Here is a 72,089-nt window from a genome sequence, read left to right as displayed (position 1 = left end):
ACGAGTTCAAAAAATGTCCCCCTAGACATTCTAAAGTTGGCAATCCAGTGGTCATCATCCCAGCGAGCCCACACAAAATTTTCCCACCAGTCAGAGGATCTTTCGTCCGCCCAGAACCGGGGGGGGGAACCGGACCTCTGCCAGAGCTTGCCAGTGCCTCTTTGCCGCCATGGTTGCCCGTTGAGAACGTCTTGTGCTGCTGGTCATCGCTCTGGCAATACGTTCTCGGTATTCCTCTGAAGCAGCCCTCCTATGCTGCACAGTGGTGCGGATACGCTGGACCAACGCAATCATCCGAGCCAACAATTGAACAATAATCCTCTCCATTTCAACGTTAACCTGTGCTGCGGGCAGTAGGCTACGCAAACAAAGAGAGGCCGACCGCGTGTCTGCCCAGGTGCATATAAGCAGGTAACCTGTGGGCGTGTACTGTGGGCGGGGATTAACCTTTCAAACATATCAATGCATCAACCTCTGGTTCATAGAAAACAATAGAAAACACGTTCCAAGGGCGCCAATGATTTGACGATAACGCGTTGCTACGGGTTTCCCAAGGTTTTTTAAAAAAAAAGGGGACCCCGACAAGTCCGGCTTTAGGGTCGAGGTCAAAGGTGTGCCCGCAGTTTGATTGACGGGCACGGGAGGCCAGAAGCGCTAAAAAGGGACCTCCTTTGTAGCGAAAAGACGGAGAACCGGAAGCCTGTGGGTTACGAAAGTGACGAGAAGTGAAAGTGCTAAATTCCGCAAAAACCGCAGCTGTGCGTTACGGGCACAGCTAGTTACATTTCGCTAGTTGAAGTAGCGATTTCGCTAACAGCAACCAAATAGCAACTTTGAGCTCTGTGCGAAATGGCCCAGAAAGTCTCCTGTTTCCAGCTGGAGGTTGGCTTCCGATCTCACTCATATTATATTCTGATTCCTCCCCTGCCAGTAGCAGGCATCCCCTCATCTCCAGGGGAACTGAGGTGAGCGCTTTGTGATGTCAAATCAGTAGGGCTCCTGTTTCAAGCTGGAGGTTGGCTTCCACTCTGAATCTATGTTCTGATATCTCCCCTGCCAGTAGCAGGCATTCCCTCATCTCCAGGGAAACTGAGGCGAGCGCTTTGTGATGTCAATTCAGTAGGTCTCTTGTTTCAAGCTGGAGGTTGGCTTCCTCTCTGAATCTATGTTGTGATATCTCCCCTGACAGTAGCAGGCATTCCCTCATCTCCAGGGGAACTGAGGCGAGCGTTTTGTAATGTCAATTCAGTAGGTCTCCTGTTTCAAGCTGGAGGTTGGCTTCCCCTCTGACTCATACTATGTTCTGATATCTCCCCTGTCAGTACCAGGCATCCCCTCATCTCCAGGGGAACTGAGGCGAGCGCTTTGTGATTTCAATTCAGTAGGTCTCCTGTTTCAAGCAGGAGGTTGGCTTCCTCTCTGACTCATACTATGTTCTGATATCTCCCCTGCCAGTAGCAGGTATCCTCTCATCTCCAGGGGAACTGAGGCGAGCGCTTTGTGATGTCAATTCAGTATGTCTCCTGTTTCAAGCTGGAGGTTGGCTTCCTCTCTGACTCATACTATGTTCTGATATCTCCCCTGCCAGTAGCAGGTATCCTCTCATCTCCAGGGGAACTGAGGCGAGCGCTTTGTGATGTCAATTCAGTAGGTCTCCTGTTTCAAGCTGGAGGTTGGCTTCCCCTCTGACTCATACTATGTTCTGATATCTCCCCTGCCAGTAGCAGGTATCCTCTCTTCTCCAGGGGAACTGAGGCGAACTCTTCGTAATGTCAATTCAGAAAGTCTCCTGTTTCCAGCTGGAGGTTGGCTTCCGATCTCACTCATATTATATTCTGATTCCTCCCCTGCCAGTAGCAGGCATCCCCTCATCTCCAGGGGAACTGAGGTGAGCGCTTTGTGATGTCAAATCAGTAGCGCTCCTGTTTCAAGCTGGAGGTTGGCTTCCTCTCTGAATCTATGTTCTGATATCTCCCCTGACAGTAGCAGGCATTCCCTCATCTCCAGGGAAACTGAGGCGAGCGCTTTGTGATGTCAATTCAGTAGGTCTCTTGTTTCAAGCTGGAGGTTGGCTTCCTCTCTGACTCATACTATGTTCTGATATCTCCCCTGCCAGTAGCAGGTATCCTCTCATCTCCAGGGGAACTGAGGCGAGCGCTTTGTGATGTCAATTCAGTAGGTCTCCTGTTTCAAGCTGGAGGTTGGCTTCCTCTCTGACTCATACTATGTTCTGATATCTCCCCTGCCAGTAGCAGGTATCCTCTCATCTCCAGGGGAACTGAGGCGAGCGCTTTGTGATGTCAATTCAGTAGGTCTCCTGTTTCAAGCTGGAGGTTGGCTTCCTCTCTGACTCATACTATGTTCTGATATCTCCCCTGCCAGTAGCAGGTATCCTCTCATCTCCAGGGAAACTGAGGCGAGCGCTTTGTGATGTCAATTCAGTATGTCTCCTGTTTCAAGCTGGAGGTTGGCTTCCTCTCTGACTCATACTATGTTCTGATATCTCCCCTGCCAGTAGCAGGTATCCTCTCATCTCCAGGGGAACTGAGGCGAGCGCTTTGTGATGTCAATTCAGTAGGTCTCCTGTTTCAAGCTGGAGGTTGGCTTCCTCTCTGACTCATACTTTGTTCTGATATCTCCCCTGCAAGTAGCAGGTATCCTCTCATCTCCAGGGGAACTGCGGCGAGCGCTTTGTGATGTCAATTCAGTATGTATCCTGGTTCAAGCTGGAGGTTGGCTTCCCCTCTGACTCATACTATGTTCTGATATCTCCCCTGCCAGTAGCAGGTATCCTCTCTTCTCCAGGGGAACTGAAGTGAGCGCTTTGTGATGTCAGTTCAGTAGGTCTCCTGCTTCAAGCTGGAGGTTGGCTTCCCGTCTGAATCTATGTTCTAATATCTCCCCTGACAGTAGCAGGCATTCCCTCATCTCCTGGGGAACTGAGGCGAGCGCTTTGTGATGTCAATTCAGTAGGTCTCTTATTTCAAGCTGGAGGTTGGCTTCCTCTCTGAATCTATGTTCTGATATCTCCCCTCCCAGTAACACGCATCCCCTTGTCTCCAGGGGAACTGAGGCGAGCGTTTTGTGATTTCAATTCAGTATGTCTCCTGGTTCAAGCTGGAGGTTGGCTTCCACTCTGACTCATACTATGTTCTGATATCTCCCCTGCCAGTAGCAGGTATCCTCTCATCTCCAGGGGAACTGAGGCGAGCGCTTTGTGATGTCAATTCAGTAGGTCTCCTGTTTCAAGCTGGAGGTTGGCTTCCTCTCCGACTCATACTTTGTTCTGATATCTCCCCTGCCAGTAGGAGGCATTCCCTCATCTCCGGGGTAACTGAGGCGAGCTCTTCGTGATGTCAATTCAGAAAGTCTCCTGTTTCCAGCTGGAGGTTGGCTTCCGATCTCACTCATATTATGTTCTGATTTCTCCCCTGCCAGTAGCAGGCATCCCCTCATCTCCAGGGGAACTGAGGCGAGCGTTTTGTAATGTCAATTCAGTATGTCTCCTGGTTCAAGCTGGAAGTTGGCTTCCCCTCTGACTCATACTATGTTCTGATATCTCCCCTGCCAGTAGCAAGCATCCCCTCATCTCCAGGGGAACTGAGGCGAGCTCTTCGTGATGTCCAATCAGTAGGTCTCCTTTATCTAGCTGGAGGTTGGCTTCCCCTCTGACTCATACTATGTTCTCATATCACCCGTGCCAGTAGCAGGCGTTCCCTCATCTCCAGGGGAACTGAGGCGAGCGCTTTGTAATGTCAATTCAGTATGTCTCCTGTTTCATGCTGGAGGTTGGCTTCCCCTCTGAATCATACTATGTTCTGATATCTCCCCTGCCAGTAGCAAGCATCCCCTCGTCTCCAGGCGAACTGAGGTCAGTACCTTGTGATGTCAATTCAGTAGGTCTCCTGTTTCAAGCGGGAGATTGGCTTCCCCTCTGACTCATAGTATGTTCGGGTATGTCCCCTGCCAGTAGCAGGCATCCTCTCTTCTCCAGGGGACCTGAGGCAAGCACTTTGTGATGTCATTTCAGTAGGTCTCCTGTTTCAAGCTGGAGGTTGGCTTCTCCTCTGAGACTATGTTCTGATGTGTCCCCTGCCTGTAGCAGGCATCCCTTCGTCTCCAGGGAAACTCAGGCGAGCGCTTTGTGTGGTCAATTCAGTAGGTCTCCTGTGTCAAGCTGGAGGTTGGCTTCCCCTCTGATTCATACTATGTCCTGATATCTCCCCTGCCAGTAGCAGGCATCCCCTCATCTCCAGGGGAACTGAGACGCTCGCTTTGTGATGTCAATTCAGTGGGTCTCCTGTTTCAAGCTGGAGGTTGGCTTCTCCTCTGACTGAGACTATGTTCTGATATCTCCCCTGCCAGTAGCAGGCATCCCCTCGTCTCCAGGGGAACTGAGGCGAGTACTTAGTGATGTCATTTCGGTAGGTCTCCTGTTTCAAGCTGGAGGTTGGCTTCTCCTCTGAGACTATGTTCTGATGTGTCCCCTGCCTGTAGCAGGCATCCCTTCGTCTCCAGGGAAACTGAGGCGAGCGCTTTGTGTGGTCAATTCAGTAGGTCTCCTGTGTCAAGCTGGAGGTTGGCTTCCCCTCTCATACTATGTTCTGATATCTCCCCTGCCAGTAGCAGGTATCCTCTCATCTCCAGGGGAACTGAGGCGAGCGCTTTGTGATGTCAATTCAGTAGGTCTCCTGTTTCAAGCTGGAGGTTGGCTTCCTCTCTGACTCATACTTTGTTCTGATATCTCCCCTGCCAGTAGCAGGTATCCTCTCTTCTCCAGGGGAACTGAAGTGAGCGCTTTGTGATGTCAGTTCAGTATGGCTCCTGTTTCAACCTGGAGGTTGGCTTCCCCTCTGATTCATACTATGTCCTGATATCTCCCCTGCCAGTAGCAGGCATCCCCTCATCTCCAGGGGAACTGAGACGCACGCTTTGTGAGGTCAATTGAGTAGGTCTCCTGTTTCAAGCTGGAGGTTGGCTTCCCCTCTGACTCATACTATGTCCTGATATCTCCCCTGCCAGTAGCAGGCATCCCCTCATCTCCAGGGGAACTGAGACTTGCGCTTTGTGATGTCAATTCAGTGGGTCTCCTGTTTCAAGCTGGAGGTTGGCTTCCCCTCTGACTCATACTATGTTCTGATATCTCCACTGCCAGTAGCAGGTATCCTCTCTTCTCCAGGGGAACAGAGGTGAGCGCTTTATGATGTCAATTCAGTAGGTCTCTTGTTTCAAGCTGGAGGTTGGCTTCCTCTCTGTTTCATACTATGTTCTGATATCACCCCTGCCAGTAGCAGGCATTCCCTCATCTCCAGGGGAACTGAGGTGAGCGCTTTATGATGTCAATTCAGTATGTTTCCTGTTTCAAGCTGGAGGTTGGCTTCCCCTCTGACTCATACTATGTTCTGATATCTCCCCTGCCAGTAGCAGGTATCCTCTCTTCTCCAGGGGAACTGAGGCGAACTCCTCGTGATGTCAATTCAGAAAGTCTCCTGTTTCCAGCTGGAGGTTGGCTTCCGATCTCACTCATATTATGTTCTTATTTCTCCCCTGCCAGTAGCAGGTATTCCCTCATCTCCAGGGGAACTGAGGCGAGCGCTTTGTGATGTCAAATCAATAGGTCTCCTGTTTCAAGCTGGAGGTTGGCTTCCTCTCTGAATCTATGTTCTGATATCTCCCCTCCCAGTAACACGCATCCCTTTGTCTCCAGGGGAACTGAGGCGAGCGTTTTGTAATGTGAATTCAGTATGTCTCCTGTTTCATGCTGGAGGTTGGCTTCCCCTCTGAATCATACTATGTTCTGATATCTCCCCTGCCAGTAGCAAGCATCCCCTCGTCTCCAGGGAAACTGAGGCGAGCGCTTTGTGATGTCAATTCAGTTCGTCTCGTGTTTCAAGCTGGAGGTTGGCTTCTCCTCTGACTGAGACTATGTTCTGATATCTCCCCTGCCAGTAGCAGGCATCCCCTCGTCTCCAGGGGAACTGAGGCGAGTACTTAGTGATGTCATTTCGGTAGGTCTCCTGTTTCAAGCTGGAGGTTGGCTTCTCCTCTGAGACTATGTTCTGATGTGTCCCCTGCCTGTAGCAGGCATCCCTTCGTCTCCAGGGAAACTGAGGCGAGCGCTTTGTGTGGTCAATTCAGTAGGTCTCCTGTGTCAAGCTGGAGGTTGGCTTCCCCTCTGATTCATACTATGTCCTGGTATCTCCCCTGCCAGTAGCAGGTATCCTCTCATCTCCAGGGGAACTGAGGCGAGCGCTTTGTGTGGTCAATTCAGTAGGTCTCCTGTGTCAAGCTGGAGGTTGGCTTCCCCTCTCATACTATGTTCTGATATCTCCCCTGCCAGTAGCAGGTATCCTCTCATCTCCAGGGGAACTGAGGCGAGCGCTTTGTGATGTCAATTCAGTAGGTCTCCTGTTTCAAGCTGGAGGTTGGCTTCCTCTCTGACTCATACTTTGTTCTGATATCTCCCCTGCCAGTAGCAGGTATTCTCTCATCTCCAGGGGAACTGCGGCGAGCGCTTTGTGATGTCAATTCAGTATGTCTCCTGGTTCAAGCTGGAGGTTGGCTTACCCTCTGACTCATACTATGTTCTGATATCTCCCCTGCCAGTAGCAGGTATCCTCTCTTCTCCAGGGGAACTGAAGTGAGCGCTTTGTGATGTGAGTTCAGTATGGCTCCTGTTTCAAGCTGGAGGTTGGCTTCCCCTCTGAATCTATGTTCTAATATCTCCCCTGACAGTAGCAGGCATTCCCTCATCTCCTCGGGAACTGAGGCGAGCGCTTTGTGATGTCAATTCAGTAGGTCTCTTGTTTCAAGCTGGAGGTTGGCTTCCTCTCTGAATCTATGTTCTGATATCTCCCCTCCCAGTAACACGCATCCCCTTGTCTCCAGGGGAACTGAGGCGAGCGTTTTGTGATTTCAATTCAGTATGTCTCCTGGTTCAAGCTGGAGGGTGGCTTCCCCTCTGACTCATACTATGTCCTCATATCTCCCCTGCTAGTAGCAGGCATCCCCTCATCTCCAGGGGAACTGAGACTCGCGCTTTGTGATTTCAATTCAGTAGGTCTCCTGTTTCAAGCTGGAGTTTGGCTTCCCCTCTGATTCATACTATGTCCTGATATCTCCCCTGCCAGTAGCAGGCATCCCCTCATCTCCAGGGGAACTGAGACGCACGCTTTGTGAGGTCAATTGAGTAGGTCTCCTGTTTCAAGCTGGAGGTTGGCTTCCCCTCTGACTCATACTATGTCCTGATATCTCCCCTGCCAGTAGCAGGCATCCCCTCATCTCCAGGGGAACTGAGACTTGCGCTTTGTTATGTCAATTCAGTGGGTCTCCTGTTTCAAGCTGGAGGTTGGCTTCCCCTCTGACTCATACTATGTTCTGATATCTCCACTGCCAGTAGCAGGTATCCTCTCTTCTCCAGGGGAACAGAGGTGAGCGCTTTATGATGTCAATTCAGTAGGTCTCTTGTTTCAAGCTGGAGGTTGGCTTCCTCTCTGATTCATACTATGTTCTGATATCACCCCTGCCAGTAGCAGGCATTCCCTCATCTCCAGGGGAACTGAGGTGAGCGCTTTATGATGTCAATTCAGTATGTTTCCTGTTTCAAGCTGGAGGTTGGCTTCCCCTCTGACTCATACTATGTTCTGATATCTCCCCTGCCAGTAGCAGGTATCCTCTCTTCTCCAGGGGAACTGAGGCGAACTCCTCGTGATGTCAATTCAGAAAGTCTCCTGTTTCCAGCTGGAGGTTGGCTTCCGATCTCACTCATATTATGTTCTTATTTCTCCCCTGCCAGTAGCAGGTATTCCCTCATCTCCAGGGGAACTGAGGCGAGCGCTTTGTGATGTCAAATCAGTAGGTCTCCTGTTTCAAGCTGGAGGTTGGCTTCCTCTCTGAATCTATGTTCTGATATCTCCCCTCCCAGTAACACGCATCCCTTTGTCTCCAGGGGAACTGAGGCGAGCGTTTTGTAATGTGAATTCAGTATGTCTCCTGTTTCATGCTGGAGGTTGGCTTCCCCTCTGAATCATACTATGTTCTGATATCTCCCCTGCCAGTAGCAAGCATCCCCTCGTCTCCAGGCGAACTGAGGTGAGTACCTTGTGATGTCAATTCAGTAGGTCTCCTGTTTCAAGCGGGAGGTTGGCTTCCCCTCTGACTCATAGTATGTTCGGGTATGTCCCCTGCCAGTAGCAGGCATCCTCTCTTCTCCAGGGGACCTGAGGCAAGCACTTTGTGATGTCATTTCAGTAGGTCTCCTGTTTCAAGCTGGAGGTTGGCTTCTCCTCTGAGACTATGTTCTGATGTGTCCCCTGCCTGTAGCAGGCATCCCTTCGTATCCAGGGAAACTCAGGCGAGCGCTTTGTGTGGTCAATTCAGTAGGTCTCCTGTGTCAAGCTGGAGGTTGGCTTCCCCTCTGATTCATACTATGTCCTGATATCTCCCCTGCCAGTAGCAGGCATCCCCTCATCTCCAGGGGAACTGAGACGCGCGCTTTGTGATGTCAATTCAGTGGGTCTCCTGTTTCAAGCTGGAGGTTGGCTTCCCCTCTGACTCATACTATGTTCTGATATCTCCCCTGCCAGTAGCAGGTATCCTCTCTTCTCCAGGGGAACTGAGGCGAACTCCTCGTGATGTCAATTCAGAAAGACTCCTGGTCCAGCTGGAGGTTGGCTTCCGATCTCACTCATATTATGTTCTTATTTCTCCCCTGCCAGTAGCAGGTATTCCCTCATCTCCAGGGGAACTGAGGCGAGCGCTTTGTGATGTCAAATCAGTAGGTCTCCTGTTTCAAGCTGGAGGTTGGCTTCCTCTCTGAATCTATGTTCTGATATCTCCCCTCCCAGTAACACGCATCCCTTTGTCTCCAGGGGAACTGAGGTGAGCGTTTTGTAATGTGAATTCAGTCTCCTAGAATCATAGAATCATAGAATCATAGAGTTGGAAGGGGCCATACAGGCCATCTAGTCCAACCCCCTGCTCAACGCAGGATTAGCCCTAAGCATCCTAAAGCATCCAAGAAAAGTGTGTATCCAACCTTTGCTTGAAGACTGCCAGTGAGGGGGAGCTCACCACCTCCTTAGGCAGCCTATTCCACTGCTGAACTACTCTGACTGAGAAAAACTTTTTCCTGATATCTAGCCTATATCGTTGTACTTGAAGTTTAAACCCATTACTGCGTGTCCTTTCCTCTGCAGCCAGCAGAAACAGCATCCTGCCCTCCTCCAAGTGACAACCTTTCAAATACTTAAAGAGGGCTATCATGTCCCCTCTCAACCTCCTTTTCTCCAGGCTGAACATTCCCAAGTCCCTCAACCTATCTTCATAGGGCTTGGTCCCTTGGCCCCAGATCATCTTCGTCGCTCTCCTCTGTACCCTTTCAATTTTATCGATGTCCTTCTTGAAGTGAGGCCTCCAGAACTGCACACAGTACTCCAGGTGTGGTCTGACCAGTGCCGTATACAATGGGACTATGACATCTTGTGATTTTGATGTGATGGCTCTGTTGATACAGCCCAAAATGGCATTTGCCTTTTTTACCGCTGCATCACACTGCCTGCTCATGTTTAGTTTACAATCCACAAGTACCCCAAGGTCTCGTTCACACACAGTGCTACCTAGAAGCGTATCCCCCATCCAGTAGGCATGCTTTTCATTTTTCTGACCCAGATGCAGAACTTTACACTTATCTTTATTAAATTGCATCTTGTTCTCATTTGCCCATTTTTCCATTGTGTTCAGATCTCGTTGAACTCTGTCTCTATCTTCCGGAGTATTTGCCAGTCCTCCCAATTTGGTGTCATCTGCAAACTTGATGAGTAGTCCCTCCACCCCCTCATCTAGATCATTAATAAATATGTTAAAAAGTACCGGGCCGAGCACCGAACCCTGAGGTACCCCGCTACTCACTTCTCTCCAGTCTGATGAAACACCATTGACAACAACTCTTTGAGTGCGGTTCTCTAACCAATTCCCTATCCACCTAACGATCTGAAAATCCAGATTGCAGTCCTTCAACTTATCCATCAGAACATCATGGGGAACCTTGTCAAAAGCTTTACTAAAATCCAAGTAAATGACATCAACCAAATTTCCCCGATCCAGCAAACCTGTTACTTGGTCAAAAAAGGAAACTAGGTTGGTCTGGCAGGACCTGTTGGAGACAAATCCATGCTGACTTCCTTGGATCACCAAATTGTCCTCCAGATGTTTGCAGATCGCTCCCTTTAATATCTGCTCCATTATCTTCCCCACAACAGAGGTCAGACTCACTGGTCTGTAGTTTCCCGGGTCATCCTTCCTCCCTTTTTTGAAGATCGGAATAACGTTTGCGCTTTTCCAGTCCTCCGGGACATCTCCAGTCCTTAAAGAGGTTCCGAAGATGATGGACAAGGGCTGTGCAAGTTCTCTGAAAAGTTCTTTGAGTACTCTCGGGTGCATTTCATCTGGACCAGGGGATTTGAACTCATCCAGTGCAGCTAAATGCCTCTCGACCACCTCTCTATCCATGTTAACCTGCCACCCAGACACTATCCTTTGGCTACAGCCATCTCTAGATGTGCCTAAACACTTTGACCTGTGGGAAAAAACAGATGTAAAATAGGCACTAAGCCTTTCTGCTGTTTCATGCTGGAGGTTGGCTTCCCCTCTGAATCATACTATGTTCTGATATCTCCCCTGCCAGTAGCAAGCATCCCCTCGTCTCCAGGGAAACTGAGGCGAGCGCTTTGTGATGTCAATTCAGTTGGTCTCCTGTTTCAAGCTGGAGGTTGGCTTCTCCTCTGACTGAGACTATGTTCTGATATCTCCCCTGCCAGTAGCAGGCATCCCCTCGTCTCCAGGGGAACTGAGGCGAGTACTTAGTGATGTCATTTCAGTAGGTCTCCTGTTTCAAGCTGGAGGTTGGCTTCTCCTCTGAGACTATGTTCTGATGTGTCCCCTGCCTGTAGCAGGCATCCCTTCGTCTCCAGGGAAACTGAGGCGAGCGCTTTGTGTGGTCAATTCAGTAGGTCTCCTGTGTCAAGCTGGAGGTTGGCTTCCCCTCTCATACTATGTTCTGATATCTCCCCTGCCAGTAGCAGGTATCCTCTCATCTCCAGGGGAACTGAGGCGAGCGCTTTGTGATGTCAATTCAGTAGGTCTCCTGTTTCAAGCTGGAGGTTGGCTTCCTCTCTGACTCATACTTTGTTCTGATATCTCCCCTGCCAGTAGCAGGTATCCTCTCATCTCCAGGGGAACTGCGGCGAGCGCTTTGTGATGTCAATTCAGTATGTCTCCTGGTTCAAGCTGGAGGTTGGCTTCCCCTCTGACTCATACTATGTTCTGATATCTCCCCTGCCAGTAGCAGGTATCCTCTCTTCTCCAGGGGAACTGAAGTGAGCGCTTTGTGATGTCAGTTCAGTATGGCTCCTGTTTCAAGCTGGAGGTTGGCTTCCCCTCTGAATCTATGTTCTAATATCTCCCCTGACAGTAGCAGGCATTCCCTCATCTCCTCGGGAACTGAGGCGAGCGCTTTGTGATGTCAATTCAGTAGGTCTCTTGTTTCAAGCTGGAGGTTGGCTTCCTCTCTGAATCTATGTTCTGATATCTCCCCTCCCAGTAACACGCATCCCCTTGTCTCCAGGGGAACTGAGGCGAGCGTTTTGTGATTTCAATTCAGTATGTCTCCTGGTTCAAGCTGGAGGGTGGCTTCCCCTCTGACTCATACTATGTCCTCATATCTCCCCTGCTAGTAGCAGGCATCCCCTCATCTCCAGGGGAACTGAGACTCGCGCTTTGTGATTTCAATTCAGTAGGTCTCCTGTTTCAAGCTGGAGGTTGGCTTCCCCTCTGATTCATACTATGTCCTGATATCTCCCCTGCCAGTAGCAGGCATCGCCTTGTCTCCAGGGGAACTGACCCGAGCGCTCTGTGAAGTCTGTTCAGTAGGTCTCCAGTGTCAAGCTGGAGGTTGGCTTCTCCTGTGACTCATACTATGTTCTGATATCTCCCCTCGCAGTAGCAGGTATCCCCTTGTCTCCAGGGGAACTGAGCCAAGCTCTTTGTGATATCAATTCAGTAGGTCTCCTTTTTCAAGCTGGAAGTTGGCTTCTCCTCAGACTATGTTCTGATATCTCCCCTCTCAGTAGCAGGCATCCCTTTGTCTCCAGGGGAACTGAGGCGAGCGTTTTGTAATGTGAATTCAGTATGTCTCCTGTTTCATGCTGGAGGTTGGCTTCCCCTCTGAATCATACTATGTTCTGATATCTCCCCTGCCAGTAGCAAGCATCCCCTCGTCTCCAGGGAAACTGAGGCGAGCGCTTTGTGATGTCAATTCAGTTGGTCCCCTGTTTCAAGCTGGAGGTTGGCTTCTCCTCTGAGACTATGTTCTGATGTGTCCCCTGCCTGTAGCAGGCATCTCTTCGTCTCCAGGGGAACTGAGGCGAGCGCTTTGTGAGGTCAATTCAGTAGGTCTCCTGTGTCAAGCTGGAGGTTGGCTTCCCCTCTGGCTCATAGTATGTTCTGATATCTCCCCTACCAGTAGCAGGCATCCCCTCATCTCCAGGAAAACTGATGCGAGCGCTTTCTGATGTCATTTCTGTAGGTCTCCTGCTTCAAGCTGGAGGTTGGCTTCTCCTCTGAGACTATGTTCTGATGTCTCCCCTGCCAGTAGAAAGCATCCCCTCATCTCCAGGCGAACTGAGGTCAGTACCTTGTGATGTCAATTCAGTAGGTCTCCTGTTTCAAGCGGGAGGTTGGCTTCCCCTCTGACTCATAGTATGTTCGGGTATGTCCCCTGCCAGTAGCAGGCATCCTCTCTTCTCCAGGGGACCTGAGGCAAGCACTTTGTGATGTCATTTCAGTAGGTCTCTTGTGTCAAGCTGGAGGTTGGCTTCCCCTCTGACTCATAGTATGTGCTGATATCTCCCCTGCCAGTAGCAGGCATCGCCTTGTCTCCAGGGGAACTGACCCGAGCGCTCTGTGAAGTCTGTTCAGTAGGTCTCCAGTGTCAAGCTGGAGGTTGGCTTCTCCTGTGACTCAAACTATGTTCTGATATCTCCCCTCGCAGTAGCAGGTATCCCCTTGTCTCCAGGGGAACTGAGCCAAGCTCTTTGTGATATCAATTCAGTAGGTCTCCTTTTTCAAGCTGGAAGTTGGCTTCTCCTCAGACTATGTTCTGATATCTCCCCTCTCAGTAGCAGGCATCCCCTCATCTCCAGGGGAACTGAGCCAAGCGCTTTGTGATGTCAATTCAGTAGGTTTCCTGTGTCAAGCTGGAGATTGGCTTCCCCTCTGACTCATACTATTAATAGGATATATTTTAAATGGGAAATACCAGAAGATATTTCATTCCAATTTAAAAGTAGGGAAGTTAAGATCAAAGACAAACAGAAAGCAAGAGACTTCCTAAAGAAACATAAAAAAGAGCTGAATTAAAATATTAGTCTGCTTGTAACAGAGCAAAACTAACTTACTTATGTTGTGTAATAAAGATATGAAAATAATAACTTGGAATGTGAATGGTTTAAATGACCCAAAAAAACATAAAAGAGTGTTCCAATTTTTGAAAGGGGGGAATTCCCAAATAATCTGCTTACAGGAACCACATATAAAGGAATCGGTTAAAAATATTTAGTTAATATGGATTTGGGTTTAGATTTTGTGTCAGCAATGAAAAAGGAAAAGAAAAATGGTGTTGTGTTATATGTTAAGGAACAATTGAAACCATGTTTAATAAAATCTGATAAAGATGGAACATATATAAAGTTAGAAGTGGAAATAAATGTATCAAAACATTGGTGGTAGGGATATATGCTCCAAATGAAGGTAAAAGTACATTTTTTTGAGAATTTGGCCTGTGAAATGTCAAATTTATTATACTCTAGCGTTATTTTAATGGGGGACTTAAATGGCGTAACTGAACCTAAATTAGATAAGAGAGTAAGTAATGGGAATACTGGAAGAGAACGAGGGAAGTTACCATTGAGTTTTTTTGATTTGGTTGATAATTGGGGATTGGTGGATGTGTGGACGAATAATAATAAAACTATGCAAGACTTCACCTTTTTTTCTGAGAGACATAGTTCATGGTCCAGATTGGATATGATTTGGGTTACGAAAGATATTGTTTTAGATGTAAGAAAAATTGAGATGCTACCGGGATTAATATCAGATCATAGACCTGTACTAATGAGCTTGAAGTCAAAGAGAAGGAAAAGTCATCAAAGATGGCGAATGATGGATAGTCTACTATTACATGAAGAAGTTGTGAAAGATTGTAAAGTGAAACTAAAAGACTTCTTTGAACTAAATATGCAGGAGGATACTAAAATGAAAACGGTGTGGGATACTGTCAGGATTGTAGAATCTCTGTCATAAATTAGCCTGAGTTCCTCCATGTCAGTTATATTGCTTGATTGAGCCTGGCGCCTGCTAGCCCCGGCCTTGTAGTTTGTAAGCAATAAAATAGAATAGCGATGTTATGTTAACCTTATCTTGTTATGGGCTCACAGGGTTGTTGTCACCTCTCTCAAGGATGGGAGTTTGGAATCCTGTTTTTGTTTCACATATGTCTTTCTTCACCACCCCCCTCCTTGGGAACTGTCAAGTTTTGGGCGGGAGAAATGTATTGATAAGCTGAGGCAAATCTGGCTTCGAGTCAGATTTGACTTTCAGTCCAATGCGTATAGTGCTAATCAATAAAACTATTTTCTTTTGAATAAGTTTTGTTGTGAGTTTCCTGTGCGTCTGACATCAAGTCAAATCTGACAACTCCTTTCACCTGCAAAATGCAGGGCGAGGGACACACTTTTTCTGAGCAGGGAGAGGGCCTGGATTGGGACCTCTCCCAGGGCGACGGCGCTGGTGCCGGCCCGCACAGCTCGGGCATGATGCGGGCAATCTCGGGGGCAACCCCGGGACCCGAGGAATTTTTGGAACGACACGTCACCCAGCGCAGGCGATTGTCTAAATACGACCGCCCTACTGGGGATGAACGGTGGCCGGAGCACCTGGGACTGCCTAGCTACGCGCTGGAGCCTGTGGGTGAGACACAGGACTTGCAGTACAAGCTGGACAGGGTGACTAACTGGCTGCAGGATCTTTCGGGTCGGCTGGATCCGGAGGAGAAGCGCCGAACTCAACGCTTGCTGAGGGAAGTGCTCGGGGGTGGTGCGCACGATACCAGCCTGCGACGAGCGAGCGGTGGGCTTGCACTGCGGGAACACGGCATGGCGGAAACACAAGCAGCAGCGGATGCTGAGGCGGTGGCCAGGGCCAGGGCGCAGCTGGAAATCGAGGCGGAGGCAGAGGCTCGAGCAAGAGCGCAGAGGGAACGAGAAGGCGAGGACGAGGAGCGAGAGGACGAAGGCGGCGCGGGCGGCGATGGAGCCGGAGGGGACGGCGCGGACGGAGGCGAGGATGCAGCAGCGGCGGCAGCAGCGGCGGCGGCGGCGGACGTTGCGGGAGCCGAAGCGGCGGCGGCAGCAGCGGCGCGCGAAGCGGCGCGAGCGGCCGCGCGGGCAGCAGAGGCGGCACGGGCAGCGGAACGAGCAAGAGTGGCGGCAGGGAGAGGGCGAGGCATCGGCCGTGGTGCACGACCCCTGGTCCCGGCCCCGGCACCGGCGGATTGGGGCCCGGGACGCCTACCTGCCCACCTCCGTGGTGTGGAGATGCGGAGCACCTATAAATTCAAGGCTAAGTTTTCTGGGGACCCCTCCGACTTTCCTACGTTTCTGGTGCACCTCCAGGCCTATATGATGGAAATGGGGTTCACTTTCCAGGACGACGCTGAGAAAGTGCGTTTCGTAGGTCAAGCCCTAGAAGGCAAAGCAGCCAAATGGTTCGTGGACTTGTACCGTTATCACCCCCAAGCCATCCGTGACTACAACCATTTTATGAGAGCCCTGCGCCAGATGTACGTGGAACCGTTCGAACGAGAGACCGCGGAGAAAAAACTCAGGGCTCATCGGCAAGGGAAGTTGTCAGTGGTCGAGTACGCTAGAGAGTTTAAAGAACTGGCTTCCTCTGTGCCGGACTGGACGGAACCCCAACGCGTGCTGTCGTTTGTGGGAGGCCTCAATCCTACTCTGGCGGATAAATGCCTCCTCCTGGAAGACCCGCTTACGGTTGAAGGGTGGGTCCAATTGGCTGGGGAAATGGAAAATCGATTGGAGCGAGCTTCGATGGTCCAGGTCCTGGCAGGCAAAACCGTGGCGAAAACTTCCACCCCGGCGAAAGTCAAGCCCAGAGCCAAATTGGAGCCGTCTGAGCGCACCCGGCGCATGGAAAAGGGGCTGTGCTTGGGATGCGGCCAAGCGGGGCATTTTCTCGCACACTGCCCGACGAAAGCAGCATCGACCCCGAAGGCCGTGAGCGGCGCCCCATCGAAAGCCCAGCCTGCCAAGAAAACCACTCCTAAGAAAAGTGCCAAGTCTCTCCTGGTGCCAGTGGCTGCCGTGCCGGCAGTGGACGACTCGGAGGAAGGGAGCGGGCTGGACGACGAGGATCAAGTCGAGGAGCAGTCGGGAAACGAGGACGGTCTGCTGTAAAGGCGCCCCGCCAGCAGGCCGCCAACAGGGGCAAACGCGTGGTGAGTGATTCCCCCTTGCTACTCCTACCTGCCAATCTCTCCAACCCCAAGTCCGGGAAAACAGTGGGAGTCCGGTGTATCGTGGACTCGGGGTGTACCCAATCCCTAGTGAGCCCGGCACTGGCCGAGACTTTGGGGGTGGGAAAGGTGCCACTGAAGGAACCCTTGCCAATCACCCAATTAGACGGGAAATGTGCTCCCGGAGGGGAAGCCACGGCTAAGACGCGCCCCATGGACTTGGACATAAAAAAACATTGGGAACGAATCCAACCTTTGGTAGCCCCTCACTCGGCTTTCCCTTGCGTGTTAGGGTTGGATTGGCTGAAGGAACATGACCCCCTAGTGAAATGGAAAAAGGGGACTGTGAAATTTACCTCTCCCGCCTGCGAGCAGCACGCTCGACCGCGGGGTTCTCCAAGTGCGGGGATTGTGGCCGCCTTGGGATCAGGGGGGGCAGCGCTCCCTCCCGAGTATCGGGACTTTGCTGATGTGTTCGCGGAAGTGGAGTGCAACCAACTTCCCCCCCACCGTATAACTGACTGTGCCATTGAATTAAAAAAAGGGGAACCTCTCCCCAAAGCCAAACTTTATTCCATGAGCCCGCGGGAGATGGCGGAGCTTAGGGAATTTTTGGACAAAAACCTGGCGAGGGGTTTTATTAGACCGGCCACCTCTTCCTTGGCAGCCCCGGTCCTTTTCGTAAAAAAGAAGGACGGTTCGCTGCGTTTGTGTACTGACTACCGTGGGTTGAATGCGGTTTCCACCTGCAACGCCTACCCGCTCCCCCTGATAAAAGACTTATTGGGCCACTTGGGGAAGGCGCGGATCTTCACGAAACTGGATTTGAGGGAAGCCTACTACCGAGTCCGGATCAAGAAGGGGCACGAGTATTTAACGGCTTTTAATACTCCCCTAGGGCAATTTGAGTACACCGTAATGCCGTTCGGCCTCGCCGGCGCTCCGGGCGTGTTCATGAATATGATAAATGAAATTATGCATGATTTATTGTACCAGGGGGTGTTGGTGTACATTGATGATATTCTTGTGTATTCAGAGAATGTCGAGAGTCATGCTGACCTAGTCCGCGAGGTGCTCAGCCGCTTGCGGAAGCACCAATTGTTTGCTAAACTGTCTAAGTGTGAGTTCCACCGCGATGCGGTGGAGTTTTTGGGTTTCCGTGTCTCCCAGGCTGGGATTGAGATGGACCCTGGCAAGGTGCGTGATTTGCTGGCTTGGGAACCTCCCCGCACCAGGAAGCAGCTGCAAAGCTTCTTGGGGTTCGCTAATTTTTACAGGACCTTTATCCCCAACTTTGCCAAGGTGGCGTTGCCCCTCACTGACTTGTTAAAGACCAAACTAGGGGGTAAAACCGCGAGCCGCCCGGGGGCGCCCCTGCTGTGGACCCCCCCTTGTCAGGACGCTTTTGACAAACTAAAGTCACTGTTTACATCCGAACCAGTACTGGCCCATGCTGACCCTTCTAAGCAATTTACTGTACAAGTAGACTCCTCGGACGTAGCAATGGGGGCCGTGATCCTCCAAGAGGGGGTGGACGGGAAATTACACCCGCTGGCCTATCTTTCAAAGAAGTTTTCGGGGGCAGAACGAAACTGGGCAATTTGGGAAAAAGAAGCAGCCGCTGTAAAATTGGCCCTTTCCACCTGGAGGCATTGGCTGGAGGGATCCGCGATCCCGTTTGTAGTCTGGACGGATCATAAAAACCTCCAAGCTCTCAAGCAGCCCCGCTCGCTTTCAGCCAAGCAGATGAGATGGGCGGAGTTTTTTGCCCGTTTCAACTTCTCCCTAAAGCATTTGCCGGGCAAAATGAACTTTTTGGCAGATGCCTTGTCACGCCTGCCCCAATATAACAGCAAACGAGACCCATTGGTGGATACCGTTTTTACCCCCGCCCAACTGGGAATGGCCGCCGTGACGCGTAGCCACACAAAGACTGTTACGCCCATCCCAGGGGGCTGGGTCCAGAAGGAGGTGTCCCAAGATCCGGAGTTTTGCTCCCTCCGCCCTGATCTGACGGAGAAGGGGGGGCTCTTTTTTAAAGGCGAGAGACTCTTTGTTCCTGCTTCGGTCAGGGGAAAAGTGTTGAAACTTTGCCACGATGCAAAAACTGCTGGACATTTTGGTTTTGTAAAAACTCTGCACCTGGTCAGGAGACAGTATTGGTGGCCATCTCTGCGCAAAGATGTGGAAAAATATGTACAGGGGTGCCCCATTTGTATTGCCTCAAAACCAGCTGGGGGCAAGAAAAAGGGGCTATTACAGCCACAACCCACCCCCTCTCGCCCATGGTCAGATGTTACGATGGACTTTATCACAGACCTCCCTCCCAGCCACGGGAACACCGTAATATGGGTAGTAGTGGATGCTTTTTCAAAACAGGCTCACTTCATTCCCTGCACGGGTGTGCCTTCAGCACCTAAATTGGCTTCTCTATTCATTAAACACGTGGTACGTCTGCACGGGATCCCGACACGTGTTCTGACGGATCGGGGCCCCCAGTTCGTTTCCAAGTTTTGGAGGGAACTCCTAAGACTATTGGGAGTGGAGCAAGCCCTTACTTCGGGCTATCACCCTGAATCAAATGGCCAGACCGAAAGGGTAAACCAAATCCTGGAACAATATTTGCGTTGTTTTATCAATCACCAGCAGGATGACTGGGTCTCTTTATTGCCACTTGCTGAATTTGCCTACAACAATGGGGTCCACGCTTCAACAGGGGCATCACCCTTCAAGGTGGTGTATGGAACTGATTTGGTGGCAGCCCCCACCTGGGAGCTCAGCTCTACAGAGGCTCCTGACATAAATAAATGGGCAGCAACCATCAGTACAGGTTGGCCAGAAATTGTTGCTAGCCTCAAGGAGGCTAAACAAGCCTATAAAGCTCAAGCAGATAAAAAGAGAGTACCTGCTCCTGAATGGAAAGTGGGAGATCTGGCCTATTTGTCTACAAAGAACCTGAGGTGCCAACAGAAATCCAAAAAACTTGGCCCAAAATATGTGGGGCCATTTAAAGTGGTAAAACTGATTAATGACGTGACTGTTGAGCTAGCCTTACCAAAGACTTATAGGAATGTACATTCGGTTTTTCATTCCAGCCTGCTGCGAAGAGCTCCGGCCCCGGACGAGTGGCACCCTCCTCCAGCTACGCCTGTGCCAATTTACATCGATAAAGACACCCACTATGAAGTCAACCAAATTTTAGACTCTCGTTTGTATAAGGGTCGCCTTCAATATCTGGTCGATTGGAAGGATTTTCCTGCTGGGGACAAAGAGTGGGTGGAGGCTGGGAATGTGAAAGCACCCCGCCTTCTCCGGGCTTTCCACCGAGCATTCCCTGATTGTCCTCGTCCGGTGGATGCTGGCTAGGTGGGAGAGTGGAGTTAGTTTTAATGCGGAGGGATGTCAGGATTGTAGAATCTCTGTCATAAATTAGCCTGAGTTCCTCCATGTCAGTTATATTGCTTGATTGAGCCTGGCGCCTGCTAGCCCCGGCCTTGTAGTTTGTAAGCAATAAAATAGAATAGCGATGTTATGTTAACCTTATCTTGTTATGGGCTCACAGGGTTGTTGTCACCTCTCTCAAGGATGGGAGTTTGGAATCCTGTTTTTGTTTCACATATGTCTTTCTTCACCACCCCCCTCCTTGGGAACTGTCAAGTTTTGGGCGGGAGAAATGTATTGATAAGCTGAGGCAAATCTGGCTTCGAGTCAGATTTGACTTTCAGTCCAATGCGTATAGTGCTAATCAATAAAACTATTTTCTTTTGAATAAGTTTTGTTGTGAGTTTCCTGTGCGTCTGACAGATACAAGTAAAGCCTACATGAGGGGGCTATTGATATCCCACAACTGTAAATTAAAAAAGCTTAAAGATCAAGAAAGGCAGAAATTAGAAGAGGCAATAAAAACAAGGAAAAAATGTTGTTGGGGAAACCAAAAGATAAAAATACTCTACAACAATTAAAACTATTAAGAAAACATCTGGAACTCTTAGAGGTGGCCAGATTAGGTGAACAGTTAAATAAAGTAACAGTTAAATAAAACAATATTTTGAACTGGGAAATAAACCAGGCAGATGGCTCGCTTGGAAATTAAAGAAGAAACAACAAAATAAATTGATTACAGCCCTAAAGAAAGATGGGAATGTATTACTGGAGGAAGAAAAAATTCAACAAGGTTTTTTTGAATTTTATTTAAAATTATATGAGAAGCAGGACATCTCTAGGGAGAAAAGAGATAAATATTTAGAAAAACAGAATATTTTGAAATTGGACTCAGAACAGTTAGAATTATTAAATCAGCCTATAAATTCAGAGGACATTATAAATACAATTAACAATCTAAAAGATGGTAAAGCTCCGGGACCTGATGGGTTATCAAGTGCATATTATAAGGTTTTTAAAGAAGAAATATTAATAGCTTTAAAGGAGACAATGAACAAGATTATAATTGATGGTATCCCAGATTCCTGGAAAGAGGGACATATTACGGTATACCTAAACTGGAGACAAATGAGGTGCAAAATTTTAGGCCTATTTCTTTAGTAAATATAGATCATAAAATCTTTATTAATATACTGGCTAATCGGCTGAAAGGGATACTGGTTAAGATAATACATGAAGACCAGGTGGGTTTTCTGCCCAGTAGACAAGTTAGAAATAATATAAAGATAATACTAAATACTAAATGTAATTGAATATTACCAACTGAGACCGGATAAACAACTGGCATTATTCTTTATTGATATGGAAAAAGCTTTTGATTCTGTTGATTGGAGTTTTTTATTTAGCTTACTTGAAAGGATGGAATGTGGTGGAACATTTATAAATTGGATAAGGGAGATTTATAAAGAACAATGGGCAAAGATAATAGTAAATGGTGAGCTTACAGAGAAATTTAATATTCAGAAGGGAACACGGCACTCTAACCCTTACTTTTTATCATGGCTCTAGAAGTCTTTAATCAAGACATAAGAGAAGACAAAAATATTACAGGTCTAAAAATTAAACGACCTTTAAATTGAGGGCCTATGCAGATGATTTAATATTGATTTTGGAGAATTCTTTAGATTGTATAGCTGTGGTATTAGGCAAACTTAAAGATTTTGAAGAGGTAACTGGTTTAAAAATAAATAAAACCAAATCAAAAATAATTGTGAAAAATATGGATAAGGAGAGTCAGAAAGGTTTAGAAGGGAAAACAGGATGTCAAATAGTTAAAACATATAAATATTTAGATATTAATATTGCTAGCACAAACTTGAGTCTATTCCAGGATAGTTATGAGAAACTCTGGACAGGGGTCAAAAAAGATTTTAAGAAATGGGAGATACACGATTTATCTTTTATGGGTAGAATATCCGCCATAAAGATGAATATCTTGCCAAAAATTTTATATTTGTTTCAGAATATTCCAATTATTAAATCGGATAAGCCATTCAGAAGTTGGCAGAGGGATTTGGCAAGTTTTGTTTGGAGAGGGAGAAAACCTAGAATAAAAATGAAAATTCTTTGTGATGCTAAAAAGAGGGGAGGACAGGCATTACCAAACTTAAGGATGTATTTTGATGCATGAAGTCTGGTTTGGATAAAGGAATGGATAGTTTTAAGAGAACAGAGATTATTAACATTAGAAGGTGCAGGTTTGAGGTTCGGCTGGCACGCATATTTATGGTACGAAAAAGAGAAAGCAAATAAACAATTTTTACATCATGTTATAAGATTTGCTTTATTTAAGGTTTGGAATAAGTATAAAGAAAATTATATTCTAAAATTCCTTTATGGTTGTCACCACAGGAAGCTCTGTTCAGAGGGCAAGCAACATCAGAAACTAAATGGTTAAATTATAAGGATATAATTGAGACTTTTACCCAAGAAGGGATAATGCAGTTTAGAATTAAATCTCACGAGAAATTAGTGCAAGAATATAAATATGTAGACTGGTGGCTATATAGACAGATTAAGGACAGATATGAAAGGGATAGGAAGCTATGGAAATTTGAAGTAGAAAAATCACAATTAGAATTATATTTATGTAAAGATGATAATCATTTAATCAAGACGATTAATGAATTATGTTAATTACTGTACACGGAGGATGAGGTGGTCAAAGATTTTATGATTGTTTAGGCAAAGAATCTTGGTCATAACATTCCATTGGAAACCTGACAAAAAATGTGGAGTAAAGATCTGAAATTTACAAATAGTTATTATATTAAGGAAAACTATTACAAAATGCATTATTGTTGGTACATGACTCCGCACAAATTATCAAAAATGAATAAAAGCCTAAAATGTTGGAAATGGAGGGAAGTGAGAGGGACAATGTTTCATATGTGGTGGACCTGCAAAAGAGCAAGACACTTTTGGCAGGATATCCACAAAGAAATCTCAAAAATCTTTAAGGACTCCATAGCTCTAAATCCTGAAGCTTATCTTTTAGGTTTTCTGGTAAATGAAAAAGATAAAAAATATGGAGAGTTATTTAGATATTTGACAACGGCAGCAAGGATAGTCTGGGCAAAAAAATGGAAGTTAAAAGAGACGCCCACCATATTTGATTGGCAGTTGAAAACATTGGAAATCGCTCAGATGGCAAAATTGACAATTTATGTCGAAGATAAACAAATAGCGGACTTTAAGACAAAATGGAACATATGGATAGAGTATATTAGAAAAAAGTATAGTTGTGGATTTATGACTATTGGTTATGATTTATAATTTATAAAGGGAAATGAGAATGGATTGAAATTTTGAACAGGAGAATTAATGGATTTTTTTCGTATATTCTTCAACAAATACAGTTGGAAGTTATTATTTGTAAATGTAATATAATCTATTAACATGTAATTTTGGAGATGGCTAAATGTATTTTTTTGTAATGGATTATAAATAAAATTTGAAATTATTAAAAAAAAAAAAACAGGGGCATCACATCAAAATCACAAGATGTCATAGTCCCATTGTATACGGCACTGGTCAGACCACGCCTGGAGTACTGTGTGCAGTTCTGGAGGCCTCACTTCAAGAAGGACGTAGATAAAATTGAAAGGGTGCAGAGGAGAGCAACAAAGATGATCTGGGGCCAAGGGACCAAGCCCTATGAAGATAGGTTGAGGGACTTGGGAATGTTCAACCTGGAGAAAAGGAAATTGAGAGGGGACATGATAGCCCTCTTTAAGTATTTGAAAGGTTGTCACTTGGAGGAGGGCAGGATGCTGTTTCCGTTGGCTGCAGAGGAAAGGACATGCAGTAATGGGTTTAAACTTCAAGTACAACGATATAGGCTAGATATCAGGAAAATAATTTTCACAGTCAGAGTAGTTCAGCAGTGGAATAGGCTGCCTAGGGAGGTGGTGAGCTCCCCCTCACTGGCAGTCTTCAAGCAAAGGTTGGATACACACTTTTCTTGGATGCTTTAGGATGCTTAGGGCTGATCCTGCGTAGAGCAGGGGGTTGGACTAGATGGCCTGTATGGCCCCTTCCAACTCTATGATTCTATGAGTCTAATGGGGTCCACTCAAGCATGGGGGTCTCCCCCTTCAAGGTGGTCTACGACACATACCTGATGGCCGTGCCAAACTGGGAACCAATTGCCGAAAGTTCCGTGTATGTACAAAAATGGGCGGCGGGAATTGCCTCAGCTTGGCCCCAGATTGTGACTTGCTTGGAGAAGGCAAAACAGGACTATAAAGAGCAGGCTGACAAGAAAAGGGTGGCTGCCCCATCATGGCCTGTTGGGGACTTGGCATATTTGTCCACAAAGAACTTGTGCAGCCAACAGCCCTCCCGTAATCTTGGACCCAAGTTCGTGGGTCCTTTTGCAATTAAACGCCTCATAAACTCTGAGACTGTTGAACTAGATCTGCCAAAGACTTACAGGCATGTTCATCCCATTTTCATTCCAGCTTGCTGAAAAAGGCCCCGCCTCCAGATGCTTGGCACCCTGCTCTCGCAATACCCATTCCTGCCTTTGTGGATAAAGACACACACTATGAAGTGAACCAAATTTTGGACTCTTGCTGGCATCGTGAGAAGCTTCAGTACCTGGTGGACTGGAAAGAGTTCCCCATAGGGGACCGCAAGTGGGTGGAGTCTGGGAATGTACGGGCTCCCAAATTCCATCGTAAATTTGCCCAATATCCGAGACCTGTGGATGGGGGGTGATGCGGGGGGGGGGGCTCATTTTGGAAGAGCTTAATATCAGGATCAGCCCCTCTGATCTCTGCCATGATTTGTGATTGACCAGAGAAACTCCATGTATGTTTTATTTGTGTTGTTTGAAGAACCTTTTGTAACCCTTTTTACAACCCTGAACTATTTCACACAGCTTTGTGTATTCTTCCCTGCTGTGACACTTTCTTGCAAATTTTGTTCTGTACTTTGTTATCTGAAAGGGAGGGCGCCAGTCCCACAAGGCCAGCCAGGCCAGAGGCAGTCTAGCAGGAATCCCAGGATGACACCTGGGAGAGGGGGGGGGGAATTCTACCCTGGGAATGAGGGGGCATTTGGGCAGGAAACTGCTTGCTTGCCATGTATCAAATAGATTCAACTACAGACGTCAGAGTGTTCAGATCTACTTCCAATAAAGCTTTCTATTAATCCAGAAGCCTAGTTGTGAGTCTGTATGCCTTTGACAGCAACAAAGATGGTGAGGGGTTTGGAGACCAAGACATATGAAGAAAGGCTGGGGGAGCTTGGTCTGTTTAGCCTAGAGAGGAGATGACTGAGAGGGGATCTGATAACCATCTTCAAGTATTTAAAAGGCTGCCATGTAGAGGAATGAGCAGAATTGTTCTCTCTTGCCCCAGAGGGCAATGGGATGAAATTAATTCAAAAGAAATTCCGTCTAAGCATCAGGAAGAAGTTCCTCACAGTCAGAGCGGTTTCTCAGTGGAACAGGCTTCCTTGTGAAGTGGTGGGTTCTCCATCTTTGGAAATGTTTAAACAGAGGCTGGAGAGCCATCTGACAGAGAGGCTGATTCTGTGAAGGCAAAGGGGTGGCAGGTTACAGTAGATGACCGATCAGGATGTGAGTGTCCTGCATAGTGTAGGGGGTTGGACTATTCTATTATTCTAACTCTATTATTCTATGATTCTATGATTCTAGGTTGGTGATCCCCAGCCCATACGAGGTTCACCAGAAGAGCTGATGACATTGCAGGGACTAATGCAGTTCCTGAGGATTTTTACGAAGGGACTTTTCCACCAGGCCTTTGGTTGAGGTCAGGATGAGGGGACATCATGGGCCCCACTCCTAAACTGATCCCCATTATCCATCATCTGTATCGCATCTTCTTCTTGGGTATTGGTAGCAAGGGGGGAGAGGAAGGTTGGGGAGGTTGTGAGGGGGGGAAATTGTATTGCTTGCAAGTGATGTTGTTTTATATTTTGTATTTGGAATTCTGATGTTAGCCACTGTGAGCCAGCCTGCTAGGAGCAGTGGTCTATAAATCTAAATAAATAAATAAATAAATAAATAAATAAATAAATAAATAAATAAATAAATAAATAAATAAATAACAAATTAATAAATAAAGATAATTCTTTTTGTAATAGCTTTCAAAAGGAGGTATAGTTCTCCTAATGTTCTGTATTGTATAACAATAAAGAGATATTCGTTTAATGTTAAATGCAATACATTCAAGCATGCAAAGAATGTTATAAATGTTATTGCACATAATACATAGGATAAATTAAAAGAAAAGGAAGAAATTCTAATGGTGCATATTTATGTTCCAGTTTTAAATAGCTGACAGCCATTTCAGCAGTCTCTTTTGCTCTTTTCCACTTGACAGTTAAATGGATTTGGCATAGCTGTATGTCCAAGAAAAGTCAGGTTTTATTCAGGACAGCTCTTTCAGTAGCCAAAACAGATTAGATAGGTCAAAATGATGCCATATATGGATCTAAATGCTGGGAAAGAACCCATGCCAGTCTGCAGCCCACGGTGGATGGTACTCTTCATGATACAGAAGAGTCATCAAAAACCTGGGCGAGTTTGGGCAGCATGAGTTCTGCCCGGCCCAGCTGTGACATGCAAATCTGCAGCTTGTAATTTCAACTGTTCTTCTTAGGGAGTGTTCAAAAAGCAGGTCTGAGCAGAGCACTTCCTTTGCTTGCCTGTGACAACTCAGCAAAGACAGGTCACCGCCCCACTGCAAAGGAGGAAAAAAATGCCTCTGCTGAAACTGCAGGGGCCTTCAGTTGGGTTGCCTACTCTGTGTTGGGAAATTCCCAGAGATTTCAGGGGTGGATCTTTTCTGGGGAGATTTTGAGGGTGGAGAACAGTGGTTTCAGCAGAAATTTGATATGACAGAGCCCACCTTTTGACATTATCATTTTAACCAGGGTGAAAACTGCATGGAGCTTTTATTACAATCCCAGGTCGATTCAGTCCCTGCCGTTTACACAGAATGCAATTTCCATTTTGATTTTGGGTGATTTAAATTTTCCCTCTGCAACAAGCAGAATTGATATGGAGTGATCCTACCTTTATCCTGCAATATTTAGGAATGGAAATAACACTCACTATTTGAAGAATTGGATTCAGAAAGCATGAGGAAGCATGCAGAACCAGTGCCTGCTTCAATTCTGTGGTAGAGAAGCCCTGATTGGCCAGAGCTGACTCCGTGGTAGAGAAGCCCTGATTGGCCTAGGTTGTAAGCTGTAAGCCTTAAAGGGGAAGCTCTAATTTTCTCTTTCGTAAGCTCTAGAAGCCCTAACTTCGGTGGATAGAGATTTGCCTCCTGGTTTTTTTTTTCTCCCTCCTCTGCTGTTTCCAGTCTTCTCTCCCCCCCCACCTCGTTCAAGAAAAGAAAGAGGCTCCGGATGTGCTTGGCTTGCCCCTCCCCTTCTGAGCTTCCCTAACCAGGTGCAGAAGACTTTTCTGTTTCAATGGGGGGGGGGGGAGAGGAAGACCCAAGTTCAAATCAATCTGGATTCAGCAGGATCCACAACAGAATAAACAAACCTCTATCCCTGGAGGTTAGAATCATAGAATCATAGAGTTGGAAGGGGCCATACAGGCCATCTAGTCCAACCCCCTGCTCAACGCAGGATCAGGTTGATGCATGCACATGTAGGCCTATTTCCAGAATAGAACTTTGTTGGTCATAAAATCATAGAAGCATGTAGTTGGAAGGGACCTCCAGGAACATATAGTCCAACCCTCTGCACAATGGAGGAACTCAGAACTACCTGCAGTGACGCCAATTTCATACCCAAGTGATCCCTCCACCAAAAATCTCCAGAATCCAGCCTGGCCTGGTCCTAAATATGCCAGCTGATTTTGTTCAGCTGTATACTATGTTATTTTATGTTTTTTAATGACTTCAGTAAGATCTTTGATAAATGTGTGACTTTGAGATGGTTGCTCCAACCACATTTCCTCCCCTTTCTAACAATCCCACCACCACCAGGAAGAAATCTGACAAAACAGTTCAAGAGCAATGTAGGTTTACAAAAGAAACCTTAGTGTCAATTTAGCCATCTAGATTGGTTCATTGTCAGGTTGATAGTGGGGTGAAAGTCACTGTATGCCTGGTGGAAAGTATCCAGGGCTTCTTTACCAGGCAATAAAAATGTCATCAATGAATCACAGGTATACGAGAGATGTGAGTGGGTGAGCATTCAGGAAGAGTTGCTCCAGGTCTGCCATGAAGATATACGCTTATTGAGACACCATGCGGGTACCCATGGCTGTGCCACTGACCTGAAGGAACAAATCATCCCCAAATCTGAAGATGAACCAATCTACACAAGAAATACTTTTTCTGGACACTACTGTAAAAATAAAAAATGGATGCCTAGAGACCACCTTATACCGAAAGCTGAAATGTACATTTCAGCCTCCAGCTACCATCCTGAACATACCAAACAGTCAATTGTATACAGTCAGACCCTGTGTTACAGCCGCATCTGCTCCAATCCCACCAATAGAGATTCCCGCCTAAATGATCTACAATAAACCTTTTTGGAACTAAAATACCCAGCCAGTTTGGTCAAGGAGCAGATTAACAAAGCCATAAGGATACCAAGAGAGAACTTGTTAGAAGACAGACCGAAAAGAGAAAATAACAGAACACCACTAGTGGTTACATATAGCTCTCAGCTCACGACAGTACAACGCATCATCCATGACTTACAACCATTATCTGACCATCGCCCGCGGCATGTCAGGCCGCCGGCAACAGAGCACCCGCCAGCCGCACGCAAAGCGCCTCTCGCCGCATCAGGCCGCAGCCCAACGGACCCCCGCCAGCCGCCCTGCGCCCGGCTGCCGGGGGCTCCCTTGCCTAGTACCCGCTGTATTCAGAATACAGCAGGCTTGAATACTAGTCTGTACACCGCCCATGGCGCCGCGGGCGCCACGGACTAAATAAAACTGTAAGCCCTCCTGGGGCGGGATGTGTCCGGGATGAGGAAGGGTCCGGATTGGACCCTTCCTCATGACAGACAATCGGAGGGACCAATCGGCAGGCGCAAAGCGCCTGCCGATTGGTCCCTCTGATTCCCAGCAACTGCGAGCCGCGCACAGCGCGGTTCGCAGTTGCTCCCGGCCTGACGCCCGAGGGAGCCCCAGGCAGTCGCACGGAGTGCGGCTGCCGGGGGCTCCCTGCCCGGCGGCCTGACGCGGCGAGAGGCACTTCGCGCCTCTTGCCGCGTCAGGCCGCCGCCCGAGAGAACCCCCGGCAGTCGCGCGGAGCGCGGCTGCCGGGGGCTCCCTGCTTCCTCCATTGATGGCGGCTCTTCCGGCGCCAACTGTCATGGCGCCATCGTCGATCGCGTCGTCGTCGCCGCCGCCGCTGCCGCCGCCGCCGCCGCCACCGCCGCCGCCTCTGATGTGGGACCTCGCATCAGGCCGCCGAGAGCGCGGCTTCCGGGGGTTCCCTGCTTCCTCCGTTGATGCCGGCTCTTCCGGCGCCAACAGTCATGGCGCCATCGTCGATTGCGTCGTCGCCGCCGCCACCGCCGCCGCCCGCATCTGATGTGGGACCTCGCGTCAGGCCGCCGGGCAGGGAGCCCCCGGCAGTCGCGCAGAGCGCGGCTGCCGGGGGCTCCCTGCCCGGCGGCCTGACGCAAGGTCCCACATCAGATGCGGGCGGCGGCGGCGGTGACGCAATGGACGATGGCGCCATGACTGTTGCCGCCGGAAGAGCAAACATCAACGGAGGAAGCGGCGCCGCGATCTCAGGCGGCGCCCGCCCAGCGAACGGCGGAGCCTGGGCCGCGATGGCCGCTGGGCCCATGCTTCGCCGCGCCGCCAAGCCGCAGCAGCAGCAGCAACTCCCCCCGCCAGCGCCACGGGCCGCCAAAGAGCCGGTAGCACGCCGAGGAGCCACTTCAGGAGCCGGCGAAGAGCAGCCGGCAGGAGCCGCGGAGGTGCGCGCCGAGGAGCTCAACCCGCAGCCGAGGAGCCACCGAGGAGCCGCAGCCCTCTTTCAGGTAGCCTTCCTCGCTCTTGCCCCTGCCTGCTAGAGCCCATTGTATAAAGAATACAATGGGCTTTTTTTACTGGTTAGATAATAATAGTTCTCTTTCCCAAGCACTGGGGGGTAAACCTTTTCTTTCCCACAGACAGCCCCCCAATCTCAAACAACTCCTCACCCACAGCAATGCAACATATAATGTGAACATGGACACTGGTACTAGAGCTTGCAACAAACCCAGATGCCAACTTTGTTGCCACATACAGTAATGCCACAATTACTGGACATAACAACATCACCTACACCATCAAAAGCTTATACACATGTTCTTCCTCCAACATTGTATATGCCATCAAGTGCCAACAATGTCCCTCTGTTCTCTACATAGGGCAAACAGGTCAAACCCTCTGCCAAAGGATCAATGGACACAGGTCTGACATCAAAAACCACAAAGCTCAAAAACCTGTAGGGCAACACTTCAACCATAGAGTCATAGAATCTGTAAACTGCATTCCGCAGTATAAATAAAAGGCTAAGGGGAGTGGGGGTAGGATCAGTCTGTGATGGGTGGGCCAACAATGGCCCCTTGGCCCCGGACTGACAAGTGGAGGGGCCAATCGGAAGGCGTGAAGCGCCTTACTATTGGCCCTTCCGCTTGTCAGTTTGGGGCCAAGGGGCCAATCCGGAGGCACGCGCAGCCAGGGGGCAATGGGCCAATCCGATTTGGCCCTTACCAGGACAGACCACAGTTCCATCCAGTCAGGAGACGCAAAACTCCTCCCGACCCGCCCACCCAGCCCAGCCAGGGGCAATCTGGAGACATCGCTGCCAGTCTGCTCCTGACTACCACATGGAGAGGAGGTCAGTAGGGCTGCCAAGGGGGACTGAGAACAGAGGCTTGGACAGGCTGCGCCAGCCCTTTTCACCCAAGGCTGTCCTAACTGTCATGTCCAACTGCAAATTGCCTCAGAACCCTGACAGAGGTGGCAGCAGCCCCCCCCCCTTTCCGGCCTGCTGCGAAGGAACCTCTGACAGCCCCTGACTGAGGGGAGGGAGGCCTTTCCAAGAGCAACGCAAGGGAGCCTGAGGGCCTTCCTTTTGAGGGGGGGGCTTTCCCCTTCTGCAAAACAGTTGGCTGACAGGGAGGCTACAGAAAAGCCCCTTCTCACTTAAAATACTGCTCTGGCCGGCCATGCTGCTGAAGAAACAGCCAAGCAACTCTCTGCAGATTTGAGACCTACCACACAGGATTGTTGTGCAGGTGAAACTGGAAGCTGTTACAGAGGGGGTTTTTTGCATCTGCACAACAACCCTGTGCAGTAGGCCTCAAGTGATTCAACTCCACAACAACCTGCGTGGGAGACTTTAACTGTTTCTTCTCCTCAACCGTGTCCAAACTCCATAGGAGCCCTTTCTGCCTGGGCAGCTGATCTTTATACTCTGCAGATGAGCTGTAATTCCAGGAGCTCTCCAGACTCCACCTGGAGGTTGGCTACCCCTGGATTGGAGATATTCCTGGAGGTTTGGAGGAGGGCCTTAAAATCGTACAATGCCTCAGAGTCTGGCCTCCAAAGTAGCTGTTTTTGCCTGCAGAGCTGATCAGTGTAATCTAGAGATGAGAAGTGATCTAGAGAGGATGGTAGAGGCTCACAGACTGTGGTTGGGGTGGAGTGGTTGTGGGTGTGTCCCTCCTGGGCTATGGGCTTTGACCAGCCCTTACCAGCAACTGTTTGTATTTTGGGGTGCAGAGAGACAGACAAACAGACAGACCAATATCAATCCTGCGAGTCTGGAAAGTCCAGGAAGATCTAAATAAAGAATATTTACAGCCTGAAACTGTAAATAGTGAACAAGTAAATGGCTGGAGAGACTAAACTAAAGTGGGAACTAAAGTGACTTTTTTCAAGCTTGGCCTGGTAAATAAAAACGCCTATGAACTCAAACACATAAGTGGCCCAGAATTTCAAGTGTAGTTAGCTTTACAGAAAAGTAGACAGTGAGACTTTGGGGAAAACTAGGGTCCATTCCGCACAGATTCTTTGTAGCAGGAGTGTGGCAAATTGAAATTGCTACAAAAATGCGGTTATGCACAATGTCGTTGACAATCTGGCACACTCCTGAAACCGATCCGCAAAAAGCGCTTCGTTGTAGCGCTTTCAGGGAAATCCCAAAAAGTGGATTCACCCTCCGGAAAGCGCTACACTCTTGCAACCAATCTGCAACACTAGCGGAAAAGTTCTGTGCGTTATCATTGTTGCGGTTTCTGCAAAGTCCTGGCTCTCTCCTCTGATCTTCCGGCAAATCGATCGCCATTTTTTTTTTTTGGAGCGAGTGGAGATCAACGCACCGGCGAGCCTTCGTTTACCCAGTGAGGCTTCCGTGGCTGCAGTCCCTCCCCAGAGCTGTCACCAAGCACCACACAGTCACCAAGCACCACACAGCCCCGTTTGCTGGTTTATTTTCCCTTTATTTTTCCCTTTATTTTCAGCCAAAAATCACGCCCGTGCGGGGGGGGGGGGTTCTTTTTTTTCACTCGGGGAGAGCGTGGCAACAATGAAACGGCAGCTCAAATGCCACCTGCTAGCTAGATGGGTCTCTCCGTTGCAACGAATCAACGCACATTAGTTGCAACGTGTTTTTTTTCCCCTTAAACCTTCCTTAAAGGGAAAGGGGCTTTTCGGGAGCATGATAACGGCTGCCCATTGGCTGCTCGTTTGATTGACGGCCAGGGGCGGGACAAAGCTCGGCAATATCGCTTCCTGGCTAGCGATTTTTGCCAAGACCGGAAACCTGTGGAAAACGATAGAAATGCAACTGGATTCCACTACAAAGGCAGGTATGCATAACGACAGATTCCAGTATTTAAAATGGCGTTTTTCGTTCCGCAACCAATTTGCAACATAGATCCTGGTGCGGAATGGCCCTAGGTGATCCACCTTTATTAGGCAACGACTTGGCCTTGCAGACAACAACAGGGACTGCAGTTGCCAGCAGTAGGTCTCATGCTTCAGAAGGGCAGACATCAATAGCTAAGCAACCAAGTGGATTATGGGGCCATGTGCATTCCTTTTAAAGGGGTGCATGAGAGGGGGGAGAGCTTTCCCTTCAGCCTAACTGCCTAGAGATGAGCTGTACTTCCAGGGGATTCTTGGACCCCACCTGGAGGCTGGCTTCCCTGAACCTCAGGAGGATACAATGCTACATAGTCACCCCTCCAAAGTAGCCATTTTTGCCTGCAGAGCCGGTCTGTATAGTCTGGAGATGAGCAGCAATTCCATGCCCTACCTGGAGGTTGGCTGTCCCTGGTCTGAACATATTCCTTGAAGTCTGAAAGTGGGGAATCAAAAGTGTGTAATGCTCCACAGCTACCTAGCACCCCCTGACATATTTTAGGCCAAGAAAACATTGCAGAGAGGAGGTAAGGTTGCCAGATTAGTGTAGATTAATCTTCTGGAAACTAGCTAGGTGTGCATAAATCTGACTAAGGTCAAGACTGCTGTGCACAGAGGGACCTCCTCTTAGGGTTGCCATCTTCCAAGTGAGGCTCTCTACCCCACCACCCTCACGGAGAGTCTGCTATGGGGAGAGGAAGGGAAGGCGATTGGAAAATGCTTTGAGACACCTGAGGCCTGATGGGTGACTGCGGCCCATTCCCAGTTCTCTCAGACCTCTCACAGCCCCACATCCCTCACAGGTTGTCTTTTGTGGGGAGACAAAGGGGAAAGGTGTTTGTAAACCACTTTGAGACTCCTTTGGGTAGTAATATAAATTCCACAAGAAGGCGGCCGGAGCAGTCATGAAATCAGACTGCTCCTGCAACTAAACAGGCCTAAACAGGCCTAAACAGGCCCAGCCCAAGAACAACCATCAAAATGCAACCAAATTGATCAAAAATAACAATAATAATTTTAAAAAATTAATTAAAAAAGAATCCCACCACTCAGCCACGGAAATCTCAAAGGAACGGAACCGAAACAAGGAACGACTGAAACTTTAAAAGAACGTAACGAGACCTCAAACCCCACAAACAAAAGCCGAAAACAAACAAGAAGAACATCAAAAGACAAAAAGACGAACACAGTAAGGAACTCAACTAGAGATTAACCAGAAAATCGGAGGGAAGCGACAGCGACTCTGAGCCCGACTGGGGGAGCGTAGAGCCCACGGAGGTGACCGAAGGAGTCGACCACCTGGTGCAGCCTACCAACATCAAGAAACGGAGGCTGCTGTTGCAAGAGTCCCTCCGCAGCCCCCCAAGACAGAGCCGGACAGCAACCGTCACTACCTGCACCTGCGTGCACCATCCGAACAGAGCCGGACAACTGGCCAGCGCTGTGGGACCACCACCAACCGATCCCACGACGACGGGGCCACGACAGCTGAGCCGCACCGCGCCGGGCCGGTTGGCCGCGACCGCTGCACCCACTGAGCTGACTCCTGCCGGGACAACCCCACCGCCGCTGCACCGAGCCCACCACCCGTGCACCGTTCGATCCACCACCGCCATGCTGAACCGCCACCCACGGCCCCGGCCGCCATCCACCCGCGTGCCCAGCTGCGGCCGAGAAAAACCGGCCTTCGTCTACAGCCTCCCCACCTTCACAGAATCTTGCTGCAGCCCTCTGGGAGCACAGCGCCGTGGGGCCCCGCTGCAGCCGGCCGGTGTATTGAAGTAAGGAGGGGGGAAAGGGAAAGAAGAAAAGGAACACCCGCATAGCCAGAACAAAGAAGGAAAGAGAGGTGCCAAACCTTGGGAGGGCGGGGCGGGGGTTCGTGAAGTGGAAAGAGAAAGACTCAAACGGACAACAACTTAATTCATTCAACTGATTAACTATTTAATTATAAATGATTTAAATTGATTTGTGCCCAGAGGGGGGGGGAGACTGCCCACGAACGACTGGGGGTCTTGGGAGGGAATAGCGTCTCGATTACGTGGGGGAGGGAGAGGGATACAGACGGACGCTACTCACACCAGAGGGGAGAAGGGATACCAAACAAACGTCGAGAAAATTGAGCGGGAATAATTGAGCGGGAAGCAAATTAGGTGGGGGAGGGAGAGGATCTTAAATGGCGAAAACCCCACCCAAGAAGGGGGAAGAGGCATTAAACAATCTGTCAGAAATTGAGCGGGAACAAATAGGGCGGGAAGATAATCAAGCGGGGAAAAAGGAAAAAAAACTGCAAACAGAAAATGGAGGGGGGGAAGGAAGGGGAGAGGACAGAGAGAGCAAAAAAGAAGACACCGGCCAAACTACCAGCAACGGCAAAGAATTAGATGGGAACATTGTGTTATGCACAGGAAAGAGGGGAGGGGGGGGAAGAAAGGAAAAAGGGGGGGGGATAAGAGAAAAGGAAGGGAAGAGGGGAAAGAAGGACCAAAAAAGAGGGGAGGGGGGAAGAAGGAGAAAACGAGGAGAGAGGGGGAGAAAGAAAAGAAAAACAAGGGGGAAGGGGAAAAAAGGAAAAAGAGGGAAGAGAGAGACAGGAGAGAAATAAGAAGAGTTCCCTTCACCAACTACCAACCCACACTGAACAGACTCCAAATTAAATTAAATTCTCCTCCCACCCACCCATCTACCCAACCAAACCACATTAACCAACACCCCCACCCAGCCAAAACAACAAATTGCTACCAACAGATCTACCCAAACCAATACAATCAACTAATCCTGATTGATTTCACACTAAATTAACACCTGCCCACCCACTCACCATATACCCTCAACCACTATCAATTAATCTATTCTAACCCAATACCGACCCCCCCAAAAAAACCCACCCCAACAATCTAAACTCTACCACAACCTACCCAGAACAATTAAATTCCAAAAAATCAAGTTACTTGAACCCAGCCGAAGCAATTAATCCAACCAACCTATCAACTACCCTCCACTCACCTAACAACCCAAACTGCCAACTAGCCACCACCCAATCCACAACTTCCAACCACAATCCAACATGAAATAACACTCAGGCCACTCATACAACACACACCCCTGGACTGGGCAACCCTGAGGTGCCACAACAGGCGATCGGGACCACCCCTCCAGGTACCCACAACGACACACACCCTACACCCAGCACATAACTACACACAAGTGGAACCGGAAAGCCCTGAGAGGCTGTAATTAGCGATCAGGGCCAACCTCCCACAGATACATAACCCACACACACAAAGACAGAACCGGGGTTCAACAATCAACCCAGCCAAACCATAGAACTAAGAATTGAACCAACAGTGTCCATAGAGCTCATAATGCCTAGCAAAACTGAGGAAGGAGAAAAAGCAGGGGCCTTGATAGGGTCAGGGATCCCAATAATAAGGGGCAAAGGCAGGGACAGCGGATGGCGGACATACATCAAACCAAGGGGGCCGAAAACCAACCATACTCGAGCCCCCTCCAGACTCCGCCCCATCCCTCGTGACACTAGGGTGGAGGCAAAGGTAAACAACCCACCTCTGACACTAGTGCTGTGCAACGCCAGGTCAATAAACAACAAAACCTCTACGCTGCAAAACCACTTTGTAGAGCAAAGAGCGGACCTGGTGTGCGTGACAGAAACCTGGACCAGGGAGGGGGAAACAGTTGCCCTCAAAGATCTAGCCCCTGCTGGGTTTTCTGTCCTCCACCAGTCCCGGACAGCGGGGCGGGGAGGAGGGGTGGCAATCCTAACCCGAGAGGCTTTCTCCTTTAGAACCCTTCCTGCGCCGTCAATACCAGGCATTGAATGTGTTGGCCTCGGATGGGGAGCAACCGAGAGCGTGGCCATCTGGCTAGTGTACCGCGCGCCCAATGCACCGCCAGATGCCCTTGCCTGCCCTGCTAGAGGTGGTGGCGGCCTGGACGCTACAGTTCTCCAGTCTACTAGTCCTGGGGGACTTTAACGTCCATGCTGAGCTACTGTCCTCTAGAACTGGACAGGACCTAGTGTCATCCATGGCAACACTAGGGCTCTCGCAATTTGTTGTTGGCCCCACCCATCAAGCAGGTCACACCCTGGAGCTTATTTTCGGCGCAGGTTTCGATGTGGATCTGGTCACAACAACAGCCATGCCATGGTCAGACCACTATGCTCTAAAGGCTCGGCTAAGGCTCCCACCACCTCCTCAGTTGGGCGCCGAGCAAATTTTAGCTCGCCCACGGAGACTTATGGATCCAATAGGATTCCGGAATGCTCTGCGGGAACCAATGCGTCCCGGCACTTCTCTCAATGGCCTGGTCAGTGAGTGGCATAACAGACTTCTGACTGCCATTGATGAGATAGCTCCCCGACGCCCTCTCCAGCCCCGTCTCATGCGAGCTCCCTGGTATACCGAGGAGCTTCGCGACAAGAAACGGGAACTGAGACGGCTAGAGCGAGTTTGGAGGAAGACTCGTGACGAAGCCTCGAGAACATCTTATAGAATGCATATGAAAGCCTATGAGATGGCGGTGAAGTCAGTAAAACGCAATTTTTACTCGGCTACCATCGCATCTGCAGACTCACGCCCAGCTCAATTGTTTAAGGTAGTTCGATCCCTCACTGCCCTGATTGAAGGGCAACAAAACAGTAGCCAATTGGACATCAGCTGTGAGGCATTCGCGAGTCATTTTGCGGACAAAATCTCGACACTCCGCCACGACCCCGCTCCAACCTTAGATACAAAAAGTGAACTAGAGGCCCCTTGGCCGTCTTTGAAGAAAACTATGAGTAACTTCAGACGACTCACGCTGGCCGAAGTGGACAGGATTCTAGCGACAACAAGACCAACTACATGCCCACTAGATCCTTGCCCATCCTGGCTCTTGAAAACAGCTGGCATAAAGATAATGGGCCCCCTCCGGGAGATAATCAACCTATCTCTAACAACAGGAGAATTCCGCAGGGCCTGCAAAAAGGAGCTCTTCCACCAGGCATTTGGCTGAGACCAGACGTAATCTACAGCGACCAAGGGCCCCTGCTCCCCCCCCCTCAGAATTCAATCAATAAGCCACCCCCCTCAGAATCCCATCAACAAGCCCTGGACCTGTTTGTATTACAATTGTTTACTGTTATACTGTGTTGTGTTTGGTTGCAATTGTTGGTTATCGATGTACATATTCTACAGACTGTTTTATGTATGGTTCTCTGTTATAATGTAAACCGCCCTGAGCCTCCGGGGGAGGGCGGTATAGAAGTATGATAAATAAATAATAAATAAATAAATAAACAGCACGGTACAAAAATCCAGCTCTTCTTCTTCTAAGGAGCAGCCATGAAAGAAGCATTTGGCCACATAACATTTTATCAATAGTAAACAAAAGGGTAGACACCTGTGTACTGTGACTACCCCATGTATATTAGGGCAGGGGGACAAGAAGGGAAATGATGTTGAATGCAGAACGGGCTTTGCCTCTAGTCATAGAATAATAGAGTTGGAAAGGACCTCATGGGACATCTAGTCCAACCCCCCCCCGCACTATGCAGGAGACTCACAACCCTATTGCTCATCCTTTGTAACCTGCCACCCCCTTAAGCCTTCACAGATTCATCCTCTCTGTCAGATGGCTATCCAGCCCCTGTTTAAAAATTTCCAGAGATGGAGAACCCATCACCTCCTGAGGAAGCCTGTTCCACTGAGAAACAGCTATAACTGTCAGGAACTTCTTCCTGATGTTCAGACAGAATTTCTGGTCCATTGGTTCTGGTCCGTCCCTCCGGGGCAAGAGAGAACAACTCTGCTCCATGCTTTATATGGCAGCCTTCCAGGACATTCAATAAGGGACCTGAAAGTAGCTATTGCAAAGGAACTTCAAGAACAGACTAGAGAGGGAGATTGCAGAAATGCAACACTCAAAACTATGACATACCCTGAACTCAACAAGGACATAGGTATTTTATGTCACTATTCATGCTAACCTTGGTCAACTTGTGTTTCTATATTCCTCACAATTTATTTTATTTGTGATAATGTGACTGTAAGGTAATGGTAATATAATGGATTTTTAAGTTTAACTCCCTGATATTGGGATGCGATAATTCCCAACAATTCCCTTACAAGAATGTTTTACACTTGCATGGTGTCAGACAGGGCAAACAGCAAATGGTCGGGTGTGAGCCTTTGAACACTGACAGTTTTATTTCTCCTTTGTTTTTGTGAACCACAACTGAATTCCAGGGGATTGATTGGCTGTTTTGGCAAAGAATTATCATATGGCTGTATTTGGGTGTATGACACAGTTTACTTATTTAACAGAATTAAATTTTGCTATATATTCCCACTGTCATATAGGGAGGTCTTAGTCCGAGGAAGAGTACTTGCACTCGAAACTTACGCCTTGAATAAATCTTTGTTGGTCTTAAAGGTGCCCTTGGACTCTGATCTGGACTCTGGACTCTGAGCTCAGACAACTGAGAGCACGTGGAGAGAGCTATTGGGGAGAGTTGCTGCTGACCAGGTGAGGCTATTGTGCTGACTGGGTGAGGTGATTGCTGGGTAATTCTTGGGAGGATTAAAAAGGGCTGATCCTCGCCAGAGGCGCAAGCCTTTGGCGCGAGCCGAAGGGTGAGAGACAAAGGGCTCTTGGCCTGTGGCTCTTAGCCTGGGATTCTTGGCCAAGCAATTAAAATCAGTAGATTATATTTCCCTAGTACTTGCACTGCCTAGAAATTACAATGGACCTCCAGGACACTCATCCCATCATCTGCAGTGAGTGTGACATGATTGCCTTCCTCCCAGAAGACAAGATGGACTACATCTGCCCCAAGTGTAAGATGGTAAGACATTTGGAGGAAAGGATTAGGGGATTAGAAAACAGTATTACTACTCTGACCCAAAGTAAGAAAGGGGAGGAGTTCATAGACCAGAGCCCTGCAACTCGGAATAAAGAGGATACAACCACTCCTGGAGAGGATAAGGAGATTGACCACACTAGGGAGCCTCTGCAGACAGTTCGGAAAAAGACTCAACGGCGAACGGCGAGACAGTTCTCGGGGCCTTTGGAGCTCCAGAATAGATTTCAGGCCCTTGCAGAGGAGATGCAAGGGTCAACAAGGGAAGAGGTCCCAAAACAAACTCTAAGACAAAGGGAAGAGGCCACAGGGACAGAAGGAAATGGAGTTGAGAAGAAAGAAAAAAAGGAGAGTACTGGTAAATGGAGACTCCCTGCTAAGAGGAATCGATTGCCATGTGGCTGGGCCCGACCCCCTAACCCGAGAGGTGTGTTGCTTGCCAGGGGCGAAAATTAAAGATGTTTCAGAACGGCTGCCCAAGCTCCTCAAATCTACGGATCGCTACCCATTTGTGATGGTCCATGTGGGAACGAATGACATGCCCCTGAATACCATCGCTCCTATTAAAAAAGACTATCAAGATCTGGGGAGGAGGCTCAAGCAAATGGGGGCACAAGTGGTATTCTCTTCAATCTTGCCTCTCAAGGGAAGAGGAATGCGTCGGGAGAGGAAGATAATGGAGGTGAATCACTGGCTGCGTACTTGGTACCGGCAGGAGAGATTTGGTTTCTGGGACCATGGGATAGGCTTTCTTGGGGAAGGCCTACTAACACCTGATGGACTGCACTTATCGAAACTGGGGAAGAATGTGTTTGGCAGGAACCTGGGGAGATTCATCAGGAGAGCTTTAAACTGAAGCCACAAGGGGAAGGAGACGATCAACATAGGGAGTGTATGGAAGGAGAATGATCGGGGCAGCCCAACCGGCAAGGCCAGCTCATAGGGAACCAAAAGTAAAAGGATTCAGATGTCTTTATACTACCGCCTGAAACATGGGCAATAAGAAGGAAGAGCTGGAACTTCTCATGCTGATGGAAAGGTATGATCTAGTAGGCATCACAGAAACTTGGTGGAATGATTCTCATGACTGGAATGTAATGGTGGATTGATATGAACTGTTCAGAAAAAACAGAATAGATTGAAGAGGTGGAGGAGTGGCACTGTATGTGAGGAAAGGGCTTACCTGTCAGGAAATTCTAGTGAAGGAGAGCATATCTACAGTGGAAAGCATCTGGGTGAAAATAAGCAAGGGGAAAACAAACAGTGTGGTGGTTGGTGTCTGCTACCGACCGCCTGACCAATGAGAGGATGTGGATGCTGCACTTTATGAGCAGCTTGAGAAAATATCTAAGCGGCAGGACCTTGTCATCATGGGTGACTTCAATTTCCCAGATGTGTGCTGGGAAACAAACTCTGCAAAGCGTCCTCAGTCATGCAATTTTCTGACCTGCCTGGCTGACAATTTCATTTATCAAATGGTAGATGAACCCACAAGAGGTTCAGCCATACTGGACTTAATACTGACCAACAGGCAAGAGTTGGTGGATGAGATGAAGGAGGTGGGGACCCTAGGGGGAAGTGATCATGTCCTCATAGAATTCCTTTTGAGATGGGGAGCCAAGGAAGCTTGTAGCCAGACGCGGATATTGGATTTTCGTAGGGCAAACTTTAATATACTCAGAGACATGATGAATGTCATACCATGGATGAGAATGCTGGAAGGGAAGGGAGCATGTGAAGGGTGGGCGCTACTCAAACAAGAGCTATTGCATGCTCAATCAATGACTATCCCAGAAAGATGAAAACACTGCAGGAGCTCTAAGAAGCCTATTTGGATGAACAGAGAACTTCAAGAGGAACTAAGAAAGAAAAGGAAAATGTTCAGGAAATGGAGGGAAGGACAGAGCTCTAAAGAAGAGTACCTACAGGTTACAAGGCACTGTAAAACAATCATCAGAAAGGCCAAAGCTGAGAGTGAGCTAAGATTGGCCAGGGAAGCCCATTGTAACAAGAAAAGATTTTTCAGTTATGTGAGGAGCAAACGTAAAGTAAAGGAGGCAATAGGCCCACGGTTGGGTGCGGATGGACAAACTCTAACGGAAGATGCCGAGAAAGCAGAAAGCTTAGTGCGTATTTTACATCTGTTTTTTCCCACAGGTCAAAGTGTTTAGGCACATCTAGAGATGGCCGTAGCCAAAGGATAGTGTCTGGGTGGCAGGTTAACATGGATAGAGAGGTTGTCGAGAGGCATTTATCTGCACTGGATGAGTTCAAATCCCCTGGTCCGGATGAAATGCACCCGAGAGTGCTCAAAGAACTTTCCAGAGAACTTGCACAGCCCTTGTCCATCATCTTCGGGACCTCTTTAAGGACTGGAGATGTCCCGGAGGACTGGAAGAGAGCAAACGTTATTCCAATCTTCAAAAAAGGGAGGAAGGATGACCCAGGAAACTACAGACCAGTGAGTCTGACCTCTGTTGTGGGGAAGATAATGGAGCAGATATTAAAGCGAGCGATCTGCAAACATCTGGAGGACAATTTGGTGATCCAAGGAAGTCAGCATGAATTTGTCTCCAACAGGTCCTACCAGACCAACCTGGTTTCCTTTTTTGACCAAGTAACAGGTTTGCTGGATCGGGAAAATTCGGTTGATGTCATTTACTTGGATTTTAGTAAAGATTTTGACAAGGTTCCCCATGATGTTCTGATGGATAAGTTGAAGGACTGCAATCTGGATTTTCAGATAGTTAAGTGGATAGGAAATTGGTTAGAGAACCGCACTCAGAGAGTTGTTGTCAATGGTGTTTCATCATACTGGAGAGAGGTGAGTGTCAAGTGCAGCAAGAACTCACAACGAACTTCTATGAAAAGAAAGTTTTATTGATGAGTTACTTCAGTCACCTAAACTGGCGAAGTCAAATCTGCCCATTAATACATTTGCAGACCCTTTTCAAGAGAATTCTCCCGCCCAAAACTTGAAGGTTCCCAAGGGAGGGAGGAAGGAGCACCAGGTGCAATAAACCAGGGAGTGTTACTTCTCACTCGGCCTTGGGCTGCCCGGCGCCTACTGACAAGATAATTGTTTTTGTTACAAAGAGCAGGCCTTGCTGGCCAGTTCAAAAGACAAATAGTTCACAGCAAATCATGATAGCAGGGTACAGCACACAGGTTTCGATTTCAGGCAGACAGCTAAATAAAATGGGTCGAGGTTACACAGAGACCCAAAAAAGTGAAAGGTCAAAGAAAGGCTAAGCAAACATGGCGTGACTCAGGCTAATACAAAGATTCATGGCAGAGAGCAGGCACTGATACTGACAGTGAGTAGCGGGGTACCTCAGGGCTCGGTGCTTGGCCCAGTACTTTTTAACATGTTGGACTAGATGGCCTGTATGGCCCCTTCCAACTCTATGATTCTATGATTCTATGATTCTGCATCTGGGTCAGAAAAATGAAAAGCATGCCTACTGGATGGGGGATACGCTTCTAGGTAACACTGTGTGTGAACGAGACCTTGGGGTACTTGTGGATTGTAAGCTAAACAAGAGCAGGCAGTGTGATGCAGCGGTAAAAAAGGTGAATGCCATTTTGGGATGTATCAACAGGGGCATCACATCAAAATCACAAGATGTCATAGTCCCATTGTATACGGCACTGGTCAGACCACACCTGGAGTACTGTGTGCAGTTCTGGAGGCCGCACTTCAAGAAGGACGTCGATAAAATTGAAAGGGTACAGAGGAGAGCGACGAAGATGATCTGGAGCCAAGGGACCAAGCCCTATGAAGATAGGTTGAGGGACTTGTGAATGTTCAGCCTGGAGAAAAGAAGGTTGGGAGGGGACATGATATCCCTCTTTAAGTATTTGAAAGGTTGTCACGTGGAGGAGGGCATGATGCTGTTCCTGTTGGCTGCAGAGGAGAGGACACTCAGTAATGGGTTTAAACTTCAAGTACAATGATATAGGCTAGATATCAGGGGGAAAAATTCACAGTCAGAGTAGTTCAGCAGTGGAATAGGCTGCCCAAGGAGGTGGTGAGCTCCCCCTCATTGGCAGTCTTCAAGAAAAGGTTGGATACACACTTTTCTTGGATGCTTTAGGATGCTAGGGCTAATCCTGCGTTGAACAGGGAGTTGGACTAGATGGCCTGTATGGCCCCTTCCAACTCTATGATTCTATGATTCTATGATTCTATGATTCTATGATTCTATGATTCAGAAAATTCCTCATTCCCGTAGCCCGGAGTTTATGGGGCCTGATATGTGCCAGGCCCGGAAGGGTGGGAGCCTGGCAGAAACATCATATGGAAGTGAGGATTTGCCCCACTTCAATATGAGTGCCATCTTGGCTTTTTCTGCTCTTGTGGAACTGGCCCTTATGAATTAATGACCCTCTCTACTTCTAGACAAGCAGGCAGCTGCGTGACCTTGGACTAGTCACAGTTCTTATTGGGATTTTGCAGAACAGTTCTGTTAAGGCTTTCTCAACCCCACCTACCTCATGGGGGAAAGGAAGGTAATGCAATTGTAAGCTGTTCTGGTACTCCTTCAGGCCATGCAAAGCAGGGTATAAAAACCAGCCTTTCTTCTTCTATCAACAGCCTTGCTGTTGCAATTTGCAGCCAACTTATGGTGACTTTGTGAAGAGCCTCTTGTGGCGCAGAGTGGTAAGGCAGCAGGCAGCCGGCTCAAGGTTGACTCAGCCTTCCATCCTTCCGAGGTCGGTAAAATGAGTACCCAGCTTGCTGGGGGGTAAACGGTAATGACTGGGGAAGGCACTGGCAAACTACCCCGTATTGAGTCTGCCATGAAAACGCTAGAGGGCGTCACCCCAAGGGTCAGGCATGACCCGGTGCTTGCACAGGGGATACCTTTACCTTTAACTTTTATGGTGACTTTGTAGGATTTTCAAGTGAGAGGTGGTTTGCTGTAGCCTGCTTCTGCATAACTACCTTGGGCTTCCTTAGTGATCTCTCATCCAAGTAGTAACAAGGACAGACACTGCTTAGCTGTTAAAATCTGATTAGTCTGGAACGTCCTGGTTAGGGCTGGGAGAGCCTTAACTGGGGGAAATGTAAGGAGGCATTCTGTGTGACAAATACTTAGTGAACAAAGGAAATACAACACAGGGCCGTGCACTCCGCACACTCAGCAGATAGAGGTGGATACTCCAGAAAAGTAACCTTTGACCTTCTGCTGAGGTCAATCGATGCACAAAAGGATGCCATTAAAAAAGGCAATATTTGTAACTTTACTGATCTAAAAGTAAGCTGCAAAAGCACAGCAAAGGAAGATGCTTGATGCAGTTTATTAATTTTTTTTTTTAAGTTGGGCACTGTCTCCCCAGGATTTATCAAGGACCCGTGAATAGATTCCTCAAGGGCTACAAATCTTAATCAGTTCAGCAAAACAAGAGCAATGAAATTATCATTCCCTTCCATGGCATTGTCTTTATGTTTTGATGGAGATAAGATCTTGTATCTTGTGGAGAAGTTTCTTCTCCACCATTGGCTTTTTGAGTGAGCTTTTCTGACACCTGGATCCTCTGGCTCTGAGATCTGTGACTCATCTGATTGGGGACTCTTTTCTCGTGGTCTGGCAGTGAGTGGATAGGGTGTGAAGGATACGGTGCCAGAATATTTGTCTTTCCCTTGCTTTTCCTGTGTTGTCGTTTTATTCCTGTCCTCCGGCCTCTTATTATTTCCATGTTGCAGCCAGCTGCTTCCCTCAGAGAGAACTGCACGCTTCTGGCACGAACTCTTCCCGATGCTTACTCCTCTTGCTGCAGCCACACTTCTTCGCCAGTGCTGCCACCAGTTGAAGACACTTCGCTAAAAACACCCCACTCCAAACTAACCTGAATTTTGACCCACTTCCTGTTATCTCCCAATTATAAGCAAAGAGTAAACTTGAGTTCATCGTTTTAATGCCTTTTAGCAATATTTGGAAAGATGCAACCTGAAGATGTTTAGGGCTAACCTACTGAAACCCAAGCCATGAAAATAAGGAAGAGCTGGGTTTATACCCTGCTTTTCACTACCCAAAGGCATTCAAAGTGACTTACAATTGTCTTATCTTCTTTTTCCCACAATAGACCTCCTGTGAGGTAGCTGGAGCTGAGAGAGCTCTGACAGAGCTGCTCTACAAAAATAGCACTAACAGGGGTGTGATGAGCCCAAGGTCACCCAGCTGGGTGTATGTGGAGTTCAGGGAATCAAACCCAGCTCACCAGATTAGAAGCTGCCATTCTGAACCTCTACCCAAGATGGCTGTCCTCAAAAATTGTACACATGTAGAAAGACTGGGCCCATCAATCCTGTGAAAAGCCTGTGTTGAAATGTCTGGCCTTTCAATGGGCAGCATTCAGCTCTCCCTGCACAGAGCTCTCCTCTTGCTGCCTCCAAGAGGCTGCATTTGCTCAGGGACATGCTGAAAGCTTTTGTAGATAAACAAAGTATAACTTTATTCAAAACAAAACTTGTTAATTATTTATTATAGTGCACAATTAAAAACAGAATAAAAACTTCTTAAAAACTATACCGAACTAACAGCACATAAGACCAAGGACCAAACGCTTTTCGACCCTTCCGTGTCTTCCTCAGTGGTCAAGATTATGATAATATACTCTATATAGAAATATACCTATATAGAACTCTCTATAATGTGTAGCTGAATGGTTCAGTGGGATCTGTAATGTGTAAATTTTATCCTTTTTGGAGACCAATTCCTATGTTCTGTCCCTAAAGTCACCACTCTTCGCTATCATTAAGTTCTGTACTCAGAGTGTAATCTCATGTGCATCAGAAAAAAATACATGAGAAATATCTGGTCTTCAGACTCTGATAGGCTGGAGGAACATGGGATATTCTTTTGAACATTGTGACCTTCTAGATTAGATTGCATCTGGCCTTTTGCCAAAAGGGAGAGCTCATCGTAATCATGACCCTACCAATCTTCACATGCACCAATTGGTTACCTTATGTAACATACACACCCAGTCACTAAGAGCCCCTTAAGATTATACCCTGTAAGATGTTAGTATGCCTGAAATATTCCCAGGAGGATTGCACACTCCAGGACCCATTTATGTCTGGATTTGCCCAAACAACAATCAGGAGAATCAAACTTTTCAAGGCTGCCTCGTCTCCAATAAATATGCAATCAGCTCCAAGGCATGAGATCAGTGGGTGTCTACAGACCAAGACTAAACCATCAGGGAAGATGCAGGTGGGAAGATGCCTTCCCCCAGAACTATTCTCTGCTGCTGTGAGAAGAGCATGCTTGCGCATTGAAGGAAGAGGAAAAGTAGGTCAGCGGCAGTGAATCATCTGGGATCGTTTGTACTGACTCAGTGTGGTGTCTGCTGATTAGACAGGTTGCCCCTGATGACTAGTGCCCCTCGCAGAGCTTTGCTGAACAGTCCAGGCCCAGCTAATGCACCCAGCTTCGGCTTTGTGCCTCTTTGTGGGAGCTGCCCTGAGGACATTGGTTGGGAAGCAAAGTATCACATCAGTTTCAAGCCCGTTGTTTCAACACGAGCTGTTCTGTCTGCCACAGTTCCTTCATGAAAGGATCACAGAGGATCCAGATGACATCACTGCCAAACCTCTGTTGCTACTTCCTCCCATCTTTTGTAAGACTGGGTTCGTGGCCATAGTCATGAGGCTGTCCAGTGTGAACTATCAAAGCCCCGAAGAGATGCTTCTGGGAGGAGCAGTGGGGCTGTGAATCCCACTGTTCCCAGGCTGCATTTTCAGTGACCCTGTAACATGGTCCTTTCTCACCTTTGTATAAAACCCCCACTGAAAAGAAAAACTGGGATCAAGGATCCTCCTGGCCATGTCCCTGGGGAAGAAAAAGGAAGATTCCCTCTTGGACAACCAAACCAGTCATGCAACCTGTGTGCACAAAAGCTCAGTCTGTTGCTACAGTCAGTAGTCCTAGATAGAATTACAGGCCTTCTATGCCCATAAACCTCAGTAGACTTAGAAGGGTATAGGATTGCGTTGTTAGTGGGAAGGTTTGTAGTATATGACCCAAAATATTTTCCAGGTCAGTCACATATAGGGGGTTGGGGGAATCAAGATATTCTACTTTTTAATTTTATTTTCCTGCTAGTAAAAAAGCCTGCTGTAGTAAAAATACAGAAGGCTCTAGCACCCCCCCACACACACACACACCCACACACCCACACACACACAGGAGGGGCAGAGCAGAGAAGGTGTAGGTGGCTGCGAGTCTCGGGGGGCAGCTGGTGATGGCTTCCCTAGGCAAGGGGGAAAGGAAGCCCTCTCCCCCCTCCTGCCACCAGCTCCCATTGCCCTGGGAAACACACTGCCTCCGCAAGGGAAAGGAAGCCACCCCCTCCCTCCTGCCAGTGGCTCCTGTTGCTGCGGGGAGCACTCACGCCCCCTCTGCAAGGCAGCCTCCCCCTTCCCTAACTAACTAAAAAGGCTGGGCAGCCTGGAGCCAACTCAGCTGAGCAAGGCGGCTTCACGCCCCGCTGCCTTTTGAGTTAGTTGGCTCCCATTGCCCAGGGAAACATTCCCGCAGCCTGAGGCAGTGTGCTTCCTGGGGCAAGGGAAGCCAGGCAGCCAGGCAGCCTCCCCCCTGCCCTTCTCCAGCTAACTAAAAAGGCGGAGCATCCTGGAGCTGGCTTGGCCGGCCAGAAAACTGGCTGGGCTAGGTGGTTTCAGGTCCCACCACTTTTTTAGTTAGTTAGGGAGGGCAGGGGGGAAGGTGGCACCATCCCAGCCCCCGCCCAAGGGGATGATGTTGGTGTGGCCAGACAGGTTGCGCCAGCCAGGCAGCCTCGCCCCTTCCCTTCCCTTCCCTAAGTAACTAAAATGGCGTTGTGGCCTGGAGCCAGCTCAGCTGGGTGGCACATCAATGTGTTTAGTTCTCAAGTTGATCTTTTCTGTTAGTGTAAGCTTTATGCACCCTTGGTTGTCTTCAAAAAGTTTCACTGGTTTGGGTTCCTCTATCCTGAAGTCTTGCATTAGTTGCAGGATCTATTTCAGTTGTCTGCACACTTCTGGAAACAGCTACAGTTTCTTGCTTCCTGCTGCTCCACTTTGTTGAGCCATGACGAAATGGTGGGTGTTTCCATAGATTTCCAAGTCTTGGCCAGAACTAGCCTTGCTGCTGTTGTAACATAAAAAAGAAAGTTCTGGCTTGAGAGAGTAATATATCAGGGCACAAGCTTAACAACGTGTATTCAGGTCTCATGTTGTTGTTAGTTGCGAAGTTTTGTCCGACCCATCACGACCCCATGGACAATGATCCTCCAGGCCTTCCTGTCCTCTGCCATTCCCCAGAGTCCATTTAAGTTTGCACCGACTGCTCCAGCCACCTCATTCTCTGTCGTCCCCTTCTTCTTTTGCCCTCAATCACTCCCAGCATTAGGCTCTTCTCCAAGGAGTCCTTCCTTCTCATGAGGTGGCCAAAGTATTTGAGTTTCTTCAGGATCTGGCCTTCTAAGGAGCAGTCAGGGCTGATCTCCTCTAGGACTGACCGGTTTGTTCGCCTTGCAGTCCAAGGGACTTGCAAGAGTCTTCTCCAGCACCAGAGTTCAAAAGCCTCAATTCTTTGATGCTCAGCCTTCTTTATGGTCCAACTTTCACAGCTATACATTGCAAGACCATAGCCTTGACTAGATGCAGTTTTGTTGGCAGGGTGATGTCTCTGCTTTTTAGGATGCTATATAGATTTGCCATAGCTTTCCTCCCCAGGAGCAAGTCAGGTCTCATAGGAAAGTTAATATCAAACATCTCTTCTAATACATCGTGTACTTTAGCCCAAAATTTAGTTAGAATCATGGAATCATAGAATCATAGAGTTGGAAGGGGCCATACAGGCCATCTAGTCCAACCCCCTGCTCAACACAGGATCAGCCCAAAGCATCCTAAAGCATCCAAGAAAAGTGTGTATCCAACCTTTGCTTGAAGACTGCCAGTGAGGGGGAGCTCACCATCTCCTTAGGCAGTTTTTCTTTTTGTTTAATATATGTTTTTCTTTTTAACAACCAGATGGACCTCCCAGTGGCCAGGAGAGTGGTGATTATGGGGTGGCCACGGTGGAGCACAGCTGGAAAGCCATCCTCAGCTCCCAGACTTACCTTTTGGCAATTATTTTTTCGCATTTCCGCCACATATGAAAAAAAGACCCCACTTTTTCATTACATATTCAAGAAATGTTATTGTACCCCTTGGTCATTTTTTCAATGGCTTTAGGAGTTATATACCATATATAGAACATCTTATGCCATTTTCTCTCAGAATTTGACTATTTGTAAATTTGGGGAACCATATATGTTCCAAGTCTTCCATAGTGATGTTAATCTCCAGGTTCTGCATCCACTTTATCATACATGTCTTAACCTGTTCTATTTTGTATCTCAGCAACAGTTTATATCAGGGGTAGTCAAACTGCGGCCCTCCAGATGTCCATGGACTACAATTCCCAGGAGCCCCTGCCAGCATTTGCTGGCAGGGGTTCCTGGGAATTGTAGTCCCTGGACATCTGGAGGGCCGCAGTTTGACTACCCCTGGTTTATATATTTGATCTTGTGAGGTTTATTCTCAAATTCTGGGAGTGGGGCTCCCACCACCATTTGTTGTTGTTTTTTGTAAATTCATATTTGAACCTGGAAAATAACTGATTATATTCTAACCAATGTTTTCCCACTCCCTCTTTCTTTAATTCTTGTATGTCTTTTAATTCTCTTACCCTGAATAACCAGTCTCTGTATTTTTTGCTGCTTTCTTGTAAAATAGGCTTCTACTGAGAACTTCATCAAATAAGGTAAGGAGAAAAGTCTATTTTTATATCTGTTCCATATATGTGTTCCATTAAGGTTTAATTTATCCTTCCTTTTAGGCTTCAATGACGGCCGGAGAATGCTGTGAAATCCTTCTCCTAAACCAGCTTTCTCCAAAATTAAGTCTCTGTCCATCGGACCCATAATTCAATCTGCAAGAATAGTGGGTGTAGCTGCATGCAGACAAAGTTTTCAGACTGGGCACAGCTTGGCCATCTATTTTCTTCTCATCTTTCAAGATTTTGAAAGCCATTCTTGGTCTCTTATAATGCCAAATAAATTTATTTCAGTTTGCCATTTATGAATAGTCTTGTCTTTGATTGATAAAGGTAGCACCTGGAACAAAAAACAAACTTAAGTAGAATGTTCATTTTGACTGTGGCCATTTGAGCCCACCATGAAAGCTTCAGCTTGGCCTACCTTTTTCCAAAGCTTTCTATAATTATTTACCATGGTAGGATCACAACCTAGATGTGCTACTAGATATTTTACTGTCCTTGGATTAACTTCACAACTGGAGCTATCTCTAATAGATAGCACATCTAAATCCAAAACTCCAATCAGGATGATTTTAGTCTTAGCTCTTATAACCAGAATGAGAGCCAAAATCAGATCAAACAGCTCTAAGGTGGTTTTCAATGGATTGGTTAATATGCAAATTTCATAATCTGTGTAACATTTCAGCTTAAATTCTTCAACTTTCAGTCCAGTAAGTTTGTCCAATGCTTGTATTTAACTGCTAACATTTCCAGTACCAAGCTGGACAATAATGGCGACAAAGGGTAACCTTGCCTAGTTCCTTTACTGATTTGAATAATATCTGTAATCAGCATTCCGCTGATCAAAATTCTTGCTTCTTGAGCAAAGTATATGTGTTGAATTAAACTTGAAAATGTGTCCCCACAGTCCAAACAGTCTAAAGTCGCTCACAAAATTTTCCAACAAACATTATCAAATGCTTTTTCAACATCCAAAAAGAGAAAAACTGTATCTGTTTTTACATACAAAATCCATTGCATTTAAAACAAAGCATATATTATTTTTCATAAATCTCTTAGGCATAAAACCAGTCTGATCTACATGTACTACATCACTGATACATCTTTTCAGACTTTCTGTTAAAATCTTGGCAAAAATCTTATAATCCACATTAAGCAATGAATGGGTCTAAAAGTGTTTGGAGAGAGTGGGTCAGAGCCTTCCTTATGAATAAGAGTTATTGATGCTTGTTGCCAAGAATCTGGCAATTTCTTTTCCAGGTGATCTATTATTTCATTTATGAAACAGGTCTCATCACTTGAGCTAGCTTCTTGTAATATATTGAGGAAAGCCCATCAGGCACTGGGGCCTTTTGTAACTTTATCACTGTTATGGCTTCATTTATTTCTTGAGTTCCCTTTGGTTCAAAATTTTGTGGCTTCTCATCAGTTTGATAAACATTTTGAAAAAAATTAATAAAACAACTCTGAATTTCCTTTTCAGTGAGATATTCTTTCCCATCATGTCTCAATTTGCAAATAGCTTGCTTTTTGAAAATTTCTCTACAATTTATGGTATAGCTAATTAAGACTTAAAAGCATGATGAGCGGAGAGCCCATGGGATAATTAATATGGAGCAGTGAAAACATTAAGAAAATATGATTACGATCACAATCACGGAGGAAGTTTGGAAAAACGGGATATTTTTTTACCTAGGAACCCATTTTGGTTGTGATTTATGATTTTGGATAATTTACAAAGTTTTGAATTATTATAAAATGAAGAAATAAAAAGATCCATTAATGATTTGAAATAGCCTGGACAATTCCTATACATTTTGTTTGGACTGGAGTCTGCAATTTATAAGCCAACCATCTTCCTAGTTTATCTGACCAGTCAAAGTTCTTCTGCTTTAAATAATCCAACATTTTCCTCATCTCTTCTATTTCAATGTTGACTCTCTTAATCCTCAAAAATTTGATCTATTAAGCCACTTTCTTAGACTGGCAGGCCTGATGTTGCATTTCTAGTGAGTAAGAGATCTTTGAATCTCTATTAGTTCTTGTTCTCTTTTTTCCCTAACTGCCATGTTAAATTGCCCCTCATGAAAGCTTTACTTGCATCCCAAACTGTAGGCAGTGAAACCTCTGATGTTGTGTTTAATGTGCAGAAATACCCGGAGACCTGTCTCACATTTCTGCAACTTTTTTGGGTCTTCAAGAATATAATAATTTGTTCTCCATCTCCTCATACCCACTCTGCAATCAGACAATTCTATTCATAATGGGTTATGATCTGCAAAGGTATTGGGTAAAATTTAAGTATTCACAGCCTTCACCTAAATCAGTGGTTCTCAACCTCTCCGATGGCACAACCCCAACTGTGGCGGTGGGGTCGGTGGCAGCACCCACCGCTGCCCCACTGCCACTTGCCACTGCTGTCAGTCACCACCACTTGCAGCTGCTGCTGCCCGCCACTGCCCCTGGCTGTCACCGCCGTGGCAACTCCAAAGAAGGGGCCAAGTGACCCCAAATGAGGTTACAACCCCTTAGGTTGAGAACCACTGACCTAAATAGACTTAGAGCACTAGCACTGGTCAATCATTGAATAAGATGGTGTGAATAAAATGTGTACTGACAGGACTTGGGGTGAAATTCTCTCAAAAATAAACTAAAGAATAATGTTGGAAATGTGCTCCAAGTTTTTTTTAATGAGATTTATCTATGGAGAGGTTCGAAATCACGTTGAAATCTCCAAGAAGCATCAATCCGGTGTCTGCTATCTCACAATGCAGAGAGAAGAATTCTTCATAAATTTTTTCTTTTGCATTTTTAGGAGTGTAAATATTTGCTAGTACAAAATTCTGACCATCAGGTAGATGAATACTCAATGTAATATAGCGGCCTTGGGGAACTTGTAGAAGTATTTCTGCCTTTACACTTAGCTTCATCATGTATATTACCACTCCCCTTATCTTTACAGATGCCAAAGCCATTCACATCCTAATTTTCTTGCCTTTTTATGTGGGTTTCCTGTAAACATATTATATCTGCTCCAAGCTTCCTAAGTTGGTTAAATATCTTGGAGCATTTAGCTGAAGCATTTAATTGATTAACGTTTACAGGAAGGATCTTTAATAACCCCATGGTGATGTGAGGTGCCAACTGCCCCTTGTTAAGTCGCTGGTTGCCAAGGTCTCATATCTTGACCCAAAGATGCTTGTTGATCCTTGTTGACAGGGACAGTTTGGTGTAGAGGTTAGGAGTGCGGGCTTCTAAGCTGGCATCCCAGGTCCGATTCTGCACTCCCCCACATGCAACCAGCTGGGTGACCTTGGGCTCACCACGGCTCTGATAAAGCTGTTCTGACCGAGCAGTAATATCAGGGTTCTCTCAGCCTCACCCACCCCACAGGGTGTCTGTTGTGGGGAGAGGAATGGGAAGGCGATTGTAAGCCGCTTTGAGCCTCCTTCGGGTAGGGAAAAGTGGCATATAAGAACCAACTCTTCTTCTTCTTTTTGATCTCGTTGTGGTCTCAGTGGGGCTTCCTGCAGTGTTGTCAAGTTCTGTGCAGCAGCAATGACAATTCGTAATAGAACGGTCTGTTTCAAATAAACTAGACAGCTGTATTTATGTACCTTCTTATTATGTATTTTATTTTGTATTACTATGTTTTAAGATGTTCTAATTTCTGGTTTTAATTACTGTTTTGCATGATCTTGTGCTTGTCTATGACCGTAAAAAATTAAACTTGGGCTTCCTGCAGTACTTCTTGTTGAAGTTGAGCTAAGGTGGATCCTTGGGATAAGGTATCAGCTAGATCTTGTGCATGTTGGAGGGTTTTAATGAATTCACGATGCAGTACAAGAGGCTGGTTCCTAGGTTGACCAAGGAGTACTGGGACTTGGGGGAGGTGTCTAAGGAATGGGAATACAACAAATTACCCCCCCACACACACTAGAATCATAGAATCATAGAATCATAGAGTTGGAAGGGGCCATACAGGCCATCTAGTCCAACCCCCTGCTCAACGCAGGATTAGCCCTAAGCATCCTAAAGCATCCAAGAAAAGTGTGTATCCAACCTTTGCTTGAAGAATTCCAGTGAGGGGGCGCTCACCACCTCCTTAGGCAGCCTATTCCACTGCTGAACTACTCTGACTGTGAAAAACTTTTTCCTGATATCTAGCCTATATCGTTGTACTTGAAGTTTAAACCCATTACTGCGTGTCCTCTCCTCTGCAGCCAGCAGAAACAGCATCCTGCCCTCCTCCAAGTGACAACCTTTCAAATACTTAAAGAGGGCTATCATGTCCCCTCTCAACCTCCTTTTCTCCAGGCTGAACATTCCCAAGTCCCTCAACCTATCTTCATAGGGCTTGGTCCCTTGGCCCCAGATCATCTTCGTCGCTCTCCTCTGTACCCTTTCAATTTTATCAACGTCCTTCTTGAAGTGAGGCCTCCAGAACTGCACACAGTACTCCAGGTGTGGTCTGACCAGTGCCGTATACAATGGGACTATGACATCTTGGCCTCTTCCCTTTGTCTTAGTGTTTGTTTTGGGACCTCTTCCCTTGTTGACCCTTGCACCTCCTCTGCAAGGGCCTGAAATCTATTCTGGAGCTCCAAAGGCCCCGAGAACTGTCTCGCCCTTCGCCGTTCAGTCTTTTTCCAAACTGCCTGCAGAGGCTCCCTATTGTGGTCAATCTCCTTGTCCTCTTCAGGACTGGTTGTATTCTCTTTATTCCATGTTGCAGAGCTCTGGACTATGAACTCCTCCCCTTTCTTACTTTGGGTCAGAGTAATAATTCTGTTTTCTAGTGCCCTAATCTTTTCCTCCAAAAGTCTTACCAGCTTACACTTGGGGCAGCTGTAGTCCATCTTGTCTTCTGGGAGGAAGGCAATCATGTCACACTCACTGCAGATGATGGGATGAGTGTCCTGGAGGTCCAATGTAATGTCTAGGCAGTGGAAGTACTAGGGAAATATAATCTACTGATATAATCTACTGATTCTAATTGCTCGGCCAAGAACCCCAGGCTAAGGGCCGTCTCTCGCCCTTCGGCTCGCGCCAAAGGCTCGCGCCTCTGGTGAGGAGTAGCCCTTTTTAATCCTCCCAACAATTACCCAGCAATCACCTCACCCAGGCAGAACAATAGCCTCACCTGGTCAGCAGCAACTCTCCCCAGTAGCTCTCTCCTGTGGGTGGATGAGGTGAAGGAGGTGGGGACCCTAGGGGGAAGTGACCATGTCCTTATAGAATTCCTTTTGAGATGGGGAGCCAAGGAAGCCGTAGCCAAAGGATAGTGTCTGGGTGGCAGGTTAACATGGATAGAGAGGTTGTCGAGAGGCATTTAGCTGCACTGGATGAGTTCAAATCCCCTGGTCCGGATGAAATGCACCCGAGAGTACTCAAAGAACTTTCCAGAGAACTTGCACAGCCCTTGTCCTTCATCTTCGGAACCTCTTTTAGGACTGGAGATGTCCTGGAGGACTGGAAAAGAGCAAACGTTATTCCAATCTTCAAAAAAGGGAGGAAGGATGACCCGGGAAACTACAGAACAGTGAGTCTGACCTCTGTTGTGGGTAAGATAATGGAGCAGATATTAAAGGGAGCGATCTGCAAACATCTGGAGGACAATTTGGTGATCCAAGGAAGTCAGCATGGATTTGTCTCCAACAGGTCCTGCCAGACCAACCTAGTTTCCTTTTTTGACCAAGTAACAGGTTTGCTGGATCGGGGAAATTTGGTTGATGTCATTTACTTGGATTTTAGTAAACCCTTTGACAAGGTTCCCCATGATGTTCTGATGGATAAGTTGAAGGACTGCAATCTGGATTTTCAGATCGTTAGGTGGATAGGGAATTGGTTAGAGAACCGCACTCAAAGAGTTGTTGTCAATGGTGTTTCATCATACTGGAGAGAGGTGAGTAGCGGGGTACCTCAGGGCTCGGTGCTCGGCCCGGTACTTTTTAACATATTTATTAATGATCTAGATGAGGGGGTGGAGGGACTACTCATCAAGTTTGCAGATGACACCAAATTGGGAGGACTGGCAAATACTCCGGAAGATAGAGACAGAGTTCAACGAGATCTGAACACAATGGAAAAATGGGCAAATGAGAACGAGATGCAATTTAATAAAGATAAATGTAAAGTTCTGCATCTGGGTCAGAAAAATGAAAAGCATGCCTACTGGATGGGGGATACGCTTCTAGGTAGCACTGTGTGTGAACGAGACCTTGGGGTACTTGTGGATTGTAAACTAAACATGAGCAAGCAGTGTGATGCAGCGTAAAAAAGGCAAATGCCATTTTGGGCTGTATCAACAGAGCCATCACATCAAAATCACAAGATGTCATAGTCCCATTGTATACGGCACTGGTCAGACCACACCTGGAGTACTGTGTGCAGTTCTGGAGGCCTCACTTCAAGAAGGACGTCGATCAAATTGAAAGGGTACAGAGGAGAGCGACGAAGATGATCTGGGGCCAAGGGACCAAGCCCTATGAAGATAGGTTGAGGGACTTGGGAATGTTCAGCCTGGAGAAAAGGAGGTTGAGAGGGGACATGATAGCCCTCTTTAAGTATTTGAAAGGTTGTCACTTGGAGGAGGGCAGGATGCTGTTTCTGCTGGCTGCAGAGGAGAGGACACGCAGTAATGGGTTTAAACTTCAAGTACAACGATATAGGCTAGATATCAGGAAAAAGTTTTTCACAGTCAGAGTAGTTCAGCAGTGGAATAGGCTGCCTAAGGAGGTGGTGAGCTCCCCCTCACTGGAAGTCTTCAAGCAAAGGTTGGATACACACTTTTCTTGGATGCTTTAGGATGCTTAGGGCTAATCCTGCGTTGAGCAGGGGGTTGGACTAGATGGCCTGTATGGCCCCTTCCAACTCTATGATTCTATGATTCTATGATTCTATGATTCTATGATTCTATGATTCTATGATTCTATGATTCTATGATTCTCCACATGCTCAGTTGTCTGAGCTCTGCCTCTGGTGAGGAGCAGCTCTTTTTAAGCCTCCCAACAATTACCCAGCAATCACCTCACCCAGGCAGAACAATAGCCTCACCTGGTCAGCAGCAACTCTCCCCAGTAGCTCTCTCCACGTGCTCTCAGTTGTCTGAGCTCTGCCTCTGGTGAGGAGCAGCCCTGCAAGACTGATTGCGCCATTGAGTTGAAACATGGGGACCCCCTGCCCAAGACAAAGCTTTATGAGCCTGCAAGAAATGACTGAATTGAAGAACTTTTTGGATAAAAATCTGGTGCAAGGATTTATCCGTCCAGCCACCTCCCACACGGTGGCGCCGGTGCTGTTTGTAAAAAAGAAAGATGGAACCTTACGTTTGTGCACGAATTATCAAGGTTTGAATACAGTTTCGACCTCTAGTGCTTAACCCCTTCCCCTCATTAAGGACTTGTTGGGGCAGTTGGGTAAGGGGAAGATTTTCACAAAATTGGATTTGCAGAAGGCGTACTACAGGGTGTGAATAAAAAAGGTACATGAATACTTGACTGCTTTTAACATTCCACTGGGGCAATTTGGGTATCGTGTGATGCCGTTTGGTTTATCCAGTGCACCCGGAGTGTTCATGAACTTAATAAACGAGGTCCTACATGATCTGTTGTATACGGCGGCCCTGGTTTTACTGAATGATATCTTGCTATATTCAGAAACCTTGGAGGAGCATGTGGCTTTGGTGCGTGAAGTTTTGACTCATCTGAAAGACAACCATTTGTATGCCAAGTTGTCTAAGTGTGAGTTCCACAAGCACAGTGTGGATTTCCTGGCATACCGTATTTCCTCCCAGGGACCGAGTATGGACCCCAACAAAGTAAAAGATCTGCCATACCTGCAAGAAACTGCAGAATTTCTTGGGATTTGCTAATTTTTATAGAACTTTCATTCCTAGCTTTGCCTGAATGGTGCTCCCCCTCACAGAATTGTTTGAAAATGAAAGGAGGAGGAGTTAAGGCGCTTAAGCCTGGTTCTTCCCTTGTGTGGAATGAAAAATGTCAGGAAGCCTTTGAGAAACTAAAAGCTCTGTTTACCTCTTAACCCATTCTGCAACATGTCGACCCAATGAAGCCGTTCATGGTGCAAGTAGATTCGAGCGATGTGGCTATGGGGGAGGACGGGCATTTGCACCCCTTGGCCTACATTTCAAAGAAATTTAATGAGACTGAGCATAATTGTGCCAGTTGGGAAAAAGAGGCGGCTGTGGTAAAATTAGCATTCTATAAGCGTGCAGCGGTGCTGGGGGCACGGCGGCGGCCATAGCCGGTGGCAACAAGTCTAACCGGTCGGCAAGGTAAAGCAGCGGTCCGGGATGGCTGCTTGTGGCGGGTTGGGGCGAGGCCGTGGCCGCAGATGCCGGATGGCGCGGCACCGGCCCCTGGCAGCCACATTGGTCTGCTGGCGAGCTAGGCGGGCGGTGGCCGCGGCGACAGTGCCGTTTCTGTCGGCAGCTGGTGGCAGCGCGGCCCGCTCTCGGGTGGGGCGTCCTGCGGCGAGGCATGACGTTGGTGGAGGCCGCAGTGACGGCGCCACTGCCAGAGCGGCAGCTGCTGGGCCCTCCTTGGTGTGTGGGCAGGCGGTGACCTCGCGTGTGGAGAGGAAGCGAGGTAATGGTGGTGGGCGGCCGCATGCCGGCGAACTGGGAGGGGGGTGGATCAGGAGGAGCTTTGCACCGCCTGATTCGTCAGTCCGGCAGCAAGGGACCAATTGCGAGACAATCGGAGGGACCAATTGGCAGGCGCTTTGCGTCGTCAGTCCGGCGGCAAGGGACCAATTGCAAGACAATAGGAGGGACCAATTGTCAGGTGCTTCACATTGTCAGTCCGGCGGCAAGGGACCTATTGCGAGACAATCGGAGGGACCAATTGGCAGGCGCTTTGCGTCTGCCGATTGGTCCCTCCGATTGTCAGTCCGGGTGAAGGGGCCTGTCGGCACCCTTCCTCATCCCGGACAGGGCCCACCGATGGAGCCCTTACTCTTTTATTTTATCCGCTCCTCTAGGAGCGGTTAAAGATTGCAAACCTCATGCAGAGTAATGCTGAAATCCATCTTCATGGCACCCTGCAATTAGTTATGACTGTAATTAAAAACAGAGGTGGGAAAGGAAGGCGAGTTATAGGTACTGCCCTTTATAGTGAGGTTATTCATAAGAAGAAGTGCCACTTATTAGACCCTGATAATGTAAATGGTAACTTGCGCTTTGGTATAAGTCTTTTGGGTGTTATGGAAGAAAAACTGGTCACCATTCCAGAATTACCCCAAAGTGTCCACCAGTTGTATAGAGATCTTAGTTTTTCTGATGAGCAGAAAATATTACTATCTGATGTGACCACATTTGAAAGTCATCTGGGGAGGAAGCTCAAACAAATGGAGGCACAAGTGGTATTCTCTTCAATCTTGCCTGTCAAGGGAAGAGGAATGCATCGGGAGAGGAAGATAATGGAGGTGAATCACTGGCTGCGTAGTTGGTGCCGGCAGGAGAGATTTGGTTTCTGGGACCATGGGATAGGCTTTCTTGAGGAAGGCCTACTAGCACCTGATGGACTGCACTTATCGAAACTGGGGAAGAATGTGTTTGGCAGGAACCTGGAGAGATTCATAAGGAGATATTTAAACTAAAGCCACTAGGGGAAGGAGACGATCAACATAGGGAGTGTAAGGAAGGAGAACGATCGGGGGCAGCCCAACCAGCAAGGCCAGCTCATAGGGAACCAAAAGTAAAAGGATTCAGATGTCTTTATACTAATACCCGAAGCATGGGCAATAAAAAGGAAGAGCTGGAACTTCTCATGCTGATGGAAAGGTATGATCTAGTAGGCATCACAGAAACTTGGTGGAATGATTCTCATGACTGGAATGTAATGGTGGATGGATATGAACTGTTCAGAAAAAACAGAATAGATCCAAGAGGTGGAGGAGTGGCACTGTATGTGAGGAAAGGGCTTACCTGTCAGGAAATTCTAGTGAAGGAGAGTATATCTAAAGTGGAAAGCATCTGGGTGAAAATAAGCGAGGGGAAAACAAACAGTGTGGTGGTTGGTGTCTGCTACCGACGGCCTGACCAACAAGAGGATGTGGATGCTGCACTTTGTGAGCAGCTTGAGAAAATATCCAAGCGGCAGGACCTTGTCATCATGGGTGACTTCAATTTCCCAGATGTGTGCTGGGAAACAAACTCTGCGAAGCGTCCTCAGTCATGCAAGTTTCTGACCTGCCTGGCTGACAATTTCATTTATCAAATGGTAGATGAACCCACAAGAGGTTCAGCCATACTGGACTTAATACTGACCAACAGGCAAGAGTTGGTGGATGAGGTGAAGGAGGTGGGGACCCTAGGGGGAAGTGACCACGTCCTCATAGAATTCCTTTTGAGATGGGGAGCCAAGGAAGCTTGTAGCCAGACGCGGATGTTGGATTTTCGTAGGGCAAACTTTAATAAACTCAGAGACATGATGAGTGTCATACCATGGACGAGAATGCTGGAAGGGAAGGGAGCATGTGAAGGGTGGGCGCTACTCAAACAGGAGCTATTGTATTCTCAATCAATGACTATCCCAGAAATACAAAAACACTGCAGGAGCTCTAAGAAGCCTATTTGGATGAACAGAGAACTTCAAGAGGAACTAAGAAAGAAAAGGAAAATGTTCAGGAAATGGAGGGAAGGACAGAGCTCTAAAGAAGAGTACCTACAGGTTATTAGGCACTGTGGATCAATCATCAGAAAGGCCAAAACTGAGAGTGAGCTAAGATTGGCCAGGGAAGCCCATTGTAACAAGAAAAGATTTTTCAGTTATGTGAGGAGCAAACGTAAAGTAAAGGAGGCAATAGGCCCACTGTTGGGTGCGGATGGACAAACTCTAATGAAAGATGCAGAGAAAGCAGAAAGGCTTAGTGCCTATTTTACATCTGTTTTTTCCCACAGGTCAAAGTGCTTAGGCACATCTAGAGATGGCTGTAGCCAAATGATAGTGTCTAGGTGGCAGGTTAACATGGATAGAGAGGTTGTCGAGAGGCATTTAGCTGCACTGGATGGGTTCAAATCCCCTGGTCCGGATGAAATGCACCCGAGAGTACTCAAAGAACTTTCCAGAGAACTTGCACAGCCCTTGTCCATCATCTTCGGAACCTCTTTAAGGACTGGAGATGTCCCGGAGGACTGGAAAAGAGCAAACGTTATTCCGATCTTAAAAAAAGTGAGGAAGGATGACCCAGGAAACTACAGACCAGTGAGTCTGACCTCTGTTGTGGGGAAGATAATGGAGCAGATAATAAAGGGAGTGATCTGCAAACATCTGGAGGACAATTTGGTGATCCAAGGAAGTCAGCATGGATTTGTCTCCAACAGGTCCTGCCAGACCAACCTGGTTTCCTTTTTTGACCAAGTAACAGGTTTGCTGGATCGGGGAAATTCGGTTGATGTCATTTACTTGGATTTTAGTAAAGCTTTTGACAAGGTTCCCCATGATGTTCTGATGGATACGTTGAAGGACTGCAATCTGGATTTTCAGATAGTTAGGTGGATAGGGAATTGGTTAGAGAACCGCACTCAAAGAGTTGTTGTCAATGGTGTTTCATCATACTGGAGAGAGGTGAGTAGCGGGGTACCTCAGGGCTCGGTGCTCGGCCCGGTACTTTTTAACATATTTATTAATGATCTAGATGAGGGGGTGGAGGGACTACTCATCAAGTTTGCAGATGACACCAAATTGGGAGGACTGGCAAAACCAGTACAAGGTTTTGCAGAAGATACCATTCCAGGTTTCAGAAGAGTTAAATGGTCTGAACAACTAAACAACAAATTACTTCAAACCTTTAAAAATTTAGAATGGGAGTCCCTGCGATTAACTCTTTTACATCCTAGTAATGACGCTATTAAATGCTATGAGACTATAGTCAATCGCCTCAAACCACTGTTAATAAACAATAGACCAGTAAAAGCTATACCTTATACAAGCAATGGATGGTTTGATCAAGAATGCAAAGCATTCAAAAAAGCCTTGATCTCTTGCATGAGACAGGTTAGGTGTGGTAACTCTGGTGTTTTAATGCCCCATCTTCTTCAACTCAGATCTCAATATAAACGCCTACTTAAACAAAAGAAAATGGATCATGCTAGACAGTTATGGAATGAGTTGGAATTGGCAGTCTATGAAAAGAATGACCCTCGGTTCTGGGAACTGGTCTCTAATGGTTTAAGTAGTTCACTGTGTCAATTTGAAGCACAAATTCCAGGGAAAGTTTGGTTTCAGTATTTTAGCAAGGTTTTTGGAGTTAATTCATCTACACCGAACATGTCACAGATGCAAAATACTTTCCTTGACATCTTAGACCTTCCAGTTTGGCCCCCAATAACAGAGGTAGAAATTAGGGGATTAATTTTCTCACTGACCTCTGGAAAAGCGCCCGGGGAAGATCTGATCCCCCCAGATTTGTTTAAAGCCTTTTCAGAATGGTGGGCACCTATCCTAGCCAAAGTTTTTACACAAATAAATGAATCAGGTCTAATGCCATCTAGATGGAAGTTGAGTATTATTGTCCCTATTTTTAAGAAAGGTGACAGAACGGATCCACAAAATTACAGACCAATAAGCCTGTTGGATATATCAGCAAAATTGTATAGCAAGTTTTTGCTACATAAACTGGAAGACTGGGTGAATGAAAATCAGGTTATACATCCCCAACAAGCAGGTTTTAGAAAAGGTCTTAGTACAGTTAATCACTGCCAAACCTTATATCAACTAGCCTTTTCTGGTATAAATGGCCCAACAAAATCATTATATGTAGCATTCGTTGACCTGGCGGCAGCTTTTGATTCCATTGATAGAAACTGCTTATGGTCAAAGTTAGCAGGAACAAACATTGACAGACGGCTACTCTCTTTATTATGTGAGTTACATACAGACACACATGCCCAAATCAGGGTAGGAACATCAGGATCTTTAACTAACAGAATTCCAACAAATAAAGGAGTCAAACAGGGTTGTGTATTGGCTCCCCTCCTATTCAATCTGTATATAAACAACATAGTTAAGAGGCTTTCCGGTCCCCATTTTTTTCCACCATCTCTTGGCCAACAAAAAATCTCCATTTTATTGTATGCTGATGACATGGCCCTAATTTCTTTTACTAAAATAGGACTAAGAAGGCTGTTGCAAGAACTAGGTGCATACTGCAAGGAGGAGTCACTCAACATTAATTATGAGAAGACAAAAGTAATTGTATTTAGAAAAAGACCCAAAAAATCACACTGGAGTATACACGGGCACCCTATTGTACAATGTAGCTCTTTCCAATATCTGGGAGTCACATTTAAAGATACCCTGAATTGGAATGCACACCTAGAAATCATCAAGTCCTCTGCACTGAGGTTAGTTGGGTCTATTCTGAGATTCTACTACACAAAGGGAGGACATCTTATAGACCCAGCCTTGAAACTATTTACTAGCAAGGTCGTCCCTCACCTCTTGTATGCTGCTGAAATCTGGGGTTGGAAGGAAGATATTATTACCAGCTTAGAAACTATTCAAAATCTTTTTCTCAGGCGTATCTTAGTCCTTCCAAAGGGGACATCAGCAGCTCTTATCAGAACAGAAACTGGCCTGCCCTCAATTAGGGCTCGCATACATCTGGCCATTGTAAAAGTATGGAAGAAATGGAAGCATGGAACATCAAGTTCAAATTCACTTAGTGAACAATCTTTTAAGCTTCTGTTGGCCAAAGATCCTTCTCGCTCCAGATAACATTTTGTCACGTTATTCCATCCCAGATGACCTGTTAAACTCTTCAGGAGATAATAACCAACTCAGAGACTGGGTATTTATCTCAGATGCCTTGATTGATAGATTGCAATCTAAAAGTTCACCCTGGTACAAATTATTCAAAACAAACCATTTGAGATCTTCCTATCTAGTCTATCTTTCAACTCATAGTCTCAGAGTAGCTTTTACCTCCATGCGATTTCAAACAATGCCAACAGCTGTACTGAGTGGGCGATACCATAAAACACCAAAAGATCAATGCTTCTGTATTTGTGGAGCTTTAGTCCTGGAGGATCTCCTACATTACATTCTCACTTGCCCATTGTATACAGATCCTAGGGCCAAATTTCTAGCTGGCCTACTAGATGGGCTAAATGATAAATTCGACCAGGAAAAACTTGTGTTTTTGTTAGCTGATACTAATTCATTTGTTTCTAACAAAATGTCATTATTTGCCCTTGCAGCAAAGAAAATAAGGGCCAGAGTGGTGCTGCAGAGGGCAAGTACCTAGAGGAGCTTTAGGATAGGTGGACATATGTAGTCTGGAAATGTTTTTATGATGTTAAGTGATTGTTGTCTGAGATTGCACATTCTTTTTATTACTGATTTGAAATGTTTTAAATGTTTTTATATTTTCCTTTTGTATTGTAATGGCCTATGGCTACATGCAATAAAATCTGACTTGACTTGACTTGGGAGGACTGGCAAATACTCCGGAAGATAGAGACAGAGTTCAACGAGATCTGAACACAATGGAAAAATGGGAAAATGAGAACGAGATGCAATTTAATAAAGATAAGTGTAAAGTTCTGCATCTGGGTCAGAAAAATGAAAAGCATGCCTACTGGATGGGGGATACGCTTCTAGGTAGCACTGTGTGTGAACGAGACCTTGGGGTACTTGTGGATTGTAAACTAAACATGAGCAGGCAGTGTGATGCAGCGGTAAAAAAGGCAAATGCCATTTTGGGCTGTATCAACAGAGGCATCACATCAAAATCACAAGATGTCATAGTCCCATTGTATACGGCATTGGTCAGACCACACCTGGAGTACTGTGTGCACTTCTGGAGGCCTCACTTCAAGAAGGACGGCGATAAAATTGAAAGGGTACAGAGGAGAGCGACGAAGATGATCTGGGGCCAAGGGACCAAGCCCTATGAAGATAGGTTGAGGGACTTGGGAATGTTCAGCCTGGAGAAAAGGAGGTTGAGAGGGGACATGATAGCCCTCTTTAAGTATTTGAAAGGTTGTCACTTGGAGGAGGGCAGGATGCTGTTTCTGCTGGCTGCAGAGGAGAGGACACGCAGTAATGGGTTTAAACTTCAAGTACAACGATATAGGCTAGATATCAGGAAAAAGTTTTTCACAGTCAGAGTAGTTCAGCAGTGGAATAGGCTGCCTAAGGAGGTGGTGAGCTCCCCCTCACTGGAAGTCTTCAAGCAAAGGTTGGATACACACTTTTCTTGGATGCTTTAGGATGCTTAGGGCTAATCCTGCGTTGAGCAGCGGGTTGGACTAGATGGCCTGTATGGCCCCTTCCAACTCTATGATTCTATGATTCTATGATCTAAAGGTGACTTTCATTTGGAAGTCATTTAAAGATGACTTTAGATGTTGTGCATAATAGAATCAGCACAGGGTTAAAAGATGTTCTTCTGAAAACAGAAATATTAGGAAGCCAGGGAACAGGAAATGAAGAATTCATTCTTTTCACTAGAAAGTAGATTTCCAGAATGATAGTCAGTTTGTCCACCCAGACACACAAATACAGTCATTAATCTGTCAACAAACTGTATGTGTAAATCAAAACTCTTGTCACTTTTGTTGCTTGCATCATAAATTGGGAATTTTTGAGGGGGATTCTGGCTGAGAGTGCTCCACATCTTCCATGAGGTCACACATGGTTGAGGAAAGTCGGATGCAGGCAGTTGACTTCCACTTTTAACCGCACTGAGTCTTATGGGAGGGTGGTATACAAATGTGATAATAAATTAAACAAATAAGCCAGGCCCTTTTGCTCTGAAGGAATGGCTCTAACACCACGTAGCCATTGATGACAGAAGAAAGGCTTTACTGAACAGAATTACTACAGCAGCCAACATGGGCCAAGACAGTGAACAATCGTCTTGGCAGAGACAAAGACACATTGAACATTGGGGTGTACTTATAGGGGGACCAAACATGGGAGTGGGGATGAGGACTTGAAATGACAGGAAAGGTACATTTGCAAAAGTAACAAAGATTCCCAGGTGAGCCAGATGGCCCAGCATTTGATCTAAACTAACAGTCTCTCCAGCGAGGGAAGCAAGGTCACTAAAAGTGGAATAGATAAGAACGCCCTGCTGAGGGCAGCTATAGTATGCAAAGGCGGACAGGAACCAACCCAAGGATTTATGGATTTATGACACCTGGCCTGGAGGAGTCCAGGAGAATGCAGTCGGAGGAGGGGGCATGAATCGGGGTTCATGACACCAGGGCTCCCTATAATACATTACACCCATCTACCCTATTCTACAAAATCCTGCAAATAGCTGGGTCAATTTTTTCCCTGGTAGAACATCAGAGAGGTGACTGCAAATTACCACAACATCCTGACCCTCAGTATTGCCCGAGATGGGTTTCCCCTGATGTACTGGTTTGGCTGCCTCCGACTCAACTGTTTTCCCATCAGTGTCCACTGGAAGCTCTAGCACCAGACCTTCTATACTGGTGGGTGGTCCACGGTTGGCCTGGCCTGATTCCCTGCAGCGCATTTGATCTACATCCCGCTTGAATGTGCACCCGTCCAGCGTTGCCATCCTATACTATACGGGCCCCGTAGCATCCTGCACCTCTGCTGGCAGCCAAGCAGCCCCCCCCCCCTAATTTTGAATGTATACCTTATCAGAGGCGGCAAACACTCTCAGGCACATACGGTCTGCTTCCCCCTCCTTCACCCTTTGATGATTCACGAGATCAGGTTGTAGCCTATCTAACAGAGTTGTTAGTTTGCTGTGCATTAGCAACTCAGCCAGAATATGGCCCGTTGACACACAAAGCATGACGTGCTGGGCTAGCAAGAAACTGTCCAACCAGTTCCCCCCAGTCACTGTACACTAGCCGCGATAACAAGTCTTTCGTGGTTCACACCATTTGCTCTGCCTACACATTTGTCGATGGGTAAAACAGTGCAGATGTCACGTGCCTTACCACTTCATTTTTAAGAAATGTGCAGAACTCCACCCCTTGAACTGTGTGGCATTTTCCGACACGGCCACATCCAGGATGCCGTGTGTCGTGAACAGCCACCGGAGCGCCTTCATCACTGTCTGTGCTGACATCGATTGGACAGGCAGGACTTCCAACCATTTTGAGAAGGCATCCACTACAAGCAAAAACTGTTGTCCCTTGTAAGGACCCACAAAATCTATGTGTATGTGTGACTAGGGGCCCCAGGCCTCCTCCCTCGGGTGTACTGGAGCCTGTGGTGCTGGTGGCCATGATTCCTGGCATGGACCCAAGCTACTCATGGACCCAAGCCTCCAGTTCTGCATCAAGCTTCAGCCACCACACATAGCTTCGGGTGAACGTCTTCATCTGAACTATGCCTGGGGAGCCAGTTTAGTGTAGTGGTTTGGAGTGCAGACTTCTAATCTGGCATCCCAGGTTCGATTCTGCGCTCCCCCACATGCAACCAGCTGGGTGACCTTGGGCTCGCCATGGCACTGACAAAGCTGTTCTGACCGGGCAATGATATCAGGGCTCTCTCAGCCTTACCCACCTCACAGGGTGTCTTCTTCTTCTTCTTCTTCTTCTTCTTCTTCTTCTTCTTCTTCTTCTTCTTCTTCTTCTTCTTCTTCTTCTTCTTCTTCTTCTTCTTCTTCTTCTTCTTCTTCTTCTTCTTCTTCTCATGTAAGACCAGTAACACCCTTTTCCTTAGAATACAAGGAATCACCACCCTAGCCCCCCAGAATAGGCACCCCTTATGCACTGAAAGTTCAGTGCGGTGGAATGCATAAGGCGCAAACCGGTCATATGGCACTACTGACAGCCAACCCCTCCATACCCAGTTCAACACCCGGGTGAGCACACATTCCCCAGCCATCACAGCAGCTATATCCCCAGCATGCAGGGCTGGGGAAGGTAATATTTCAAGCAACGTCACTTCGGCCAACGGGGAATGATCCTTGGCAAGGGAGGGCAAGAGCAGCCAGCTCAGCATGTCAGCATGGCCCATGCACACCCCTGGCCTATGCTCCAGCTCAAACTCATAGACTCCAAGAATATCACCCAGCACAATACCCATGAGGACAAGATTTGCGGTGTTTATTGATGGAATACAAACAAACCCAGGAAAGGCTTATGGTCAGTCACAATGGTGAACTGTAGCAGAAATCATGAAATTTCTGAACGTCGGCAACAATAGCCAGAGCCTCCTTATCTATTTAAGCATAGTTTCATTCCGCCACTGAAAGCATGTGGGAAACGTACACTATTGGGGCCTCCCACTCATCAGCTAGGCACCGCCCCCACCCCATGTCGGGAAGCATCGCAAGGCAGCATCAACTGCAATGCTTCATCATAATGGTGAAGAACACTCTCAGGTGACAGTAGCCGTTTCACCACCATGAAAGCATGGGCGTGGTGGGGAGCCCAGACCCACACGGTGTGCTTATCCAGCAGCCTGTGCAGGGGCTCTGCTATGCAGCCTTGTTAGGTAGAAATGAATGGTAAAAGTTGAGGAGTCCCACGAATGCTTGGAGCTCCTGTTTCGATCGGGGAGCAGGGGCCTCCTTGATCGCTCTCTACTTATTGTGGGTTGGGTGAATGCCCAGGAATTCCACCCGGGGAACTCCAAACACACACTTCTCCCTTTTGACTCACAGCCCCGCCTTTTCAGACCTGTGCAGAACCTCGGCCAATCGATCCAATAGTTGAGACTCGGTCGCCCCCATCACTAGAACATCAATCGAAGAGGGATGTTGACAAACTGGAATGTCCAGAGGAGGGCAACAAAGATGGTGAGGGGTTTGGAGACCAAGACATATGAAGAAAGGTTGGGGGAGCTTGGTCTGTTTAGCCTGGAGAGGAGACAACTGAGAGGGGATCTGATAACCATCTTCAAGTATTTAAAAGGTTGCCATGTAGGGGATGGAGCAGAGTTGTTCTCTCTTGCCCCAGAGGGACAGACCAGAATGAATGGGATGAAATTAATTCAAAAGAAATTCCATCAAAACATCCGGAAGAAGTTTCTGACAGTTAGAGCAGTTTCTCATTGGAACAGGCTTCCTCAGGAGGTGGTGGGTTCTCCATCTTTGGGAATTTTTAAACAGAGGCTGGATAGCCATCTGACGGAGAGGCTGATTCTGTGAAACCAAAGGGGTGGCAGATTATAGTAGATGAGTGATTGGGATGTGTCCTGCATAGTGCAGGGGGTTGGAATAGATGACCCATGAGGTCCCTTCCAACTCTATGATTCTATGATTCTATGATTCTAAGTCCCAAGGTGTTTCCTTCTGTGAACACAATTAACTTCCCCTCTTTTCAATTCTGTGCCCCTGATCTATCTGACAGGCGGATGCAGAACTCAATTGAAGGAAGGGAGCTGGGCTGAGCCAGGGCGCCTGAGAGATATGTTATCTCCAGCAGAAACTGGAAGGGGCTGGAGGAGGAGAACTCCACTACCATATCTGGTAGATCCAATTTTCAGGCTGTCAACAGAGTTGTTGGAAGAAGCAGCACTTTGAGGGACAGCTTTTCAAAAGGCGTTGGAGGTCACTGAGCAGGATGAGACACCCCAGTTGCAGGAGGAGCAGAGAAAGGGAAGGGAGGGTCCTCCACATCCTCCGCGTCCTGTCAATTGTGGGTCTGCCTGCACGAAGTCTAACTTGGTAAAGATCTTTCCCCCTGCTAGGGAAGCTAATATGTGGCTTATTACTGGGAAGGTGAATGTATGTTGCTGCAATGCGCAGTTGATTATACACTTATAATCAGCGCATGTCCTAATGTCCCCATTAGCCTTCACAATTGGGGTTTCCCAGCGGGCATGAGCCACTGGTGATAACACCTCTTGATCCACCAGACGGTGCCTCTATTCTATGCTTTAGGGTGAATGGCACCCACCGTGTGCCTCCTGGTGTGCCTCCTGAGCAGGCCAGACTCCTGGCCAACCTAACTGCGCATGTGCTGGCCACAGCGGCCTCAGATGCCAATGCCTCATCCACTGCTTCCTTGAATGTCAGGGCCTGGCACGCAAAGAGCTTCCGCTGTGTCTTTGAGGCCACAGACCAGCCGGTCCTGCAGAGTCTCCTCCAAATCCTGGAAATTGCAGTGATGTGCCAGCCGCCAAAGTTCAGCCACATACACTGCAACTTCTTCACCGACCTTCTGGCCCTGCAGGAAGAACATGTGCCGCTGCGCAATCTCCGATGGCCGGGGGGCAAAGTGGTTGTTCAACGCTGCTAAAATGTCCACGACCGGCGTAGCTGCCAACAATGCTGGCGACACCAGAGCCTTGGCCAGCTCATACGTAACTGGGCCACAGATGCTGAGGAACAATAAAATCAGAGTCCAGGAGCACCTTTAAGCCCCACAAAGATTTATTCAAGGCGTGAACTTTCAAGTCCAAGCACTCTTCCTCAGCCTATGAAGACAGCCCGCTTTCTGTTGTCGTCAACTATCCCGTTTACCACAGCATAAAACTCAAAATGCTCCACGTAGCTCTCCCACCTTCCAGGGTCAGCCACGTCAAACTCCTCGATATGGCCCTGTGTCGCCTTGGCAGCAGTACCAGGATGTAGGTGAGAAAGACACGCAGGGCCTCCACCTTGTCACCAATGTTAAATATCCACACTGGAGCCACTTGAGTTTAACTTGTCTTTATTAACTAACTCAGCCAACAACTGGCAATAACCAACTACCACTCACATATAACTCAGGCAACAATGTAAACTCCTCCACATTTTTAAAGGGACCAGCATTACAATGCATTACAGTAGCAGTAGGGGGTCTGCAGGTACCACCTGGAGACTGGCTATCTACAGAACAATGTCCCCCTTGGTGGAGGAAGCAGTGGGGCCAGGCAGGGCCTGGAGATGTGTCATGTCCTCCTCCTCTCTCAAAGCCCAGATGACCAGAAAGAGGCCAGTTCATAGTACAACTTTGGCTCTCAGGGACTGTTTTACTGACCTGAAAGGCAACAAGATGTGCAGCCCACCAGTATGCATGATTTCTTCAACAAGGCAAACCGTGCTTCAAATTGGGAAAATGCCAGGAGATGTACTTCTTTAAACTGGCATGTGTTTCGGGCAGAATGCAGAAATTCTTATACCCTGTGTACTGTGATCTGCCTCCCCCCCCCCCCTCCCAATACCTGAGGATTTGGTTCTGAGCACAGAATACATAGCACTTAACTTGCTTGTCAGGATCCAAGAAGACACTAAGAAGGACAATGTATGGCTTTGGTAAAGCTTTTGTTTGGCTTTATGCATGCAAGAGTAGGCAAGGAGGAATGTGCTTACCAGAATGTGCAAATAAGCCAAAACCCCAACCCGCACATTTTGCTCCTAATCCTCCAATGTGTTTGTGTTCTGAGAGGAAGAGAATCAGTTCAGACCTATGAAGGCCCCCAATAATTTCTACTAGTTTTCAAAGTGATTTAGAAACCCAGCCCACAGTTACGTCAGGCCCTGGTGTCAAGCCCCAGCTGCATAAATGCCACTTGAATTTGTTAGCCTTGGAGCATACATAAGGGAAGCCACAGCAGC

Source organism: Paroedura picta, chromosome 7 (assembly GCF_049243985.1).
Source record: "Paroedura picta isolate Pp20150507F chromosome 7, Ppicta_v3.0, whole genome shotgun sequence".
Taxonomy (NCBI): domain Eukaryota; kingdom Metazoa; phylum Chordata; class Lepidosauria; order Squamata; family Gekkonidae; genus Paroedura; species Paroedura picta.
The sequence above is the reverse complement of the archived record's forward strand: the minus strand, read 5'-3'. Positions refer to the sequence as shown.